Here is a 72089-nt window from a genome sequence, read left to right as displayed (position 1 = left end):
GAGTTGAGGACCATGAAGAAGAAACTGGAAGAAGAGACCACTCAGAGAATAGCAGTTGAGACCCAACTGAAAGGAAGTCACCTCCGCACCGCCCGACTAGCTGAAGAGAATGTCAAGCTCAGAGATCAAATGATGAGTGAAGCAAATGCGCTTGAGAAGACCTATATCCCAGAATGCAAAGGGTGTGACAAACTTAGGGATTGCTGCAAGAATCTAGACACGCAGTTATTCCGAAAGGATGAAGTGATCCAAAGCCTTGTCAAAGGAAGAGATCGGGAGGCGACTAAGAAGCTATTTGACGAAACAAAGAAGTGGAGTGATGCCCATTTCAGACAAGGAGGGCCTTTGTTCTACATTGAGATGAATTGATAATTGAATTTTGTTTGTAGATCACCACCAGATTTGTTGGATGGGGTCTCTATTGCTCTTTGTATTGAAACGTTGTTATTTGTGTTTGAACCTACTCGCCTTAGGAAGCTATTATGAATGAAATGAATTGCTTTCCGTTTTCACTTGATATCTCTCTTGTCACGTTTTTATTTGTTCTTGACTATCAATCTTACTTTGGATACCCTGAAAATGACACAACACATCATATGCACACATGCACTCATACATTCACATTGTCACATTGCATTTTTCAGGTTGTTATACAAGACACTAATTGGGGTCCCTTACAACACAGATTTCTTTTCCGACGACGAAGCTGACTTTCTTACATCCTTACCGCACCAGGAGCAACGAGAGAATCATGGACCAATTTGAACAGAATCAAGCGGCCCTCCGTAGGGATATGGATGTTATGGGGGAGAGAATGGCCCAACTTATGGAGACTCTCCATGCCGTTGTTCAAGGACAGGATGAACTCAGAAAGAGTGTCGCTAGTTTGGTCAAAGATACTCCTACCAATTCTGCTGACGGAGGGGTGAAAACTAAAGAGACTCCTATTAATGAGACACTGAAAGTAGTGGACGACCACCATGAGGTTATTGATCTTGAACATGATCTTACTGCTGAGTTGACTGAGACTGCTAAGATGTACCAAGCTCTCGAAGAACGCCTTAAGGCTGTTGAGGTTGCTAAAACTTCGAGTTTCGACACTGCTGCTATGTGCTTGGTACCTGGGATTGTTATTCCCCCGAAGTTCAAAGTGCCGGATTTTGATAAGTACAAGGGAGTTACCTGCCCAGAGACTCACATCCGCTCCTACTGCCGTAAGATGGCCGCCCATGTTGAGAACGAACCTCTGCTTATGCATTTCTTCCAGGATAGTCTCACTGGAGCTCCGTTGGAGTGGTATATGAAACTCGAGAGGTCTAATGTTAGTACTTGGGGAGAACTTGTTGATGCCTTCTTGAAACAATACCACTACAATACTGCTATGGCTCCTAGCCGTGCCCAGCTGCAGAATATGTCACAGAAATCTGAAGAGTCCTTTAAGGAATACGCCCAGAGATGGCGTGAACTTGCTGCTCAAGTTCAACCTCCCTTATTGGACCGAGAATTGATTGATCTGTTTATGGGAACTCTGAAAGGGCCGTATCTTCAGCACATGGTTAGTAATACTTCTCCTTCCTTTTCGGATGTGGTTATCATCGGTGAGAGAGTTGAGAACTGTGTCAAGGCTGGTACCATTCAAGGTGTCACTAATCCTAGCACCTCAGGAGGTAATAGTAAAAAGCCGTATTCTGGGTTTGTGAAGAAGAAGGAAGGTGAGACTAGCACCGCTTCTGTTGACCAAAGCCGAGCTCCTGCATATTCTGCTGTTCCGCCTCTTTATTATCCGATGCCTTATGCTGTTCCTGGCCCATATGTCCCTCAAGCATATGCTGCTGCTCTTCCACAACCATGGATGGCACCCCAACAGCCTTTCGTACCACAACAACAAGCTGCTGCTCCTCAGAATCGTCAACAGAACCCTAGGCCTCAAGGTCAGAGGGGCCCACAAAGAACAAGATTCCAAGATAGGCGTATCGATCCGGTTCCGATGTCATATGCTCAGCTTCTCCCTCAGTTGCTTGCTGGTCAGTTGGTACAACTCCGTGAACTTGGACCTCCACCTAGTCCTCTCCCTCCCGGTTATGATGTTAATGCTCGATGTGAATTTCATTCAGGGGCTCCAGGCCACACTATTGAAAAGTGTAGAGCATTCAAATTGAAGGTTCAGGATCTCCTTGACGACAAGCTTATCTCGTTCGCTCCTACTGGTCCTAATGTGCAGAATAATCCTATGCCTCCTCATGCTGGTACGACCAATGCTATTGAGTTATGTGAGGATCAGATCCTGGTTAATGATGTTAATGAGGTTAGGATGCCGCTAGCAGTTGTCAGAGAGTATCTTATGCAACAAAAGGTTTTGTGTGAACTACATGACTACTGTTTGCAATGTTCTTCTAATCCTGAGGAATGCACTAGGTTGAGAGAGGAAATCCAGAAACTAATGGATGAAGGTGTTCTTAGAGTGGAAAGGGTCGTTCCTGTCGAAAATGTGGCTACTTTAGAGATCCCTTACTACCCTGCTGAGATATCAAAGACTCGGGGCACTTCTTTGGTCATTCATGCTCCGAGTACTCCTTTGGTCGTTCAAGCTCCGAGGACTCCATTGGTTATTCAGGTTCCAAATGTTCCTTCGACTCCTTCAACCTCGTCTATTGTTCCCTCTCCTGTGAATGATTCTAAGGCTGTTCCTTGGAGTTATAATGTCGTGTATATTCGAGGGAAGAAATATGATTGTCCTCCAGTGGGTAATTCGAGCATCACTAATATTACTGGCACTAGTGGCATTACCCGTAGTGGTCGGATCTTTGCTGCCCCTCCTCCGCTTCCTAAAGAGACCAATAAAGAGGCTAGTACACAAGCAAAAGGAAAGCAAGTTGCTGTTGATCCTCCTGTGACACGTAATGCACAAGATGCCGAGCAACTCTTGAAAATCATTAAGAAAAGTGATTACAAAGTGATTGACCAACTTGATCAGACTCAAGCCAAGATCTCCATCTTGTCTCTCTTGGTACATTCTGAAGCTCATCGTGATGCTCTGATGAAAGTTCTGGCTTCCGCTCACGTAACTCAAGACATTACCGTGCCTCAGTTTGAAGGGGTTGTGACCAACATTGCTGCTGGTAATTGTTTGGGTTTTTCTGATGATGAGCTTCCACCTGAGGGTAGAGCACACAACAAAGTGTTGCATATCTCCGTCAAGTGTCTGGATGCTGTGTTGTCTCGAGTTCTGATTGATACTGGTTCTTCTCTTAATGTGATGCCCAAGACTACTTTGTTTAAGCTGAGTATGGATGGGATTATGATGAGACCATGCACTATGAGTGTCAGAGCGTTTGATGGCTCCAGAAGGTCCGTAGAAGGGGAAATTGATCTGCCTGTTTTGATTGGCCCTCACATGTTCTATATTGCCTTCTATGTCATGGATATAAGTCCTTCATACACTTGCCTCTTGGGTCGTCCCTGGATCCATGCTGCTGGGGCTGTGACATCTATCCTCCATCAGTGTTTGAAATTTGTTGTGAATGACAAGATTGTTGTGATCACTGGTGAAGAGGATTTGATTGTCAATAATCTGGCGTCATACCGTTATGTTGAAGTGGAGGGAGAGATACAAGAGACACCTTTTCAGGCCTTAGAGATTGTGTCGGTTGATAAACTCCCCGGGGTTGAAGATAAGAAGGAACTCGGAGCACCCCTCTCGTCTCTGAATGATGCTAAGGCCTTCTTAGAAGCTGGTACTCCCCATAGTGCCTGGGGCAAGCTGATTGATGTTCATGAGAAACGAGACAAGTATGGCCTTGGGTATCAACCATCTTCCTCTACTCAGCTCAGCATAATTCCTGGAAAGAAGGTGATTCCCCCCATTTCTCAAGTGTTCGTCAGTGCAAGCACCAGTTCTGGAAGTCAGGTTCTCGCCGTGGATGATGATGATGAAGAAGATCTCTCCAGATTCATTTGCCATGCTGCGCCTGGACAGGAGCTCAACAATTGGACCATCTTGGACGTCCCCAGAGTCACTTTTATGGAGATGTAATTTTCTTGTTTCGATAAGTCATATGCTTCGCCCTAAGCATTTTGACCGCTTGTATAAAGAAGGGCCCCCATGTTGTTTCAATTTGTTTAATATTGAATGAAAATCATATCTTCGCATGCAATTACTGTTCCATTTCTTTCATTTTTGTTTTTTTTGCTTTAAAAACTTTTTCAAAAATGGCAAAGCTTTTCTTTTCCCTTTTCTTTTTATGTGTCGCATTCTAACGCATAAATCATCCATCGTGCAGATCTGGCTCGAATTCCATCAAAAATGATAATGTTACAGTTCCACGTCTTAATATCCTTGAGAATCCAATTGACCAAGCTGATGAGGATAGTGGGGAAGATTGTGAAGTCCCTGAGGAATTGGCAAGACTTTTGAGACAAGAGGAGAAATCTATTCAGCCACATCAGGAAGCCATAGAAATCATCAACCTCGGTTCAGAAGAAGCAAAGAGAGAAGTCAAGATAGGTGCCGCTTTGGAAAGTGATGTAAAGAGAAGGTTGATTGAGTTGCTTCGAGAGTATGTTGACATCTTCGCCTGGTCATACGAAGACATGCCTGGTTTAGACACGGACATAGTTATGCACAGGTTACCGCTCAAACCAGAATGTCCGCCTGTAAAGCAAAAACCACGAAGAACTCGACCTGATATGGCTTTGAAAATCAAGGAAGAAGTTGAAAAACAGTTGAAGGCTGGTTTCTTATCTGTGTGTGAGTATCCTCCTTGGATTGCAAACATAGTACCCGTTCCTAAGAAGGACGGAAAGGTACGCATGTGTGTTGACTACCGAGATTTGAATAGGGCAAGTCCGAAGGATGATTTCCCTCTGCCTCATATTGATGTGCTAGTCGACAACACTGCTCAGTATTCGGTGTTCTCCTTCATGGATGGTTTTTCTGGCTATAATCAAATAAAAATGGCTCCTGAAGATATGACCAAGACTACTTTTACCACTCCGTGGGGTACGTATTGTTATAAGGTGATGCCTTTTGGTCTTAAGAATGCTGGTGCAACATATCAACGAGCTATGGTGACCCTTTTCCATGATATGATCCATAAGGAGATTGAGGTGTACGTCGATGATATGATTGCAAAATCCCAAACTGAGGAGGAACATCTGGTATACCTTGAGAAATTATTTGCTCGTTTGCGAAAATTCAAGTTGAGGCTTAATCCAAATAAGTGCACTTTTGGAGTACGATCTGGAAAGTTACTTGGATTCATTGTGAGTCAACGAGGGATTGAGGTCGACCCTGACAAAGTAAGAGCAATACAGAACATGCCAGCGCCGAAGAATGAAAAAGAAGTTCGAGGGTTCCTTGGAAGATTGAATTACATAGCCAGGTTCATTTCTCATCTCACTGATACTTGTGAACCCATCTTCAAACTGCTGCGCAAAAATCAAGATATCCGTTGGGATGATCGTTGTCAGGAAGCTTTCGAAAGGATCAAGCAGTATCTCCAAGAGCCACCAATTCTCATGCCTCCGGTTCCTGGGAGGCCGCTTCTTATGTACTTAACTGTGCTTGAAGGATCTATGGGGTGTGTGCTGGGCCAACATGACGAGTCTGGTCGAAAAGAGTGCGCCATTTATTACCTGAGCAAAAAGTTTACCGATTGTGAATCTCGTTACTCACTACTCGAGAAAACTTGTTGTGCTTTGGTATGGGCTGCTCGCCGACTGAGGCAGTATATGTTGACTCACACCACTCTATTGATCTCCAAAATGGACCCGATAAAGTACATCTTTGAAAAACCAGCTCTTACAGGAAGGCTAGCCCGATGGCAAATGCTTTTATCAGAATACGACATCCAGTATGTCACACAGAAGGCTATCAAAGGAAGTGTCCTTGCAGATCATCTTGCTCATCAGCCATTAGAAGAGTATCAGTCAATGAAGTTTGACTTTCCTGATGAAGATATCATGAAACTGGATGATAATGAAGGACCCGAACCAGGAGAGCGATGGACTCTCACGTTCGACGGTGCATCAAATGCTATGGGCCATGGTATTGGGGCAGTTTTGACTTCTCCTCGTCAAACTCACATCCCTTTCACAGCTAGAATATGCTTTGATTGCACGAACAATGTGGCAGAATACGAAGCTTGCATAATGGGTCTCGAAGCAGCCATCGATATGAGAATCAAGATCCTTGAGGTTTATGGGGATTCTGCCTTGGTTATACATCAAGTGAGAGGTGATTGGGAGACACGACACCCCAATTTAGTTCCTTATAAGGACTATATCTTGGATTTGCTGCCCGCTTTCGAGGAGATCACTTTCAATCACATCCCCCGAGAGGAAAATCAATTGGCAGATGCTCTGGCTACTTTGGCTGCTATGTTCAGAGTTAGCTCCCCTAAAGAAGTGCCAGACATAACGATCCTCCGTTACAAAGAGCCTGCCCATGCATTCCCTGCTCATTGTCTCACTACTGAAGATGTGTATGATGAAAAGCCATGGTATTACGACATCAAGAGGTATGTTGAGAAGCAAGAGTATCCCGAAGATGCTACGATTGGTGATAAGCGAACGCTTCGAAGGTTAGCATCCAAATTCTTCTTGTCAGGAGACGTCCTGTACAAAAGAAACTATGATTCAGTTTTGCTCAGATGCGTGGATAGACACGAAGCAGAAGTGATCATGTGGGAAATTCATGAAGGATCTTTTGGAACTCATTCCAGTGGACATTCTATGGCCAAAAAGATCTTGCGAGCGGGATATTACTGGATGACAATTGAAAGTGATTGTTATGTATACGTGAAGAAGTGCCACAAATGCCAAGTGTATGCTGATAGAATTCATGTTCCTCCAACTCCCTTGAATGTGCTAACATCGCCTTGGCCCTTTGCTATGTGGGGCATAGACATGATCGGACGGATAGAGCCGCAAGCTTCGAATGGACATAGATTTATTCTTGTTGCTATCGACTACTTCACCAAATGGGTTGAAGCTGCTTCTTACAAGAATGTAACCAAGCAAGTCGTTACTCGCTTCGTCAAGAAAGAGATCATATGCCGATATGGGGTTCCAAGCAAGATCATCACTGATAATGGATCTAATCTTAATAACAAAATGATGGCAGAGTTGTGTGAAGAGTTCAAGATTGAACATCATAATTCATCACCCTATCGGCCAAAGATGAATGGCGCAGTCGAAGCTGCTAACAAGAATATAAAGAAGATCGTCCAGAAGATGGTTAGAACGTATAAAGATTGGCATGAGATGTTGCCATTTGCTTTGCATGGCTATAGAACTTCGGTTCGTACTTCAACTGGGGCAACTCCCTTCTCTCTTGTCTACGGTATGGAGGCCGTGCTACCTGTCGAGGTGGAAATTCCTTCGTTGAGAGTCTTGATGGACGCCAAACTCGATGAAACTGAATGGGTTCAAACGAGGCTTGATCATCTCAATCTAATTGAGGAGAAACGCTTATCTGCTATCTGCCATGGCCAGTTGTACCAAAAGAGGATCAAGAAAGCGTATGACAAGAAAATTCGGCCTCGAGAATTCCACACAGGTGACTTAGTCGTAAGGAAGATTTTGCCAATTCACACTGATCCAAGGGGCAAATGGACTCCCAACTATGAGGGACCATACATTGTGAAGAAAGCATTTTCAGGTGGTGCTTTAATCCTGACAAAGATGGATGGGGAAGACGTTCCACTCCCAGTCAATTCAGACTCAGTCAAAAAATACTACGCATAAAAGACCCGCTAGGTCGACGTACCTAGGCAAAAATAAGGGCATCCCGGCAAACCAAAAGGGTTTGGGCAAAAATTAGGGATAAAACAAAAAAGAGAATAACCCGCTAAGTTGAAAACCCGAAAGGGCGACTTAGGCAAAAAGGGGTATCCCGCTGGATTGAAAACCCGAAAGGGCGATCCAGGCAAAAGTTAGGGATCAGAAGCGAGAGGCTGCAGTCTGAGTATCCTTCACAAAGACCACTATACGCCCTTGACAGGACGGACGAATCAAGCCAACCATTACCCTTCTGAAGCAAAGCATTGAGAGGATCGAGGATATGGGAACTGTAGCAATATCAGTTTTAATGGAAATCCGAGCATCTTTCTTTGCCATTTTGCTCTTCGCATTTTTTATTTTCCTTTTCGCAACTACCTCATTTAGGAGTTGCTTCCTTGTACAGAAGCCTATTCACAGGCATTCCATCAATAAAATGATCTTTCGATGCAAAAGCTTTATTTCTTTCTTTCCAATTTTGCACATGCGAGATGTGATTTAATTCGTTATTAAACATTGCATTGAAAGCATGGGGGCAATAATCACAAAATCAAAACGAAACATGATGTTACATAAACATAAAAGTGCTCTAAGGGGCACCATTTGCATCCGAATGTTGTTTTCTGTGCAGGTTGCAGGTTCTAGCCATCATCTTGACTCATGACGTGTCACAAAGGTCATCATCATCCCGCACGAAAGTTCCAGAATATAATTCATCAGTACTGGTAAGCACAAGAAACCGGAAGAAATCCATGTCTCTCCCCTACACGGCAGACAAAGAAGTGTCCATCAGAACCCACGTTTCCCCAAGCAGTATAGGATGTAAGGAAAGTCGAGCAAAGTCACTTCCTCCCCAACAGAGTTATGTTCTAATCCTCCACACGGTTGCCAATAATCTTTGGCACTATGAAGTTACCAACGCCCATCCACAATGGCGTCTCAAGATCACAAGCAACGGACCCCAATGATCCCACTCCTCTGCCTCACCAAAGCCTTTATTTGGCACCTTGCATATAGTATTCATTGCATTCATGTTGCATCCTCAAAAGCGTAGCATATCCGTCAAAGCGGATCATTACGCCATAGGAAAATTCAAACATGCACACAAAGCATAAGCCAGACAGTACAAATCGCCCCTCAATCAAGACGATGATACATTCCCACATAAAAGGTTGTCCTTACAAACTTGGATTGGTATCTGCTGCCGCATCACAGACATTCCCGAACCATGGTGCCGATACGAGGTATCCTCAGTTTCTGACGAACATCTGATACAATGTCTTTTTGTCCCTTGATGTTCCTTCGATGTTGAGTCATAGATCGCCACGAGATCTTATTCCTTCTAAAGTGTGGAAGATTGCACGAGATCTTCCTTCGATGTTGAGTCATAGATCGCCACGAGATCTTATTCCTCCTAAAGTGTGGAAGATCGCACGAGATCTTCCTTCGATGTCGAGTCATAGATCGCCACGAGATCTTATTCCTCCTAAAGTGTGGAAGATCGCACGAGATCTTCCTTCGATGTTGAGTCATAGATCGCCACGAGATCTTATTCCTCCTAAAGTGTGGAAGATCGCACGAGATCTTCCTTCGATGTTGAGTCATAGATCGCCACGAGATCTTATTCCTCCTAAAGTGTGGAAGATCGCACGAGATCTTCCTTCGATGTCGAGTCATAGATCGCCACGAGATCTTATTCCTCCTAAAGTGTGGAAGATCGCACGAGATCTTCCTTCGATGTTGAGTCATAGATCGCCACGAGATCTTATTCCTCCTAAAGTGTGGAAGATCGCACGAGATCTTCCTTCGACTTTGAGTCATAGATCGCCACGAGATCTTATTCCTCCTAAAGTGTGGAAGATCGCACGAGATCTTCCTTCGACTTTGAGTCATAGATCGCCACGAGATCTTATTCCTCCTAAAGTGTGGAAGATCACACGAGATCTTCCTTCGATGTTGAGTCATAGATCGCCACGAGATCTTATTCCTCCTAAAGTGTGGAAGATCGCACGAGATCTTCCTTCGACTTTGAGTCATAGATCTCCACGAGATCTTATTCCTCCTAAAAGTGTGGAAGATCGCACGAGATCTTCCTTCGATGTTGAGTCATAGATCGCCACGAGATCTTATTCCCTTCTCTTCTGTTAATGAGTTGATCGCCACGAGATCTTCTCGATGTTGAGTCGTAGATCGCCACGAGGTCTATTCCTTTCAGTCATTGTCTCATACAGCCATTTCCATTGAGAACCTGTATTGGCACCGTTACCATGTTACAAACTATCACCATTCAACCATTACCCACTGTAAATATTTCCATCAAGAAAAACAAAATTCTCCTTCCCCAGCAGATATCAAAACAAAACAAGGATAACATTTACACCATCTTCTCTTTAAGACAAATTTTTGGTACTCTGGTATTTAATCTTCTTCTACCTCGAATGTTCGAAAGGCTAGCGCCAATCTCACTTTCGAGTATAAGACGATTAAATAGGGGCAGCTGTCATACCCCAAATTTGTCCTACCCTTTCAATTTTAACTGGCTTAGGTTTATGCATTTCACAAGCTCATGTACATACATCACTTAGGTCATGATCCATACCCATGCATTCATATCATAGGTGTTATTCAAGGGACAGCAAGAAAAAGCTCCATTGCAAAGAAGTATGATCAGAGAATGAGAAAACTGTGGCATAATCATGTGGCTCTATGTGCATTGAAGTCCTCCTGGATTGGGGTGTCTCTCTGCTTCAAATCAGGGCATTGAGTAGAGGGTACAAGCTTGCAAATCATCTGGTTCTTTAAATCAGGGTTTCACTGACCAAAGTCAACCAGTTGACTTTCTGGTCAACATTTAATCAGAAGTGGCTTCTATGTGTGGAAAACTTCTCATACTGACTGTGTTGATGTATTTGTTTGACTGGATGTGAGTGGAAGAGATTTAATCGGGAATCTCATCAATAGTCGGAAAAATCGGAACAGTTGACTTTTGGGTCGAAATCGGGAAAATTATTCAAATATTGACTTTTGGTGGAAAATCGGTCAAAGAAATGAGAAAAATCAAGAAATAATCAAAACTGCCAAATTTGGAAAGTTAGTTGAAATGGGAACTTGCCAAAAGAGGAAAGTTCTACACTTAAAGAATTTTTGAGTGAATCTCCGATTGGCTGGGCAGCTGACTTCAGGTTCAATTATCATGGTGAAAACGACAGAATTTTAAGACAAGCTCAACATCAAAAGTGTTCAGATCATAGCCCTCTACAACTCTCTAGTTGGGAGTTTTTCCATTTGAAGCTTGATTCAAGAGTTATATTGGATTGAAGTTAGAGGAAACACATTTGTTCAGGTCATTCAGCCAGGAAGATTTCTGGTCACGCGCGCGAAGCATTGTGTCAAACACCTGGTGTGCCCCATTTGAAGTCAATTATAGAATAATTCAGGAACCCTACAAATGCGAACTTGATATGCATCTACTCTCCTCCATGCCCTCTGCACAATGAAACAAAAATGAAGCAAATTGAGTGTGTATTGAATCATTTATGAAGCCGCAAAGTCCTGCCTTCATCAAGTCACCACTGCATGGCAAGCTGGGCCAGGTCCTTGAGGCATGCGCATGCATTTTGCCGAACAGGTGGCGTGCCATTTTGAATGTCAATTTTAAGGCTCTATAAGTCTTCATATGGATCAATATTGATACTAAAATACTCTCTACCATGTCCTCTATCTGGTGATCTCAAGATCACTTATTTTGGATATATGATGAGTAAGGCATGAGGCCTTAAAGTAGTGCCCCCACAAATTCGTGTTCTGACCAAAAGCATGAGCCAGTCTCTAGTTGCGCGCGTACAGTGGCGACACCATGATTCCATGCCCATTTTTCTTACACTTATAAGTATTTTATCAAGACACTTTCAACATCAAATCTTCTCTATCCCACACCCTCCTCACTTTGAGCACAAATTTGAATCAAACGATGGAGCATACCTAGAGTTATAAGTGTGCAAAGCCATCACCATGGACATGCTGAACCAAGTAGAGTTTGAGCTTTGTTTGCAACAACACACCAAACCTTCACTCATTTTAAAAGCCCATGCACGTGAGAGAGAATAGAAAAGCTACCCTACATGCTCCACACCATAGCAAAGCAAGAGCATTACCATAAAAGACCATGCAATTGCTGCTGCATGGAAAGGAAAAAGAATCATAGCTGCAGAAGCTTGTCCATTAAGTTTACAAGCCAGTCCCACATCGAGAAAAAAAAAAACAAAGTTGCTGTAATTGCATAGTCCAAGCTCCATATTCAGAAAAAGCATCTCATTCACCTCACACTTGCACTATATAAACAACCTCATACTCACTTGCACATTTTCACGATTCATAAGAAACTTCACTCTCTCAAAGTCTCTCTCCATTTTTCTCTTTCCACTATTTCTTCCCTTCACCCTGCTCGTCCCTTACCACCACCATAACCACCCACCTCCACCATCTAGCCACCATAACCGACTACAATAACCGATTCCGGCCACCGCAACAAACTTCTCCGACTGCCTCTAATCACTTCAACCTGCAGCAACAACTACAACCTTCTTCCACCACCATTATGCAGTGCTGAGCAGCGTCATCATCTTCTCCAAGATCTCACACCTGCCGTGCGCGATCAGCTACGCCAAGATCCATCAGAAATCCTCTGAAGCTCCTCGTCTGAGATCCCGTCCGGTAAGCTTCATAAACACTTGCTCTGCATCAAGTTGCATGCTATAGGATACTGCTAGAGTGCTTGATGAGGCTGTGCTTGTTGAGAACGTGTGATGTGTGTTATGAGAAGATCTTTTTCTTTGAATTCGGTTAACGTGATAGCATAGTTTGTTGATGGTTGTTGCGTGAATATGAACTCTAGAATCTGTGAGAACTCCATTGTTGTGCTTGTTTCTTATTTTGGCAAAGTTGTTGATAGTTAGGGCTTTTAGTTTATGTTCAGTTACGGAATTAAAGAGAGAATCGATGAAAACTAACGCCGGATCTGTCATCTACGCAAGAATCTGAGCAGAGTGGTGGTACTTTGATTAATTTCTGGAAATCTTGACTCCTCTCCGCCATAGGCCGGCCGGAGAAGACGACCGGAGCTCTGCTCCGGCGTCTGTGTGTGTTTTGTTATGTTTTGCATTGGTTGGCATACGTGGCGCGATCCTACTGGCTTCCGCCCCCAATTACTTGTTATTTTTGTCCCTAGTGCAATCATTAGCCGGTGAGGTGGCGCATCGGTACTGGATCTTGGATTTAGTTTTGTCTTATTTGATTTAAGTGACTGGTGACCAATTGATATTCATGTGCTTAATATTGTGCTACGTTAAGGCCACGATATAAAAAAAAAAGGATGCTGAATAAATGCTGTGAAATGAATCATGAGATGAGATGGACTAATGCAAAGTAGGCTGGGCTACAGATAGCGTTTGGGCCTGTTTTTTGATTGCACTCCCTCCCTGCTAACGCACCACGCGTCTCGCTGTACCTGGGCCTTAACGCCCTACTATCCCCACCCCCTGGTTTAAGCCTGTTAACGTGTTGGCTAATTTGTTAGTTCATTTTCTAACTGCTTTGACACCCCCCTGTTAATAGATTTCATAAACAATAATAAATTGATTTTCTTTTATTTATTTTTATTTTTTGCATACTAATTGAATTTTTCTTAAATAAAAATGACCAAAAACATTTTCCAACCAATTAGTTTTTTTTAGAACATTATCTTCTTTTAATTGAACTTTTAATTAGTACTTTCTTTGATTTGTGATTGGTCGATAAACCATAAAAAATGAATAGTTTTAGTCTTTAATAAAATTAGTTTCGCACATGATTAAAAAGGGTAATTGCTTGTGAATACTTTAGTGACTAGTTTAGAGTTTAATTTCTTTTCCTTTTGTGAATAGTTCTCAATGCTTAATTGTTCTTTCCTTCCCATTTTCTTCTAGGATAATCAATAACATAGATGTAGAAGCTAGGACTAGTTCCCTATTGCATTCTTTTCCTTCTCAACTTTTAAAACACTTAATAAAATACCGACAAGGATCATACCGTTGCTATTTCATAGTAGGAAAGAAATGATTGGGGCGTAGGCCCCGGTGTATGTTCTTTCCTACTTAGCGGGGAAGAAATGATTGAGGTGTGAAGCCTCGATGTATTTCTTAACCGTTATTTAGAGAAACGATTGTGGCGTAGGCCTCGATGTGCGTTCTCTAAATATTCACAAAAGAACTTCTTTTACTTAGCGGAAAAGAAATGGTTGAGGTGTGAAGCCTCGGTGTATTTCTTAACCGCCATTTAGAGAAACGATTGTGGCGTAGGCCTCGATGTGCGTTCTCTAAATATTCAAAAAAAACAAAACTCTTTTGGTATGATCTAAGTCACAAATTAAATCCCCTTAAAAAAACACCAACCAAAAACACTTAAAACACTAGTAAATGGTCAGATTTAACAAAAGTGAGGAAGTGATGCGAGACCTTGTAGTGGGTTCTCGTCATCATGGAATCACCCTAAAAGACACAAACCAATCTCTTTTTTCTTTTCTTAAGGGCAAGTTATCTCCGCTCCATTGCATCCTAGGTGATCCCTTATGCAAGAGCGTGAGCGTTAACGCCGCCCAACTAAAAAAACACAAAAACAAACAGAAAATCTTTAGCCGAGCTACGGTAACTCTGATTCCTGAAAAGGATACGTAGGCAGCGGGGTAGGGCCCGTGCGAGTACAATTCTTTATTTTCCCTACATTCTGCATTCATTTTGCATTTAGACATAGACATAGTATACACCCTTTAGATAGAAACAAACATAGGTGGATACCATCGAGTACGATGGGCGCGAGGGGTGCTAATACCTTCCCCTTGCGTAACCGACTCCCGTACCTTGATTCTCTGGTCGCAATACCCTGTTCCTTCCTTTGTTAGGTTTTCTGATATTCCTTTCCCTTATGGGATAAATATATTGGTGGCGACTCTGTTCATTTTTCGCGAGCGTACGACAGACGCGTGCAACTCTTTGGCTTGAAGCTCCAAAATATCTTGCCCAGGGCGCGACGCGCCCATATCTCCGCGCGACGCGCGCACACTTCTGCCCAGCATTCTCCAATTAAGGCCAAAACAAGCTCCAAGCTTCCCAGAAATGACTAAAACCTACAAGATCACAACTAAAACACAAATTATCATTAAAAGAAAGCTTAAAATTATAAAATATAAATAATTATCTAAAACTTCAGGGAATTGTACAAATTTTCAATAAAAAACGGTCGAAAGGTGCCATTAATTAAACTAAATATGAACACTTTTTGGCACCTAACAACTATACCACGAGAATCTTTTGCCTTTACACAGAATATCAACCAAAGCACTTTTATGAATAAACTCCACGGACAACTCCATTCCATTATAATTGACCATCACCGATCTCCCCTTCCTATCCTTTATATCCTTAATGCCATTAAAGTCCCCTCCCATAGTCCAATTGCCATCATTAAAATATTCCTTTAACGCCAATAAATCATGCCACAACTTCTTCTTTTTATTCATACCACACAAATAATAAATATTCACCACATAGTACAAGAATCCCTTCCAAACAATTTTTATTCCAGAAAAACCTTCCCTTCTAAAACTACTTATAACCTCCACCTTGTCGGATCTCCACATAATTAACAAACCCTCCGACCTTCCCGAAGAATTATAAAAAGAGTAGCCAATATCCTCGGAACTCCAAAAGCTCTTCGCAATCCTATCTTTTAAACTAGTAATTTTTTATTCTTGAATCATTAAAATCTCCACACTGCCTTTCTTAATTAAACGATTAACCTTCTCCTTTTAAGCGCATTCACACCGCATATAATATTCATGGATCTAATAATCATTTCGAAACATTATTCAACTCTTTCCTTGCCTCTTCCCATTCTCAACCCCTTTCTCCAAGACCTCTCCGTTACCCTCCCCTTTGTTCTTATTCTCCACATCCACAACTCCCAAAGCCATCATAGCCGATAGAAGTTTTCCCCCCCATATTACTATTCAATTGCTCCCACATCCTCATATTATTCCTACATATATCTGACTCCTCCAAATGCTTCCCGTAACATACAAAACTACAACCAGAATTGGTGTTTCCTGAACTCAGCTTACTGCCCGAATTCCTCTCACTCTTAGATGAATTTTGCTCTGCAGAAAGCCCCATGTCGTAATTCCCTATCACCCGTTTCACTTTGTTAATATTACCTTTAACACCCTTTCCCACCACATTTTTAAACCTCACCTATTTACTACCTTTCCATTTTCATTTCATTCTCACACTAAACTCCACTACTGTCTCATCCGACCCAGCAGACCGCGACAGAATATTCTTCCCAACTAAACTTCCAGACCCGGCCGATCCATCTAAACCAGCATCACCAAAACTGGCATCACCCTGCTTCCTGAGCAACAAATCAAACAGTCCTTGAGATCCATCCCTATCATCCTTATTCCTGTAAGATATACAATTTTGTTCGCAAGTTGAATTTGCATCACCTCCCTATAAATTCACATTACTCTCTCTACTTTTAATATTATCTCCTACCCCAGCCATAACACAGTTCACAATCTGGTTATTAACCGAAAATTCCTCAATATTGTCATCAGAATTAATATGATCCGATTTCAACCCCCCATCCTGCAAATCATTAGACCAATTATCATCCGAGTCTGAAGACTCGGAGCCAGTAATTTGAGATTTAAGTTTACCTGGATTGATTCTCAGAGAGTTAAAACTATCTTCCCTCAAGTTCAGCTTGAACTCCTTTCCATCGATCTCAATAATAAACTGCTCCGGGATGATGGTTCCAATCTCTACTTTCAACATTATTCCAGCCACATCCTACCAGTCCCATGTTAAAGTATTCTCATACACAAGAATGTACCAAGCTCGTCCGCCAATGCCGTAAAGAAGTCAGCGTCCCAAGCATGACATGGAACCCTAAACACCCGCAACCACGCGACCCTGTAAGAATCTGTTTCAGCCTCACTCCACCTTATGATATCACAAAACCAACTCTTCCACCTTGTTTCACCTTCACTAATAAGATCTTCAAAAAATTCCTCTTCCGCTTCTTCTAACCGACAAAGATTTCCTCCCAACTGAGTAACCTTGATGGCGAAAATTCCTTCCAGTTTAAATTGAGTATGTATCTTATAAGCAAAACCGGGGATAGTAACACTACCAACTAAGCCTTTGCCATTTTAATTGTGTGTTCCTTTTTCGACAAAAACTTCAAACCAGACCTTACCACTCCCGTGGACTCCAAATTCGAATTTTATTTGACGATAACATCCGCGTAACTCCTGAAATTTGTCCGCTTTGTAAAGTCTGTCCCTGTTCGAAATGCCTCCTGTCTAAAATTCCTACCAGCCCCACTACCGAGCTTAGATTGATCCCTGAGGGATGTTTGCGTGGATCTTCTTACCCAAGACCATTACATTATCCAACCTTATAGCCAGCATCCTCTCATCTTCAACTTCAATGAATCTTGCAAATCCAAATCTTTTCCCAATCTTATTGCTCCTTGGTGCAATTGAAACTTCAACCACCCTACCCACACGTCCAAATAGATTGAACAACTCCTTAGCATTTGAGATATCAAGAATTTTTGAAAAGTACACAGAAAAAATGTCAGATGGTTGCATGTAATTATTCAGACTCCTCCCCCTAGAGGAAAGGTGTCCCATCTTTGCTTCAGATACCGAAATGCTCCCTTTCTCCTCACTTCATCCCAACCAATATGTCGGTGCTGCCGCCTGCCGTTCATATGAAAAAACCAGAAAACCCCAAATTGCACACGAGAGAATAGAACAAAAACACTGAAAGAGCCTGACTAATGCCCAGAAACACTGAAAATAAAAGAACACCAACAAAGCTCGAAAAAGCCCTGAATCATATTAGACAATCAACCTCCTCAACAAGGTCCCTGATCCTAAAATCAAAAATTTAAACAGAAGTCGAAGAGGTGACTGAACCCTTTCTAGAAGCCTCTTGAGATTCCACCGAAAACCAAGGCGTTGCCTGAATCCACTGAAAGACGAAAAGGTCACTAGAAATCGCCCATCTCTCTCCTCTCTCGTACGAATTTCAAATGAAATTTGTTGAAAATGTTTCAATATAATGTGAAAAATATCACCTTACCAATTATATCCGCAAAAGTTATTAAAACATTGTTGCTAGTATGTTTAATTAATGATTTGTATTTTTTCTTAATTATAATTACCAATTGATATCTAAAGACATCTGTTGTTTATATAAGACTGTTTAGAAGGCACTCCTTCGGTTTATATATATATATATATATATATATATATATATATATATATATATATATATATATATATATATATATATATATATATATATATATATATATATATATATATATATATATATATATATATATATATATATAATATATATATATATATATATATATATATATATATATATATATATATATATATATATATATATATATATATATATATATATATATATATATATATATTATATATATAATATATATATATATATATATATATATATATATATATATATATATATATATATATATATATAATATATATATATATATATAATATATATATATATATATAATATATATATATATATATATATATATATATATATATATATATATATATATATATATATATATATATATATATATATATATATATATATATATATATATATATATATATATATATATATTATATATATATATATATATATATATATATATATATATATATATATATATATATATATATATATATATATATATATATATATATATATATATATATATATATATATATATATATATATATATATATATATATATATATATATATATATATATATATATATATATATATATATAAAAGCAATTTTACGAAAAAAAACTTACTCTTAAAATTTAAAAAATATTTATTTATGTTCTTTTATCAATTTTATCTCTATCATATAGAAATAATAAAAAAAGTAAGGATATATTTGAAATAATGACATTGCATGTAATAATTATATGTGTCTTTCGCTTATATTTTTGGCCAATTAAATTTTTGTATTGCTTATATTTTGAGACCGTAGAGAGTATCACAGTACATTTGGAATAAATTTATCTATTTAGTGTGAATATTATTATAACAGGTTGATATAATTATATTATAAGAATGATTAGAATATTTTAAGCAAATGAACTCATTCTTTTAAGCTTTAAAAAATAAAAAAATAAAAGATAAAATTGAAAAATGCTATTGAAAGTGAGGTATTTTAAAGTTGGCTTAAATAGTCTTTTGGTCTCTGTAAGTTATATATTTTTTTAGTAAAGTTCTTAAATATTGAATTTCTTTTGGATTTAGTCCCTAAAACTAAAATCCGCAACAAAATCTGCAGGCTTTCAGCGAATTTTCCTTCGCATTTTTCTGCAGATTTTAACTTAAGGGACTAAAATAAAAAAGATTTTAACATTGAGGGATCATTACCAAGAAAAAAAAAGATACAGAGAAAATCAAAAACACGTTAACTTATAGGGAGACGAAAATCAAAAACACGTTAACTTATAGGGACCAACTGACTATTTAAGCCTTTAAAATTTTATTAAAAAAAAAAAGATTATTTAAAAAAAAATATCAAAATAAGTATTATCAAAACAATATAAATTATTAGAAAAAAATAAAACCATTTTTCAGGCATAGTTAGAGATGTAGATTACACTTATACATACAATAGCCTACATAGAAGCAATACCTTTTTATCTAGAAAAAAATGCAAACTACTTTTTATGCTTAAGTAACAATTTAGGTTACACCTAAAGGCACAAAAGCCTAGATGATAATAATATTAATAATCATATTATAGTCTTTTTTTGTGGTTGTTCTTGAAGATACTGTTTGATTTGGAATGGATGCATAGTTAATAGTGCAAGATATAGTTCCTTAGTTTTTTTTAAACAACCAACAATATATATTGCTAAAAAGCACAAGAAGTGCAATTGTCAGATGCACACGACCTGGAACAATGCATTAACGATAATAGCATACAAGGCCAATAAAACTTTGAGTACGTAAACTAGAAATTAACTTTGAAAATTAACTTTGAACATGTAACCTAATCTAAAACTAAGATGAACCAGCCAATGGATAGCAGCAACGCACAACAAGTAGGCAAACCAGTCTAACAACTCAAAGACTCCTGACACACTGATCTGGTGAAACAACAGCACTAGCAAAAAATTAGGGGAACTAATTCTTTCGGAATTGATTGAAGAGAACTGTGTTTATCGAATCTGGAGGTCAGCTACCACTTCCTTAGTGATTTTGGTAGTAGTTATAACATTCGCTTTAGGGATTACATTTGTGAAATAGAGTAATCTAGAACAATAATGTTATGCATAACTTTTATAAAGTTAGCGAATTTATAATTAAAAAAATAGTACTCAGTTTGTTTTTATTTTAAGATATAGTTATTAAGATGCAACCAAAACTTTATTGACTACTTAAATTTTGTTAGGTTCAAATTATCAAGTAGTATTTAATTAGTTCTTAGGGTATTAAAAAGTTATAAATAGATACAATTAGTTCTTAGAGTAGTCAAAGTTATAAATAGATAAAGAATAAAAAAAAAATATTAATATGCATCAATTAATTTTTTTATTTAATATTCTGGACTAGACTTAGAGTTGGCCCTCTGTTAAGCAGAGTCCAATCCACATCCGCGTCGAGGATGGCCTAATATATTGGTCCACGATGTCCGCCAGCCACAACTCAACTTCTGATCCCGGTAAGATCAGTGGCGCCGACTGTGGGAACCTTGTTTCTCTGTCCTCCTTTTCTCTGAATTAAAAAAGACCAAAACTAATTTCCAATAACCATTCATGGACGGTCCAGGCGACACCACCACTTAGAGGTACAAAAAACTTCATATCTCCCGCCTGTAACCCTACTTAGGAGGGTGAGACATCGTCCGCAGAGAAAGGCTCCCCATGAAGGAGGGACAAGGAGCCTGCTTCTCCCTTTTCTAATGACGCGGCCGACGACGCCGTCCAGATCATTGAGACCCGCCAAAACTTGGTTTTGTTTAAGAATGATAATATCAAAACTTATCTATATTTTTGCGACTTATTAGTCATCAGTAGCATCACTTGATGTAGACTTACTTATTTCTTAATGAATATTTTGACGTTGTGGCTTAATGGTTTATTGTATAATTAGATTTTAATTTTCACATGGTTAATGTTTTATTGTATAATTAAATTATAATTATATTTTGACATGGTTTTGTTTTATTGCCATGGCATGAAGAACATCATTGTCACAACTATGCGGCACAAAAAGAAACTATGGCATACTAAAATGGTTTAAAACCGTAAGAAAAAACTCTTTTAGATTAAACTCTTTTATTATTTTATTTTTTTATAAAGAAGAGCAATAATTAAATCTAACCCGTTTTTATTCTGCATCTTTGTAATTTTATTTTCTTGTTTTGACGATGTTTAGAAATCTACATCTTTGGATCTTTCCTGAAGAAAAAAATCATTAAAAATTGTTAGAATAAGGATTTGATAACACAAAGTTGAAACAAAAATCAAGTTCCATTATATTAAAAATTAGGAATTTTGACAAATATAACAAAAAATCAGATTAAAGATAAAGGATTTCAAAAAACCAGATGGATGAGAAAAAAAACCAATTAAAAAACAAAAATTTACAATGAATAAAGTTTAGAAACCATTAAACCAACACAAACTTTATGACACAAAGTTTAAACAAAAATCAAACTCCATTATACTTAAAGTTTTGTTCAATCTTACAATTTTTATGTTGTTTTACTATCAATTTCCATCATCGTATCAGTATATCTACAACTTGAAAGAAAAAAAAAAAGAAAACGAAAAATGAAATCATAAAATGTAAAGAACATGAACTCCATTCAAAGATCAAAAATGTTGTAATAAAGCCCAAGAAGGTTGTTCTTCTTCTCCATTGCTAGTCCTTGCATTAACATGTTGTTGTGAATTCAATGCCAAGAACAAAGTATAATACAAGAGAAGAATAAAGGACAAGGAAGAAGAGGAACACAAGAATTGGTTATAACTGCTATTCTTTTAATTTCTCTTAAAACAAGATTACAAGTTTAAAAGATTAACAAATAACCTCTCTCACCCTAAATTAGGATTTGCAGCTTAGCAACGATGAGAGACTAGTATGCTATTTATAATAAAACCTAACATACTAACTAATGGGCTTTTTCAGCAAGACCCATTACACAAGCCAACTTAATAAACAAGCTAACTTAACAAATTAGGGTTTAAACACTAAAACCTAATTTAACATGCTAACAACTCTAGCATCTTCGACATCTGCATGCTAGACCCATCTTCGACTACAGCATGCACACTTCGACACCAGCATGTGAACAATCCTTCGACTTCATGCTTAACTCTGTTGAACTGTCGAACCAAGAAGCTACCCTTCGACAATACTAGAGTTCGATCCAATATCTCACAAATCTCCACCTTGGACCTAACTCTACAACGTCAAGGAACAAACTAGCTTTCTTCATGCAGCTTTATTAACTGCATACAGTGGAAAAACTTGCAACTCGGCAATGTCTTGGTGATCGTATCAGCAGCATTGTCTTCAGTCGAAACCTTCAGCACTTGGACTTCTCCACGCTCGATTACTCCTCTGACGAAATGCAGCCTCACATCAATGTGCTTAGTTCGCTCATGATAGGCTGAATTCTTCGACAGGTGTATTGCACTTTGACTATCACATTTAACAGTGATACCTCGACCTTGAAGTTTCAGCTCCTTCGCAAAACCTTCAAGCCACAATGCTTCTTTCACAGCTTCAGTTAGGGCAATATACTCCGCTTCAGTGGTTGATAAAGCAACAACCTTCTGAAGTGTTGCTTTCCAACTAATTGCAGTGCCAAACATAGTGAAAACATATCCAGAAATAGATTTTCTGGAATCCATACAACCTGCATAATCAGAGTCGACATATCCTTCTATTACTGCTTTACTATCTTCACCCAAGGCTCCACCATAAATTAGGACTCTATTCAGAGACCCATTTATGTACCTTAAAATCCACTTCAATGCTTGCCAGTGAGCCTTTCCAGGATTCGCCATGTACCTGCTTACAAGACTGACTGCGTAAGCTATGTCGGGTCTAGTACAAACCATAGCATACATCAAAGAACCAACTATATTAGCATACGGAATGCTATTCATATAGGCTCTTTCGACATCAGTACTGGGACACTGATCAATACTCAGCTTGAATTGAGGGTTTGTTGGAGTCACAACTGGCTTCGAATTCGACATACCAAACTTTTCAAGAATCTTCCGTAGATATGCCTTTTGAGATAAGCATAACTTCGACTTCTTTCTATCTCTTTGAATGTCAATTCCAAGAATCCTGGAAGCAGCTCCCAGATCCTTCATATCGAACTCCTTATTGAGTTCAGCCTTCACCCTCGTCACATCTTCAACATTGTTGCTTGCTATGAGAATATCATCCACATAAAGCAACAAAATAACAAATGAATTACCAGATCGAAATCTGAAGTAAACGCAGTGGTCGAACTGACTTCTAATGAAACTTATGCGTGCCATGAACTTGTCGAATCTCCTATTCCACTGTCGAGGAGATTGTTTCAGCCCATACAAAGATCTCTTTAACTTGCACACATAATCTTCCTTCCCCTTTTCGACATACCCTTTGTTAGGTGCCAAAATGTGTTTATATTTAGTTAATTAATGGCACCTTTCGACCGTTTTTATCGGATATTCGTACAATTCCCTGAAGTTTTAGATAATTATTTATAGTTTATAATATTAAGCTTTCATTTTATGTTAATACTGTGTTTTAGTTATGATTTTGTAGGTTTTAGCCAATTTTGGGGAAGTTTGGAGCTTGTTTTGAGCTTGACAAGAGAGTGCCTGGCAGAAGTTAGCGCGCGTCGCGCGAAGATGTGGGCGCGTCGCGCCCTGGGCAAGATATTTTGGAGCTTCAAAGCAGAGAGTTGCGCGCGTCACGCGCATGGGCGGTTTAAATTTCTTAAGTGTAATGATGCGAAGCGCGCTGGAGGGCGCGACGCGCCCTGGACAGAAAATGGTTTTACTATATAAAGAGTAATTCTGATTTTTGGAGTGTGGACATTTATTTCTTAAGAGCTCATAAACCCTAATCACTGTAGCAAACTAATAGTTGAAGATTGGAAGCTTTGATCGTCGATTAATCGCCTTTGATGCTTGTTGATCTTCATCCTTTACTTCTTGAGCAAGCTACCATTCTCATGGATAGCTAAATCTCTTTTGTATCAAGATAAGATGTAATCTTCCTAGCTTTTTGTATGTGTTCTTGTGAATATATTATGTATGAACAAGTGATGATCAATATAGATGGTTTAGTTTGTTTATTAAAGCTTTTTCTTTGGTATAAGTGTTTGAGACATCAATATTTGTATCTAGATCTAACTTTATCATCTATCAAACTATAAATTGCATACATGGATTTAGCGTTTGATGTTTACTTAGTATCGGTTTTAAAACGTTATTTGTATTGTTTAAAGGATGGAGAAATCGTCGGTTAAACAATACGGTAAATCTAACTATATCATTGCGGACACGGATGATATAGGCGTCGATACGTAATTATGTTGATCGTTACCATGTTCATATACGTATATTTATAAGGAGACATACAAATTTAGGTCGATGAAATCGAATCTTGATACATTTTCTTTAACTTAGAACTTTCATTAATTTACTCTTTGCTACTAAAAGAATTGAATGATCTTTTGCAAACCTAAAACTAAAGTAACATTAACTCAAGACAAAATAGGCTATAGAACGGCGGTGATATCGCAATAATCCCTGTGGATACGATAATAACGAAAAGTACACCACAATACTCTTTCAACAAAATGGCGCCGTTGCCGGGGATTGTTGTTTAGATATTGCAAGCATTGCAATAGTTTGTTTTGTATTGAGTCTTATAATTAATATCTTGTTTCTAAATTTATTTTCCTTGTGTTTGTTAATTTGCTTGGTTAGTTTTTCAGATTACAGTTTATGCGAGGACGTATACCTGCAGATCAACTCCTTTTTGATCCTGAGATTGAGAGGACTGCTCGTAGAGAGAATAGCAAAACTCGTAGGAGGAGACAACTAGCTAGGGAAAGAAGACAACAACAAGAGGCATCTTCTTCTTCAACTCCGGTTGAAAACTTAGTTGAGGGAGAAATGGCAGGAGAGATCCCTAATGTTCCAGCTCGAGGGCCTTGTGTTAATAGCCCTCGACTCAATGCACAATTTGCTCGTGATCAAGCCAATGGAAGAAACTCCGAGATGAAGACGGGGTTACTTCAATTATTATACCAAAATCCGTTCACAGGGGCAGATCACGAGGATCCATTTACTCATCTAACAAAGTTCTACGAGATCGCCGGAACAATTGGTGCTCCGGAAGACCAAGAAGAACAGGTGTTCAGGAGACTTTTTCCTCATTCCTTAATTGGAAAAGCTAAGGAATGGTACCTTGATCAACCAAATAATGTCATGACAAATTGGAACGAGTTAGAAGAGAAGTTCTTGGATCGGTTCTTTCCTCACAATAGGTTCATGGAAGCGAAAACTTCTATTGCGGTGTTCTCTCAAGGTTCGAATGAATCTCTCAATGAAGCATGGGAGAGGTTCAAGTCCATGGTTAGAAAGTGCAAAGGTCATGGGCTTGATGAATTGTCTCAAATCCATATCTTTAGGAATGGACTCCAACCTCAACCAAAAACTCTTTTAGATGCTACCGCGGGTGGTTCGTTGATGTCAAAAACAACTGCTGAAGCAATTGCTATCATTGATAGGATGGCTTTGAATGATCATCAAGGGCAACACAACCGTAGTGCATCGCAAAGAAAATCGGGAGTTCTTGAATTGAATACTAGTGATGCAATACTTGCTCAAAACAAGTTGTTGACACAACAAGTAGAATTGCTCACTCAACAAATGTCAAAACTCCCTCAACAAATCAAAGAGATAAATGGGAGCCCTTCTAAAAATCAACATGTGATGTGTTGTGAATTGTGTAGGGGTGACCATCAAACAGGTTTTTGTCCTCCACCGGGTGAAGAGGTGAATTATGTGTCTAATCCTAATCAAGGATATGGTGGGAGACAACAACAACAACCTTACAACAATAACCAAGGTTACCAACAAAGAGGTAATCAAGGTTATCAACAAGGATGGAGGCCGGAAGCGGGCCCATCGAATCGTCAAAATCCTTATCAAGGCGGTTACAATCAACAACCTCAACAAACAAAGCTTTCAATCGAGGACACTCTTAGCCAATTCATGCAATTGCAAATTGCAAGCCAAAAGAGTACGGATGCCGCAATAAAGAACCTTGAAACTCAAGTCGGGCAATTGTCAAAGAAACTTGCCGATCAAAACAAAGGTCCTTTTCCGGCTACTACGCAAGAAAATCCTCCTGAGCATTGTAAGTCAATTCTAACTCGTAGCGGTAGAAATATTGATATGGGTGTAGGAGAGATAGTTGAGGAGGAAATTGTTGAGAGTGAAAAAGATAGGGTGATTGAAGTAGAAAAAAATGTTGAGGGTGATTTAGTTGAAAATGAGAAAGAAAAAGAATTAGTGGAAAAAGAAACTCTTGAGAAGGTTGTAGAAAAAGAGAGAAAAAAATTGAGTGTGAGTGAGAAGGGATAGAAGAAGGTGGATGATTCTATACAAGTGAAGAAATTACCTTACCCTCCCGGTCCGTCAAAGAAAGAAGATGCAAAGCACTATGCTCGGTTCTTGGATATTTTTAGCAAGTTGCAAATTAATGTTCCTTTTTCCGAGGCATTAGAGCAAATGCCGATGTATGCAAAATTCATCAAAGACATCATCACTAAGAAGAGAAGATTCTTGGATCCGGAGGTAGTAATGGTGAGCTCTTGTTGTAATGCGTTAATTCAACGCACTACTCCGATAAAATCAAATGATCCTGGGCGGGTAACCTTACCGGTGTCTATTGGAAATGTTCACATAGGCAAAGGTTTGGTAGATACCGGTTCTAGCATTAATTTGATCCCATTGTCTATGGTGAGAAGATTAGGAATCAACGATTTGAAGCCGACAAGAATGACGTTATCATTAGCGGATAAATCCACAGCTCATCCTCATGGAGTTGCGGAAGACTTGCTTGTCAAGGTTGACAAATTTTGGTATCCTGTTGATTTTATTGTCATAGACATGGAAGAAGATCCTGAGATTCCATTGATCTTAGGAAGGCCTTTTATGAAGACGGCCCGAATGATGATAGATATTGATGATGGCTTAATGAAATTAAGGTACCAAGATGAAGAATTATGTCTTGATCTCTTTGAAGCCATCAAGCATCCTAGTGATGAGGATGATTGTTTTAGAATCGATGCTACCGAAAGGGCTATTATGAAAGTGGAGAATCAAATGCACTTGTCGAATCCTCTTGAGAAGACTTTAATGGAAGCTCTCGAAGTTCTCACCAAAGATCAAGAGAAGGAAATTGAAGATTGCTTGAGAAATTTAGAGGCTTGTGAGGAGATGAATCCATTTGAAACTCTAATTGAAGAGTTGAAGGATGAACCTAAAGTTGAAGAGCAAAAGGTGGAGTTGAATGTGTTACCGTCTCACTTGAAATACGTGTTTCTCGGTGACAATTCTACTAAGCCGGTTATCATTAATAGTGGTTTGTCTAACAAGGAAGAGCATCGATTGAAGGAAGTGTTGACAAAGAATCAAGAAGCAATAGGATGGGTTTTATCCGACTTGAAGGGTATTAGTCCGGCCTATTGTATGCATAAGATTATGTTAGAAGATGATTTTCGGCCCGTGGCACAACCTCTAAGGCGATTGAATCCAACCATGAAAGAAGTTGTTAGAAAAGAGGTTGTGAAGTTATTAGAGGCGGGGATGATTTATCCCATCTCCGATAGCGAATGGGTGAGCCCGGTGCATGTGGTTCCTAAGAAGGGTGGATTGACAGTTGTGAGAAATGAGAAGAACGAGTTGATTCCTTCGAGAGCGGTGACCGGGTGGCGTATGTGTATTGATTATAGGAGGTTGAACCAAGCAACAAGAAAAGATCACTTTCCATTACCTTTTATGGATCAAATGTTAGAGAGGTTAGCCGGGAGAAATTTCTATTGTTTCTTGGATGGTTATTCGGGATACAATCAAATATCAGTGAATCTGGCGGACCACGAGAAAACTGCTTTTACATGTCCTTTTGGCGTTTTCGCATACCGAAGAATGCCATTTGGACTATGTAATGCTCCTGCAACATTTCAAAGGTGCATGCAAGCTATCTTCTCAGATTTGATCGAGAAAAGCATTGAGGTGTTCATGGATGATTTTTCTGTGTACGGGTCGTCATTTGACTTGTGCTTAAAGAACCTTGATGTGGTAATGGAGAGATGCATTGAAACAAATTTGGTTCTCAACTAGGAGAAGTGCACTTTCATGGTAACGGATGGGATTGTTCTTGGCCACAAGGTTTCTTCAAAGGGGCTTGAGGTCGATCCGGCAAAAATTGAAGTTATTGAAAAGCTTCCCCCTCCGGTGAATGTGAAAGGCATAAGGAGCTTCTTGGGACATGCTGGGTTCTATAGAAGATTCATCAAGGATTTCTCCAAGGTTGCAAAGCCTTTGAGTAATTTGCTCAACAAAGGTATGGAATTTAATTTTGATGAATCATGTCTAAAAGCTTTCCTAGAACTTAAAGCAAATTTGACCACCACACCCATAATTGTCGCTCCTAATTGGTCGCTTGAGTTTGAACTCATGTGCGATGCGAGTGACTATGCGGTTGGTGCGGTCTTAGGCCAAAGGAAGAACAAACAATTCCATGCTATACATTATGCGAGCAAAGTTTTAAATGAGGCACAGATTAACTATGCCACTACCGAAAAAGAATTGCTCGCAATTGTATTTGCATTGGAAAAGTTTCGCTCTTACCTCATTGGTTCTAAAGTGGTGTGTTACACTGATCATGCCGCAATCAAATATCTTCTCACCAAGCCTGATTCAAAACAGAGGCTTATTCGGTGGATTCTTTTGCTTCAAGAATTTGATCTTGAAGTGAAAGATAAGAAAGGTACAGAAAATTTGATTGCGGATCATTTGTCTCGGTTAGTGAATACCGAGGTGACAAACAATGAAAAAGAAGTGAGGGAAGAATTCCCCGATGAAAAACTGTACATGGTACAAGAAGTTAGACCCTGGTTCGCAGATATGGCTAATCACAAAGCATCTGGCTGGATACCGGAGGATCTAACTTGGAATCAAAGAAAAAGTTTTTAAACGATGCTAATTTTTATGTTTGGGATGATCCTCACTTGTTTAAGTTGAGTAGTGACAATCTTTTGAGAAGATGTGTCGCGGATGAGGAGGCAAAAAGCATTTTGTGGCATTGCCACAATTCGCCTTATGGTGGTCATTTTAATGGTTTGCGTACGGCCACAAAAGTCCTTCAATCGGGATTTTGGTGGCCTACTTTGTTCAAAGATGCTTACCACCATGTTGCCTCATGCGACAGTTGTCAACGAACTGGTGGAATAGGGAAAAGAGAGGAAATGCCCCTCCAAAGTATTGTAGAAGTAGAAGTATTTGATTGTTGGGGCATTGATTTTGTTGGACCATTCCCTTCCTCAATGTCAAATGAATACATCTTGGTAGCTGTGGATTACGTGTCTAAGTGGGTGGAAGCGATTGCTTCACCCAAAGCGGATGATAAGACCGTGATAAAGTTTTTGAAGAAAAATATATTTTCGCGGTTTGGCTCGCCAAGAGTAATAATTAGTGATGGTGGATCTCATTTCTGTAATGCTCCGCTTGAAAAAGTGTTGGAGCAATATGGAGTAAAGCACAAGGTAGCTACTCCATATCATCCACAAACTAATGGGCAAGTTGAGAGGACCAATAGAGAGATTAAGAGAATTCTTGAGAAAACTGTGTCTAGCTCTAGGAAGGATTGGTCAATGAAGTTAGATGAAACCTTGTGGGCGTATCGGACCGCTTTCAAAGCACCGATCGGTCTTACACCATTCCAAATGGTGTATGGTAAAAGTTGCCACCTTCCCGTAGAACTAGAACATAAGGCATATTGGGCCTTGAAGCTTTTGAATTTTGACCACAAGTTGTGTGGAGAGAGAAGAAAAATCCAATTAAATGAGTTGGAAGAGATGAGATTGCATGCCTATAAGTCTAATTCAATTTACAAAGAAAAAACCAAATTCTATCATGATAGTAAGGTTAGAATGAAGGACTTTAAGGTAGGGCAATTAGTTTTACTCTTCAATTCCCGGTTAAGACTTTTTCCGGGAAAGTTGAAATCTAAATGGTCCGGACCGTTTTTGGTCAAAGAAGTGAGAAGCCAAGGGGCTATTGTGATAGAGGACCAAAAATCAAACCAAGAGTGGGTAGTAAATGGTCAGAGGTTGAAGGTTTATCGAGGAAGCGATTTTAATCGTGAAACTTGCGTTTTATCGTTTGGCGATCCTTGATTGCCTTTGACCGTCGAGCTGACCGACGTTAAACAAAGTGCTCTTGGGAGGCACCCCAAGTTGTATATATTCACATGTATTTGTGTTCTTTGTGCAGGTGGGATTTTTGAGTTGTCGTCGAGCCAGAAACGATCTACCGGTATTTTTGGGCGTGCTGAAACAATGCAGTTTTTCTGCTGTTTCTGGTGTAGTGCGCGCCGCACCCATATGCGCGCGTCGCGCGCTGGGTGAATTCAAGAACCCCTTCCTGGCAGAGATGAGGGCGCGTCGCGCCAATTCTGCGCGCGTCGCGCGCTGTGTATATTTTTGAAAAAAAAATAATTTTGATTTGGGCCCACCCATGCTGGGCCCGACCCGGTTTCGTTGGCAGAAGAGTTAGTAGGGTTTTTGGAGGTCTTTGCCTCCATTCAAACCCTTTTTCCTCTTTGTGTCAAGAAAGTTCAAACAAAACACCACCTTGTTCTTGCATTATACTGCATTCCCTCACTATTTTCGTTGCTTTATTGTCATCATCATCAAAGGTATGTTCTCTCTTCCCTTCTATTTCCATTAATTTAAGTTTTAGAAGTTTAGGTTTTTAGATTTAGGAATTTTTGATAGATTTTGAAAAACTAGGGTAGAAGACATCCTTTTGCTGTATCTTTAGCCTGCTGGAACCCTTAGAGGGGAGGAGAAGCAATTTCTTCTTTTCTGTTTTGCAGAAAAATGAAGTTTTATTCTGGGTTTCGCAGAGCGCGCGTCGCGCCCTGTACAGCGCGCGTCGCGCCCTGGGTTCATTTTTGAAATTTTTTTTTATGTTGTTTGGGGTGTAGATAGGGTCTGTTTGATGATTGATGATGACTGTGGCTTGAATTGTGCTGTTAAATTTTGAGCATATGCTAACTTTGTTTCAATTTTGTGTTTTTTGGTTTGATTTGAATTTGTGCAGGAATGGCACCCTTTTTGAAGAGAAAGAAGACTGGTTCTGGTGAGGGATCTTCCTCACAAGCTGGCAGGTTTGATCGGACGAAGTTTCTAGGTCCGGAGCAAGAGGCGAGGTACCATGAGCTTGAAAGCCGAGTTGTGTGGAGTGAACGCACTGTGGTTCCTATTGACCACGGCCTTTTCCAAAGGGCGTGGACTGCTTTGTCTGAAACATACTGGGACAAGTTGTTCGCTCCACCAAAATTCTATCAGGTGGAGATTGTCAGATAATTCTACGCAAACGCCTTGCCTCCGAGCGGTTGGTCAGGTACTGAAGCTTACCCGTTTAAAACATGGGTGAGAGGTAAGGCCATTGATTTTAGCAAAGAGGCTATTTTTGATTTTCTGGATAACCCTCTTGCTTTGGTAGAAGAATGCCAGTACCATCCCAGGTTGAATAGAGGAAACTGGGACGTGGAGAGTATTAGGGAGAGGATTTGCAGGACTGGTTTCACCTATACTCTGACTAAAGCTGGGCTGCCAAAGACTTTTACTCGTAGTCAATTGACGGAGGAGGCTCAGTTGGTGACTTCGGTGGTCCTTTACAACATTAGGCCACGGAGTCACACTTCCTCCCTCACCATTGATACGGCAGGTTTGGTTCAGGGTATTTTGAATGGTGATAACATTGATGTGTCCAGGATTGTGGCGAACGAGCTGAAAAGAGTCGCCCTGAATGGGACTCTTCATGGAGATGGGGTGAAATGTAGGTTGATTTTTCCTGGTTTAATAATGGGTTTGTGCAGGAAGGCTGATGTCCGGTTTCCACCTGGTGGTAGGATTCCCATGGATGGTGTTATAGATGATATTTTTGCTAACAGGTACTGTTTGCCTGGAGGTCGTCCTTTTAGTGTTGCTGCTGGTGCATCTGACCTTCCCGATGCTTCTCAAGCTGTTCCGGTTGCTGCTGCACCGCCTGCTGGTCCACAGTATGGTGATGCTAGTGATTGGAACTATCAGATGCATACGGCGCATCAGAGAGCGTTTATGTTTTTGCAGGATTCTATCCGGCAGCTTTCTCTGTAGCAGCCTGTTGGTACCCGGGATGATCTATCTGCTTATGCTTCATGGCCTGAGGGCAGGCCAGATCCTGAGGAGGGGATGGCTGATGATGAAGAGGTTACTTCCGATGAGGAGTAGTTTTTCTGCTTTATTTTTACTGTTTTATTTTTATTGTTTTTAGTTTTATGTTAGAACAATGTTTTAGTTACTTTGTTTTTAATGTTTATAATTTTGTTCCATCCTTTTGGATGAGGTACTTTGAAAGGCTAAGTTTACGCCTTTGGATAATTAACACCGTTTGGTGTGGTTTTTATTTTATATAAGTTCAGTTTATTTTATTTTTGCATTTATTTATTTTTAAGTAGTTTATTTTAGTTTAGTGTTTATATTTTAGAAATAATGGTTTGATAAGTTGTCCTGATGATTAATTAGCTGGAACACGAATTTTTGTTGCCACGATGAATTTGGATGATGCAACACAATTTGAGTGGTGATGATATAAGTTGAAAACTGTACGCGCAAGGTACATCCTTTATCGTTTTATTTATCAAGTACCTATGATTGTGATGCTTTTAATTATACAAATTAGGTGTCATTAATTTCTGTGGATAAAATTAGTTCAATTATGAATCACTTTAGCCTAGCTGTAGTTGTGAGGAGACTTTCCACTGTGTATATATATAAATTGTGCTGGATACCAGCAATGTGCGTTTTAACTCGTTTTTATTATGATTAATCTTGCATTGTTATTAAATTGTGTTAAGCATGAAAGTGATCAAGGCGTTTTGTTCTGCACTATGAGAAAAACTTCCAATCCAAATGTAACCTACCCGGTGAGTGTGTGAGTATTTGCTAACCACTTTGAGCCGCTTTCCAAGATTCTTATCGGTTAAGCTTATGTTGTATATAGATCTCTATACCGATTTTTGATAGAATCTTGATGACTTTCTTTTCTTTCTACCTTGAACTGTTGCCATTTGATATGGTAAGGATTGATTCCTTTTTGCCTTAGAATAGGGAGCATTCTTAGTGATGTCTTGGTAATATACAAGTTGGGGAGAATGAAATAAAGGTGTACATTGGGGAGGATAAATCAAAAGATAGTGCTCAAGGGGTATATATTTATGTTTTTAATAAAGAAAAGACCAAGAGTAGAAAAAAAAATAATATATATAAAAAAAAAAAAGGAAAAAGAAAGAAAGAAAAAAGTTGTGACCCTTGAGCAAGTAATGAATAATGTGGTAAACTTGGTTGTTTAGGTTGGGATAATTGAATTTGAATGCTCTCTTAGGTTTTGACACTTTTGATTCAATGGCCGTGAGATATGAGACACTTCCTTGTTAACCAAGCCAAGCTACAACCCGAAAGTCCTTAGTGATTCATGCTTATATACTTTTTATATGTCTTGTGCTTAGATGAGTTTATAATTAATTCGGTATGTTTGCGTCATTGTCTGGTGAGTGTTAGGATCCTCCATTTTTGTTCTCTCAGTAGAGAAATACGTAGGTGTGATTCATTCTTGAACTTCTTCTGTTTTGTGGAATTTCTGACATAGAATTTGTATATAGGATTAGCATTGTTATCATGGTACTTTGATGAAAACTGGTAAGGATTGATCTTTGTGTACTTTTGGAATTTGAACCATTCAATTGTTCTTGTTTCTACCTTGTTGTTTCATTTGTGATATTTTGTGTTCCCGGTAATTTATCATTGTTTTGTTTGAGGACAAACAAGAGTTTAATTTGGGGAGAGTTGTTAGGTGCCAAAATGTGTTTATATTTAGTTAATTAATGGCACCTTTCGACCGTTTTTATCGGATATTCGTACAATTCCCTGAAGTTTTAGATAATTATTTATAGTTTATAATATTAAGCTTTCATTTTATGTTAATACTGTGTTTTAGTTATGATTTTGTAGGTTTTAGCCAATTTTGGGGAAGTTTGGAGCTTGTTTTGAGCTTGACAAGAGAGTGCCTGACAGAAGTTAGCGCGCGTCGCGCGGAGATGTGGGCGCGTCGCGCCCTGGGCAAGATATTTTGGAGCTTCAAAGCAGAGAGTTGCGCGCGTCACGCGCATGGGCGGTTTAAATTTCTTAAGTGTAATGGCGCGAAGCGCGCTGGAGGGCGCGACGCGCCCTGGACAGAAAATGGTTTTACTATATAAAGAGTAATTCTGATTTTTGGAGTGTGGACATTTATTTCTTAAGAGCTCATAAACCCTAATCACTGTAGCAAACTAATAGTTGAAGATTGGAAGCTTTGATCGTCGATTAATCGCCTTTGATGCTTGTTGATCTTCATCCTTTACTTCTTGAGCAAGCTACCATTCTCATGGATAGCTAAATCTCTTTTGTATCAAGATAAGATGTAATCTTCCTAGCTTTTTGTATGTGTTCTTGTGAATATATTATGTATGAACAAGTGATGATCAATATAGATGGTTTAGTTTGTTTATTAAAGCTTTTTCTTTGGTATAAGTGTTTGAGACATCAATATTTGTATCTAGATCTAACTTTATCATCTATCAAACTATAAATTGCATACATGGATTTAGCGTTTGATGTTTACTTAGTATCGGTTTTAAAACGTTATTTGTATTGTTTAAAGGATGGAGAAATCGTCGGTTAAACAATACGGTAAATCTAACTATATCATTGCGGACACGGATGATATAGGCGTCGATACGTAATTATGTTGATCGTTACCATGTTCATATACGTATATTTATAAGGAGACATACAAATTTAGGTCGATGAAATCGAATCTTGATACATTTTCTTTAACTTAGAACTTTCATTAATTTACTCTTTGCTACTAAAAGAATTGAATGATCTTTTGCAAACCTAAAACTAAAGTAACATTAACTCAAGACAAAATAGGCTATAGAACGGCGGTGATATCGCAATAATCCCTGTGGATACGATAATAACTAAAAGTACACCACAATACTCTTTCAACACCCTTCAGGTTGCCTCATCAGGATCGTTTCATCTAAATCACCATACAAGAACGCAGTCTTCACATTCATCTGTTCCAGTTCAAGATCGAACTGTGCCACCATGGCAAGCAACATTCGAATGGACCTATGCTTCACAACAGGAGAAAACACATCATTGAAGTCGACACCTTCTTTCTGAGTGAAACCCCTTGCAACTAACCTTGCCTTGTATCTTTTCGACGTCACTCCTTCAATTCCTTCCTTAACTTTGAAAATCCATTTACAGCTGACTAACCTTGCCCCAACAGGTTTCTTGATCAGTTCCCAAGTATGATTATCATGAAGAGATTTCATCTCATCATCCATGGCCTTCAGCCATTCAGTCTTATTTCGACTCCTCATAACTTCCTTATAGTCTCTAGGTTCTTCGTCTAGAACCTCACTTGCAGAGATTAAGGCATAAGCTATAAGATCTGCATATCCAAGTCTTTGAGGTGGCTTGATGACTCTTCTCGACCTATCTCTCGACAATAGGTAGTCATCGTCAGTTTCCTTAACTTCAACATCTTCTGCTTCTTCTTCGACTTCATCTGGGATATGCAATTCAGCATCAACATGCTCCACCTCAACAGGAATCTCTACCTGTTCCAGCTCTTCGTCAGATGTTTCTGTACTTCGACTAACATCATCAGTTTTCTTAAAATCCATTTCAGCTTCATTCAAAACTACATCTCGACTGGTGATACACCTCCTGTGACCTGGCTCTAGGCACCATAGCCTATAAGCTTTGACTCCTTCAGGGTATCCCATGAACATGCATTTCAGAGCTCTAGGTTCGACCTTGTCTTGCCTTATGTGAGCATAGGCTACGCAGCCAAATACTCTTAGTTTGTCGAGATCTGGTGGATGTCCCGACCAAACTTCTTCAGGTGTCTTCATATCTAACGATGTCGAAGGACATCTGTTTATCAGATATGTTGCTGTCGAAACAGCCTCAGCCCAGAACACCTTTGTTAACCCCGCACTAGTCAACATGCATCTGACTCTCTCCAAAATAGTTCGATTAAACCTTTCAGCCAAACCATTTTGCTGTGGAGTACCTGCAGTAGTTCTATGCCTTGCAATACCAGAGGCAGCACAAAAACTGTCGAATGCCTCATTGCAAAATTCAAGGCCATCGTCGGTTCTCAACCTCTTGACCTTTCTGCCAGTCTGATTTTCAACCAGAGTCTTCCAACTTTTGAAATTCTCAAAAGTTTCATCCTTATTCTTCTGGATGAATACCCATAATTTTCTGGAATAATCATCTACTATGGATAGAAAATACCTTGCTCCTGAATGTGATGGACACCTTGCAGGCCCCCAAAGATCAGCATGGATGTAATCAAGGGATCCATGTGTTCTTTGTTTGCCTTTGTTGAACTTCACTCTGCAAGATTTTCCAAGTACACAGGGTTCACAAAACTTCAGCTTTTCGACTTTGTCTCCACCAAGCATATTTTGTTTCCCTAATTCGACCAGACCCCTTTCACTGACATGGCCCAATCTCATGTGCCAGATTTCTGTTTTCGACAAAGGTTTCGTGGATGCAACATTTGTCGAACCACTTACAACTTCAGCCTCAAGGGTATACAAGCCTTGTTTCTTCACGCCTCTCAAGACTTCCTTCGAACCCTTCATGACTCTTAGGATACTTTTCTCTCCTTGGAAAACATATCCTTTCTTGTCGAATTCACCAAGAGAAAGCAGATTTCTCTTCAAATCAGGAACATACCTGACTTCAGTCAACAACCTTATTGACTCATCATGGAGCTTGAATCTCACAGATCCAACACCTGCAATCTTGCAAGCGTTGTTGTTTCCCAGCAATACTGATCCACCATCTTGATCACATAATTCCTCGAACAAGTCTTTGTTTGGAGTCATGTGCCAAGTGCAACCTGAATCCATAATCCACTCCTTCTTAGAGTCACTGCTTGAAACCACAAAAACATCAGATGATTCGAAATCATCTTGAACAATGGCAGCGTTGCCATTATCCTTACCTCCATGATATTTCAAGCGTTCAGGGCACACCTTTCTTGTGTGACCCTCCTTCTTACAATGGTAACATCGAATGCCAGATGCTTCACCACTATAAGTCTTCGACTGGCTTTTGCCTTTCTTCTTGTCGAACTTACCATCCTTTCGTAAGAGTTTTCCTTTAACGGCCAAACCTTCACCAACAGTCGAAGGTTTATGCTCCTTTCGTTCATTCAAGTCCTTAGAGTACAAGGCTGATTGAACTTCTTCAAACGTCAGGGACTCCCTTCCATACAAGAGAGTTTCTTTGAAGTGAGCATGTGATCGAGGCAAAGAACACAATAGTAATAGCGCTTGATCTTCATCATCGATCTTCACATCAATATTTTCAAGATCAAGAATCAGCTTGTTGAACATATCCAACTGCTCAGCCAATACTTTGTCTTCAATCATCTTGAATGAATACAAAGCTTGCTTCCGGTAGAGTCGATTTACCAGCGATTTGGTCATATACAAACTTTCAAGTTTCACCCATAACCCTGATGCCGTCGTCTCCTTTGATACCTGCCGGAGAACCTTATCACCAAGGCTCAACAAAATTGCGCTGTGTGCTTTCTCGATCATATTCGTCTTCTCCGCTGCCGTCAATTCTGCATTCATGGCTGCCTCTCCCTTCAACGCTTCCAAACAACCCTGCTGAACCAGTAGGGCTTTCATCTTCAAGCGCCACAGACCGAAATCATTCACTCCGGTGAACTTTTCAATCTCATACTTTGTTGAAGGCATCTTCTCCACGCTCACCGCACCAATTTGTTGTGAATTCAATGCCAAGAACAAAGTATAATACAAGAGAAGAATAAAGGACAAGGAAGAAGAGGAACACAAGAATTGGTTATAACTGCTATTCTTTTACTTTCTCTTAAAACAAGATTACAAGTTTACAAGAATAACAAATAACCTCTCTCACCCTAAATTAGGATTTGCAGCTTAGCAATGATGAGAGACTAGTATGCTATTTATAATAAAACCTAACATACTAACTAATGGGCTTTTTCAGCAAGGCCCATTACACAAGCCAACTTAATAAACAAGCTAACTTAACAAATTAGGGTTTAAACACTAAAACCTAATTTAACATGCTAACAACTCTAGAATCTTCGACATCTGCATGCTAGACCCATCTTCGACTACAGCATGCACACTTCGACACCAGCATGTGAACAATCCTTCGACTTCATGCTTAACTCTGTCGAACTGTCGAACCAAGAAGCTACCCTTCGACAATACTAGAGTTCGATCCAATATCTCACACATGTAAATTCAAAATTCAAGAGATGGTATTAGAAAATAAGAGAGAGATGAAGTAGAAAGAGAAAAAGAGAGAGTTGGAAGAAAGAAGATGTTGGAAGAAAGAGAGAGATAAAGCAAAAAAAGACAAAAAGGAGAGAGAAAGTGAGGTGGAAATGGGAGGGAGAGAGAAATGAAGTGATTTTGAATTTAAATAAATTACTTTTTCAGGTAGCATGTAGTTGTAAGTGAACTATGAAGACCAAATGTTTTTGCAATTTGTACACAAAACCAAGTAAGTATGTTTGACTTAGAACTAGAAGTACAATTCGGTTGCAAAAAGTAATTTTTAAACATAAAATACCCCTAATATAATGAGGTGGAGGGCATAGAGAGAAGGCTAATTAGGTGTTTTCTAGAACATCTAATTTTCTTATATTATAGATATTAGTTGTTGAAACAATCACATTCTAATACTTTGTATATTTGGAGGATTTTAATCCTGAAAAAATTGAATTATTTTTTTCTTACTAACATGTTTTCAAATAATTGATATTTTCAAAGAACATTTCTAAAAAATTATTTAGTTCTTCAACAACCAAATATTTTCTTGTAATTGTTATTATTACATGTTAAATTTTATAAGATTTAATATAAATTGATTGATATAAAAAGTAGCTTTAAAAAAAATAGAGGAGGTAACATAACATGCCAAATAAGTTATAGGAAAAGCACTTACTAAATTCAAATAATTAACTTTAATGCAATAATAAATAAAAGGAAAAGTACATTCAAATGGATAATTCAAAACTAATAATGTAGATAAAGTTAATGGCTTCAATGCTACAGTTAACACCAACACTAATTTAGACAGAAGTGTCTCTAACGTAAATAAAGTTCATGGCTTCAAATTGGTGCATCATTTTCAAACTTCTAAATTTTGTGACCATTGAATACCCCAAAAACTTATTCAATCATATAAGCAATTAGTTTGAGTTCATCCTTAGCCTCTTCAATGAGTTTTTCAAGCTGACCACAACCAAGACGACTCTTAATTATCTCCAAGTCTTCTTCTTGACAAACCACCATAAGTTTTTGATTTGTAATTGTTTCAACAGCTTTACGATACACGTGATCTTCCGGAAACTTTTGGAGCTCATGAAGAATCTTATGATAACATCCTATTAACACATGTCTTGCGTTTGGAACATCTAATTCAACATTCTCTCTTGTTTTCTTAGTCTTCTCCATCAATGGTTGAAACATCTTTGACCGGCTTGTGTTTTTCTCTCTTACACGATCCTTTTCTCTTTGAACCAATTCTTAAGGGGATAAATGAGCAAACTATTATTTTACAAATTAAGATAGGTAAGAAAAGTAAACACCTTAAAAAATCAATTTGGATTATATTATATACCTTGAGGTAGATGTGAATGTAGGTCTTTTTCATGTCGAAATATTAATACTTTGAAAGTTAGAGTTTTGCATTCGATCAACTCAAAAACACACACATCACCCTTTTTCAACTTGTTGTCTGCTGAAAATTTCTTCCATCCAGCTTGAATTCTTCCAAAATAATATTTTGCATCCCAAGTGCTCCCATCCATAAGCTGAAGAAGAATATCATTCTTCTGTTTCTTCATATAACTTTTTGTGAAACATGTTGGGACATACTGCATTTTAACATATTTTTGTTATTATAAAATCTAACTATAAATTAATTACTAGTAGAGTTTGTGAATAAATAATTGATTGAGAGATATATATGCCTCAAAATTGATAATATGTATTTTTTTTAACAACAAACAAGTTTCTTAACTAGTTATATACATTTTGGATTAATCGAAAAAAATTAATATATATAAAAACAAATGTAAACAAAGACTTACCAAAAAATGAGTATGAAGATATGAAGATTTCATGACAACAGTGAAAAATGGATTATTGGATTTGAATTTTTTAGCTTTACGTAATGCTCCATTAGTTTTAACAGATTGTTGCTCCTGCTCCTGCTTTTGCTCTTGCTTTTCTTTTTGACATTTAGAATTACCATCTATATTTTCGAAAAAATCAACAGCATAAGTGTTCATAAAAAAAATTATGCCCTAAGATTTGTATATTACCTCTAGCTTGGTTATGATGCTTAGAAGAGTTATAGAATTTGGATCCTCTTCTATCACCTTCACATATATCATCGAAAAAAACATGGAAATATATGAAAAACAGACCTCAAAATTTAATTGGATAAATGAAAAGATAGTTAAAGAATAAATCAAATCATAAACTATACCACTGGTTTGCAAAGGAGACTTTGATATGTTTTGGAATTTGGTGCTTGTTCCAACACCTTCATTGTTGTAACTTCTCAATTTCTTAAGTGATTGAGGACATGGAATTGATGATTTTGATTTGGTTTTCTCTTTGAATGAAGGTGACTTGTTCAAAGTTTCAACCGAATCGTCATCACTAATTAGGACAACGTTGTTTTGTTCATTTTGATTGTCTTGAAAAGGGTATTCAATTTCAAGAGTACTCTTGTCAAATATGTTCACAATAAAATGAGAATTTTCCTCATAGTGAAACATGATCATGTTACCATATTCTAGTGAATAGTATGTAACAAATTCTTTCCAGCCCTTTTCAAACCAAAAATCTTCATCAACTTTAGCGGTGTGTATTTCCCATTTTTTATCATCCGGAGTCTTGAGAAATATTGGATTTGGCATATCACTAATACATTTTTTAGTGAAATCCTTTGGAAGCCTCTACAAAATATGAAATTTTATATTAACATACATATGATGTTAAAATTCATAGGCATTTAAATCATAAACTCACGTTGCATTTTTTAATAAGTACTAACATATCTTAATACAATCTTAAATCCAAGTCATTTTGATCAACTCTAACTCATTTTTATAAGTTTTATTTCATTATAAGAGACTTAAATTTTTTTGTCCAATACAAAATCATTACATGAGTGGTGTTTCAATGGAAAGAGACAATTGAAATTTAAAGTTTGATTTTTTTAGTTTAAAACAAAACAACAGATATTAAATTTGGACCATATAATTTTCATCTAGCTTGATTTGATAAATACCAGAATATGAATCTTTTTTACATACATAAAATCAAAATTTAAAGTAAAATGGAACAAAAAAGACAAAAATAATTAAATAATACTTACCATTTTTCCATCTTGAACATTTGGTGTAGTAATAATTTTGTAGAATCGAACAGTGGAAATATCTGCTTTTGCCTCCATAATACTGTTTTCAGAAGTAGATGAAATTTTAATTACTATAATAATCATAATCATGTAACATTATTTCTGAGGAACAATATTACATTGTAAAAAGACTTTTTAGAATTTTTAAGAAACTAAGACTAAAATAACAAAAAATTAGATATAGTTGAATGATGGTAAAATCCATTAAACTCTAAAAGTAATATAATATCCATATAAAACATCAAGATTTAATGTCATTGATGTTATATGCTACAGTACAATTTACTTAAAGAAAAAAATAAATATTTCAATATAATAAATAAAAAACGATATTTTACTCATAGAAAGAAAAATTTACCTTAAGTATTAAAAAAGTTGTAATCTTCTTCTTGATGTTGCTCTATTGTATGAAAGCTTCTTCTTGCTTTGTTTTACTCTCAACTTCACAAACTCAAAAACAATTTGGTTGCTGGGTTATCTTTTGTGGGAATGGCTTGGGTAACGAATGGCTTGGGTAACTTTGTAGGGTAGCATTTATTGCAGAGAAAAATGGTAAGATGGATGATAGACACACATTTTCACTACTAAACCTATACTATCATAGGTGGAGCTTTTCATGTAAATATACTAGATTCCAAAAAATTTCCAATAAAGAACTACTTATCCTTTTCATTTTTATATATACTTAGTTACGTTATGAAAAGTGTCATGAATTTAATAACTATATCTACCCCTGAAGTAATAGAAACATTTTATAACCAACATGTTAAGAATAAAACCAAAACTAGTACTACATTTAGAATGATAATCAATCAATTTGATATTTGTAAAGGATCAAATTAAAGCACATGCATACACATGCCAATACATGATTCTCTAAAGTTCCAAAACTATTTCACTAAACAATTGCTATTGTTTTTTATCCGATTGTTAGCCTCACACAATTCATAATGCATGAACACTAACACATTGCTATTGTTCTTTACCAGCACAGAGAATGAGATAGTGAAAATACATGGTTCGTATATTTGAGTTTATTGAAAAAAATAACTGTAAATGTTACGTGAATCCAAATTACATATAAATTGACCTCTACTTCTGAACTTTCAGGATTCAATCTAATCTACAAAATTTTGTATTATCGATTTGATATGTATTCATCAAATTGCTAAAAAAAAATGTAATCTATAATTTTATGTATTATCAAGATTTGTATTCTCAAAAAATATGAATATAATAGTATGAGGTAATCCAAACTATAAAGGAACGTGTCTCTAATTAAATATAAAAGTTCGTTTTCTAGTTATGACAAGGGATGTATTGAATTGATTTTTAAAAAAAATAATATTTTTACAAGAAAAAATACGCCTTCCATCTCATAATAATCGTCTCATTTGCACTTTTTCTATATCTCAAAATAACTGTCTCTTTATTAACGTTCACACTTTCAATTACTCTACTAGCTATAATAAATAAGGATATTTTAATAAATGATGTTAATTTTATCATTTAAACTAACACATCTAATAATTTTTTAAAGAACCACGCAGAGCTCAATTTAGATACTCAATATGAGACGGAAGATGTATTAAACTTATTAATAATTATGATTTTATTTGGCATTAAAAACGAATATGTTTTGACTTATGAGTTTTATTTGTCAAATAAAAGAATTTATCAAAGAAATATAAGGGATACTAAACCCAATACAAAGAAAAAGGAAGTTTTGATCAGTCAAACATTATCCTACAGCCACACACTGTTAATACACAATAAAGGGTTGTCAAACCAATCTAAGAAGTTAGAGTGAATACAAATATTACAACTAGCTCTAAACAAATTCTACGAGCAAAGTTCAACTAAATAAACTAGCTCATTCTCATTAAGGAAATCTCATTTGAAAAGGATAGCATTCCTAGCTATCCAAAGACTCCAAAAAACTAAAACCAAAAAACATTCTAAAAACCTTAGTCATTCTTCCAATGAACAAAATATCAATGTTATAGAATATCAAAGTTGGAGAAGTGGACTAAAATAGAAGTTGAAATTGAGAAGTGGTCTAGAATAGAAGTGGAAACAAGAAAGCCATCATAACCCAACAAAGCCAACATGTGACGCCAAATGGATGAAGCAACTGGACAAAACAAAATAAGATGAGCAACAAATTTTTCATGATAGAAACAAAAAGGATACACCAGATCATAAGAACCATTGATAACTCAATATTTTTTAAACTCGAACCGAATCGGGAGCCTATTTAGAAGGAGTCCACACAAAACTGAACATTACTAAGAATATTTGCTTTCCAATTGATCTTTAGCGCTTGAGAAAGGGAAGACGAAATGGAGAACTCAGAATAAGAATGGTAATGAAGTATTGAGTAAGCTTATTTCACCAAGATTTCTTTGGGATTGCAACGCCAAACAAAAGAATCAATGAGCTCAAGGCTAGGAATAACCTCATCTAGAATGCAGTAAATAGAAATTAGATCTGACTTGGTAGGTTCTGAAAGAGACTCATAACAAATATTCAAGTTCTAGTACCATGAGCCTTCCGACCAACACCTAAAGAACCCATGAAAGAAAAAAACTTTTCTAGAGAGGAACATGTACTTGAACCCTGGGGTACAGGGTTCGATTCCCATGAAAGGCAAAAACTTTACTAGAAAGGGGGGTAAAGAAGATCGTGAGGTGATAGTGTCGAGATTGCCTTGCGAAGGGCTCGGGCTATTACAACATTGGCCTGGATTGGCAAAATAAGTTGAAGGCTTATGTCTCGTTGACGCCTCGATAATCTGGCAGATTTCTAAGTTGGGAGTTCGGCTCCAATGGTACCACATGCATGTGCATTTGTTGAGTCACATTCATTGTTGTGTATTTGAATGGATATGTATTTGAGTTGATGCGTATTTGAGTTGATGAGTTGATAAGTTTTTATGAACTGATTCTAATATATACTATTTATCCTGATTTCCATTATATTAATAAGTTATTATATAAAGTTGTTATTGCATGTTAATGAAAAAGTTGTTATAATATGTTAACAACATAATTGCTGTAAATTTTGTATGAATGTTTGTGAAGTAATAATTTTATATAATCTGAGTCTAATATATTATTTATCATACACTTAATTATATGGTTTGATATCTCACACCTTTTGTTTGAATGTTACCCCTATGTTGGTAACGCGCAGACAATCCTAAGTGAAGGTTGTTTACCTTCAGTAGTTTGAGTCTGGTGTTGGTCGCTCTGATACATAACACTCGGGGGGATGAACGCATGTTGTTTTATTGTTGAATTTACTTCAGTTGTTGAATCTTAAGTTTATTACATGAAGTACTTATTGTTATGAAGTTGTTTTTAGCTGAACAAAAGATGTTATATAATTAAGCTGAAGGTTGTGAATCCGCTGCGTAGTATTAATAAAAGTTGTTGTTATTTGTTCATCCAAGTTTTAAAGTGTTATGTATCTGTATTACATGAGATTGAATTATATGTTGATTGTTTTTAAAGTTGAGAGATGTAGCATCTCATTGTACGTTGTACTTTGATTTTATTAATATTCGTTGAATAGAAATGGGGTGTTACATAAATAAACAAGAAGTAATGATCAACATATCCACATAATGACAAAGGAAAACAAAACATGGATCATCTAAACATGGTGAGATAAATGTTAAACACGAACATGGATCAACATGCCTAAAATTGAGGATGGACAAGTATTGAGCATAGGGATTTCGCAATTAAAAAGCACGCGTCGATGCATAACTCTTGGAGGTCGACCTCCATTAAGCTGAAAAATGAAAAATGCTGGAAAAAGTATTCTACCTTTTGGAGGTTGATGCATGACCTCTGGAGGTCAACGCGTATTGAAGCAAAAAGTGAAAAATGCTTTTTTTGAGGGTGGAGGTCAACGCATGGATGGCTATGAGTTGACGCAAGCTGCGCAGAATCGTTGTGAAAACTCAACAATGTTAAATTCCAACTTTCTCATTTTTTCACCAAAATTAAAAAGTGAATATAGCTTTTCACTTGAAATTTCTTGAGGATTTCAAATATGGCATTTAATTTGAATGAAACTCAAATAATTACACTATATCTACGAGAAAAAAAACCTAGAAAACTCAAAATAAAATTAAATAGCATACACACGATATTTGCAACAAGAATGGGTTGAAATGATGCCTGAATGTATGAGTTCAAAGTATGTAAAAAGTACCTATTGGAGTAGGACCAATGCCTCTTCAAAAGTTGTTACAAATGCAAAGTGATGATGCTTACAACTTCTTTGGGTCTCAAGGAACACAATGATGTGCTTAGTTTGCTCTGAGATGGTCTAAATTGTTCTGACCAAGACAACTTGCAAGTGAGGAAAGTTGGAGTTGGATGATGATGATTTTGGTGTTGTAGATGGGAACTTCTACATACACAAGTTTGGTTATGATGTATTGATGGTGAATAAATGGAAAAGACACTAAGAACTTGGAGGATTTGAGAAATTTGAAACTTTGGATTTCAAGCTTCTTTAATGGAGTTTTGAGAGGGATTTTTGGTGTAAAATATGGTGTGTCGGTGAACTGATATGTGTTGGCCTTTTATAGAGGTATTTTGAGATATTTGAAATGGATTTGTTATGATTTCAAAATTTATGGAAAGAAGGCATTATCCTCTACAACTTTGATGTTGAATACTTAAGGAGAATAATTTTATATCATGGAGAAAACTGGTCACAGAATTAGATTTTTCATCTGAAAAACACTTAGAAAATTCCTAAGTGTTTGGACAACTTCACAACTTCAAGGTACCATTTTTTCATGATCCCTAAATCCAATGTGTGATGAATTTGAACCTGATTCTTTCATTAAGATGTTGTATGTAATATGGTCTTGAGATATTTTTCCCTTGTTTGCTCAAAATGGATGCTTAAGGCATCATGGTGTTGCGGACTTACTCCATACTTATTCTTATGCCAAGCACTTCTTTAGAGTACATGTGTATGTTTTTCCAATCGAACATAGTATGTGTTGACACATCTCTATCTCCAAGGGCTAGCTTTAACTTCCTCAATTAGATAAAGATTTTCAATTGGATAGCTTTTTTAACACTGTAATAGCTAATGTTCAAACCTTTCATGCTTGAAATTTGATTTTAGTTTAAGTATATAAGGTTACTCCTCTTTTTCTGATGGTGTGCCGTCCATAGAGTTGTGAAACATGGCTGCCAACAAGAGCATGACAATTCCTGCACATGTGAATGTGATATATGCATTACCTCAGACTCCCATCACTAGAATGGTTGCCTTTGCGAGTCGCGAAAATGCTGTAAAGTTGTGGAAATAAATATCTGACATTTTATGATACACTACTTAGATGTTTATCTGATTTGGAAACATGTTGATATTGATATATCTACTAATATGCTTTGATATTGGGCGAATTAGGTTTGTGATTGGGAATTTGTGATCCTCCATCTGCGGCTGCCTTTGTGATCCTCTTTTTTCCTTTTCGTTTTTGCTTATAGAATATTGTTGAAAACGATGAAGCCTTTAATCTAGAAAGAGTTGAACCTAATACAAACATGTGCATTATTTCTGTTGAAGGTTGGATAGGCACTATTTCTCATTATGAGGCGGTTGACAAAAGTATCATGTATTCGAGATCAATGAGCATCCCAAATTCTGGAATTCAAAGCATGGTCTGATGTAGCACAGGATATGCCAATTAATTTTCTTGTGGTTCTGTTTATTCTCGTAAGGAATTGTCAGTCAGTCAGAAGGCCGGTTTAGGTGTTGGATCAGGCGCTACGTTTGTGTTCCAGTTGAGAGGCTTGGTGTTTTATTCCTGCATGTAATGGAGTATCTTGTCTGCAGCCACTACGGTTAGAATAATTAATCGAGGTGCATGATGTGTTAGCAGGATCTGTTGTTGCTGTTATCAATGTGATTTGGGGTATTGTATTATTTCTTATGTCTGTTGTTCATTCCCCTATGTGAAATAACTTCACCAAATACACTAAGATGTTCATCAATCCACGATACGTCTATTTTTCAAAACAACGACTAATATTGATAATGGCCTATGAGACCACCCTACCTATTTAAGAGATGAAATATTTAGGAACCAATGACAAGTTCCATAAAATAAACAATTATGAAATTTGAAGTTTCAAGTTTTAGTGATAATAAATGATGCATTGAATCGATAATATTATAATCTTAAAAAATGCAAGTTAAATGGTCAATGCCATCTATGAATTATATCAACTTTCTTTTATTACATTTTTAGAACATTTTTTATTATAATTGAATTTAAATGTTAAATGTTAAATGAATTTTTTGTGATATTATGTTAAATGTTAAATGTCATCTACTAATAATTAAAATCAATATTTTCAATTGATACATGCAAATAAAGTTGAATAAAATGTTTGTATTTATTAATATAAATTAAATAAATCATTAAATAAATTAAAATTTTAATAAACATCATTTACTTTTAATGTAAAGACTATATGAAATGGAAAAAATTAAAATACTTATTCAAATATAGAAAGTTAGTTTATAAATATATGTTATTAGTCTAGTTATGTGTCAAATAATTCTTATGGGTCAAATCAAATTCTATCGTTGACCTAAATATTTTTATAAATGATACCTAAAAAATAATATTTGTATACATGAAAAAATATATTATTGGTCTAAATTGTTTCATTATACAGAAAAAATATCTATTGCTGATCCACGTACTTTTATAAACAACGTTATTTTTATATATGGGAGAAAAATTACTACTGATTTAAATATTTTTATAAATGATACCTTAACAAAAATAATATTTGTATACGGGAAAAGTCTATTTTTGATCTAAATATTTTTATACACGAAAAATTGTATTTATGATCCAAATATGAAAATGTATGTCACTTATAAATTAATAAAATATATTCTACAATTTAATTATTTTGTCTGAATCTGTCTTCAATCTAAGTTTTTTTACTAAATCAGTATATAATATATGATATAATTTATTTCATTTCCTTTTTTTTAATAAAACTATAACTTCTTCATTTTAATTTCATTTTTTCTTTTAAAAAATAAAATTTATTAGTCTTCTCTTATATCCTTCAATTTTATTTACTTTCAATTTCAAATATATATATATATATATATATATATATATATATATATATATATATATATATATATATATATATATATATATATATATATATATATATATATATATATATATATATATATATATATAAACAAATACGCATATCACACCAAAACCTTCTTCTTTGCGTAAGTACGAGTTTTTTAATAATATTTATTACGTGACATTATCTTTTGGTGGATATTCCTTGCAAAGGTAAAAAATTCACTTGGTTTAGTGGGGACGGGAAAGCGAAAAGTAGAATTGATAGATTTCTTTTGTCTAGTGTTGTTATCGATAGATGGGAGGTGGTTGGTCAAGTGATTGGAGATAGAGATATTTCGGACCATTGTCCAATTTGGATTAAGACGGATAATGCCAATTGGGGTCCCAAACCATTTAAGTTCAATAACGAATGGTTTTCTTTGGATTCTTTCTTACCTTTTGTGGAGAATGAATGGAAGAGTATGGTGGTGGAAGGTAGAGGTGATTTCGTTTTGAAGGAAAAGCTTAGGATTTTGAAAGACAAATTAAAGGTGTGGAACAAGGAGGTGTTCGGGAAGATTGAGTTGGAGTTGGAGGAGTGTGTTCGTGATATTAATAAGGCGGATGACAAGTTGGATTCGGATTCTAGTCCTTCGTTTATTGACAATCTTGATTTGAGAAAGGAGGCAAGCGGTAATTTTTGGAAGAATCTAAGGATTAAGGAGAATATGATTATTCAAAAATCTAGATCTAAGTGGCTTAAAGAGGGAGATGCTAATAGCGGTTTTTTTCATAAAGTGTTGAAGCAAAGAAGGAGTCAAAATCACTTAGGGCCGATTCTTACTCCCGGAGGATTGAAGGAGTCGGTGGAGGATGTTAAAGAAGCGGTTTGGAATCATTTTTGTTTTAAATTCTTGGAAACGGAGGAGGATAGACCGGTGTTGGATGGTATTCCTTTCAATGCTATTAGTGCGGAAGAAGTTATGGATTTAGAAAAACCTTTTCTTGAAGGAGAAATTAAGGAAGCGATTTGGGAGTGTGGTGGTGACAAAAGCCCGGGTCCGGATGGGTATTCTTTTATTTTCATTAAGAAGTGTTGGCATTTCATTAAATTAGATTTCGTGAAGTTCTTTAATCATGTTTTTGAGGGAAGATCTATTTCAAAGGCCATTACTTCATCTTTTCTTTCCTTAATTCCAAAAGTTAATAATCCTTTAACTTTGGATGACTATAGGCCCATTTGCTTGGTGGGATGCTTGTATAAGGTGGTGGCTAAGTTATTGGAGGGTAGATTAAAAAGGGTGCTTAATTCTATCATCTCTCCGTGTCAAAGTGCTTTTGTTCCCGGGAGACAACTGTTGGATGAAGTGTTAGTAGCGAATGAAGTGGTGGATTATGCGAGAAAAGAAGGTAAAAATTGTATGCTCTTTAAAGTTGACTTTGAGAAGGCATACGATAAAGTTAGTTGGAACTTTCTTCGTTACATGCTTAGGAGGATGGGGTTCGGAGACAAATGGTTGCAATGGATGGAAATTTTTGTGTTCAATAGTAGCATGTCGGTTTTAGTTAATGGGAGCCCCACAAAGGAATTTTTGGTTTCGCGTGGTTTGAGACAAGGCGATCCTTTGTCCCCATTTCTTTTTGTTTTGGTGGCGGAAGGATTAGCGGGCCTTGTGAGAAAGTCCATTGATATCGGTGAATTTCAAAGCTTTGATATTAGAGGTTCTTGTAAAGTGGAGTTGCTACAATTTGCAGACGATACTTTGATTGTGGGGGATGGGAGTTGGAAGCATGTGTGGGCGATAAAAGCGGTTCTTCGGGCTTTTGAAGTGGTTTCGGGCTTAGGAATTAATTGTCACAAAAGCAAATTGATTGGTATTAATTTTAATAATTTTTTCTTGGAGGCGGCGTCTCATTTGTTTTCATGTAGGAGAGAAGATAGCAACTTCTATTTTCTTGGCATTCCCATCGGATTCAATCCTAGGAAGGAATCCACTTGGAATCCTCTTGTGCTCAAGATGAAGAAGCGTTTGGAAGGATGGACAAACCGCTTTTTGAATTTGGGAGGTAGGATCACTCTTTTAAAGTCCGTGTTGAGTTCTTTAACAATCTTTACTTTGTCCTTTTTTAAAGCTCCGAGTAAGATTATTAAAAAATTTACTAGCATACAAAATAAGTTTTTGTGGGGGGGGAGTGAGGGAAAAGAGAACCATTTATTGGGTGCGGTGGGAGGATGTTAATTTACCTATGGAGAAAGGGGGTCTTGGAGTGAAAAATATTGGTTTCTTTAATTTAGCCCTTCTTAATAAATGGAGATGGAGAATTGTTCAAGGTCAAAATTCTTTGTGGTATAATATCTTGAAATCACGTTATGGAGATTTAGCTACAAAGGTTTTGTGTGTTGATAAAAGCTCTAATTTTTCTTCTACTTGTTCCTATTGGTGGAAGGATATTTTAAAGATTGGTGGTTGTTTTTTGTTGGACCCCTTGGTTGAGAATTGTAGGTTTACCATTCATGATGGTTTTAAAACTCCTTTTTGGGAAGCTAAGTGGTTGGATAATATGGTGTTGAAAGAGTTTTTTCCGGATTTATTTAAAGTTTCGTGTTTGAAAAATGTTTCGGTGGCGGCTATGGGAGGATGGAGAGAGGGAAGATGGAATTGGAGTAATCTTGGTATTCCTAATGTTACCGTGGAGTGTAGCGGGTTAACGGAGATTTTTTGTGCTTTAAAGGATAGGTTGGAGAATTTTGGAGGATGGTCGGAGGGAAAAGACGAAGTGGCGTGGCTTGCCGATCCGAGTTTGGTTTTTTCGGTAGCTTCTTGTTACGATTTTTATGAAAAAATGCGTCTTCCGTTTGGTCCTAAAAATAAATGTGATGATGCTTTTGGCTTGTTATGGAAATTGGAAGTTCCTTTTAAAATAAAAGCTTTTGGTTGGAGACTTTTTCTCAACAAGCTTTCAACAAAGGATCTTTTGACGTATAGAGGTTTGTCTTTATCCAACGATAATTTATTATGTTCTTTGTGTGGTTGTTGTTTGGAGCATAGGGATCATTTATTTTTTAGGTGCCCGGTGGTCAAAAGGATTTGGCGGGAGGTAGCTTTTTGGGTCGGTAAAGAGGATAATAGGGAGGTAGAAGGTTTAGACAACTTTATGGATTGGTATGATTTTTTCGATAGCATGAAGTTGAGGCATAGAAAGGAGGGTGTTGTGTGGCTTGCGACAACTTGGCACGTGTGGCTTTTAAGGAATGGGGTTTGTTTTAGGAGAGATAATTGAAGTGTTAATAATGCCGTTTGGAATATTAAGTTGCTTTGTTGGAGGTGGTCTTTTTGTGGGAATATTACCCATTCCAAATACTCCTTTTATGAGTTCATTACGGATCCTACATTCTTCATCTCATAAATGGTATTTGGTTGGTAATTTTTTCTTTGGTCGGCTCTTTCCGACTTTTGTAAGTGGGTTGGAGAACCCCTAGTTCTTCCGTTATTGAATTTTGCTTTCTAAAAAAAAAAAATCTATTACATCAATTGAAAGGAGAATGGTTAGCTTAAAAGAAATTAAGAAAAACCTTAATTTTAAATAAAATTAAGATTAAAATTAATGACTTAGAAATTTTAAACTTCCAATTGATTCATTTACTATTTCTATCTAGTAGGAATAAATAAAGTACTGAAAAAATGATATAAATAAATAGAGACGAAGAAATTTGGTTCAACCGCAAATGGTAAGCCTCACCCACTAACTCACCCAACCATCTCATTCTTCAATGTAACAACTCTTTCCATTTAAAGTTCTTAAAATAATTTAAATATTGAACCATCAATAGTATGAATTAAATTGGGATATTGCTAGTCACAAAAAATGCAAAAAGACAAATTTTGTCATTATATGATATCCCATGAATCATTTCTCAAATAAATATTTACCCACCAACAAATGTACGACAGTATACCATGTTATTAAATTCACAGGGATACACATCACCGATATATAATTGAGTTTGAGTCATTCTACTTTGTTTATTAGAAACGTGCTATTTTTATTTATTTATTTATTATACTTACTTCTTTTTGTAGGTGAAAAGACTAGAGGTTGACATGTTCTTGAAGATGGAAGCTTGGCAATTAGAAGGACAAGATTTATTCATTTTAGACTTTTTTTTAGACTCTCATATATACTAATAAATAAGACATTCAAATTTGTTCTTACTGTACTACTCTAGGTATGCATGGTTTACGTAATAAAAGAGGCTGGATCAACTAAAACGAGTTAAAACACCAACATGTTGAATCACGTTTGAGTCTTATTAATTTTTTATATATACATTATGTGACATTATATATTACATCAAGTTAATGGAGAGAAATTTTTTCTCAAATAACCAAATTTTTAATATTTAATATCAATATAGTCATCTTTCCATTATATTTTTTAATATATGCATGTTTAAAGAAAAGAATTACAGACATTTAGAGTCAATTGACATTCCCTCTTAATTCTTAATTTTATTTACGGATTTTTCTAAAATTTTGACTTTACTTGTTGATTTATTTGCAGAGCATATTTTCTGCTCAAGTAAATCTAAAAATAACGTCCAATTTGCAAGAAAGTCCGCATGTAAGATAAATAAATTTTAAAAATATATAAAGCGCCAATTCAATTGGCACCACTATTTAAATATAGGAGGGATGTCAATTGTTTTTTAGTGTCTATTTCATTTGAATGTTTTATTTGAAACATAGTAATATTGAAAAGTATGATAAAAATATAAATATATTGAAATAAAGTATTGAAAATTTGGTTATTTAGGAAAAAAAATTCTAATGGAGAATAGATGGTTTAAATGAAATAAAAAACCTGAATTTTAAATAAGAAAATAAAAATTCATGACTTTTAAAGTTCAAATTTTCATTCCTGAAGAGGCAGACTGTGTGGAATGCTCCTATTCCTTCCAATTGCTCCTGGATCATGCGGGCTATATTTGATAGGAGAAGCGATGTCCACGAACACCAACAAACTTGGCAGATGATGCAGGCCAAGGGTAAGTTTACTATGAAAACCATGTATGACAAACTGATCCCTGATGTTCCTACTGTGAGCTGGAGTAGGCTTATTCAGCATAACCAAGCGAGGCCTAGAGCAATTGTGAGCTTATGGTTAGCTTGTCAGGATCGAATGGCAACCAAAGTTAGGCTAAAAAGAATCGGATTGTTACAAAATGATCTATGCAGTTTCTGCAATGAGGCTCCTGAGGATTTTAATCACTTACTCATTGACTGTAGGATTGGTTCTGAGGTGTGGAAGAATGTGATCCAATGGCTGCAAGTGAGGCATACCCCGTGTAACTGGCAGGAGGAACTCAACTGGCTAGTTAATAGTAGTCGTGTGAAGGGTTTTATGCAAACCATGATCAAGCTCTCGATTGCTGAAACTGTGTATGGGCTGTGGATATACAGAAATACCAATATTTTTGATAGGGATAAAGTGGATAGTACTCATACTGTAGTTAGGAAAATTGTTGATATGATAGTGCAAAGAGGTTGGATGAAAGCCAAGTATAGAAGCAAATTGGCTTTACTCATGTTATAGTTTGTTTAGGATGGCAACTATTTGATTGCCTGACTGTTTTGTTTCTTTGATATATATATATTCACTCTGTTATTTCAACAAAAAGTTCAAATTTTCATTTCAGTCATTAAATATTTCTAGCTAGTAGAAATAAATGAAGTACTAAATATGATATAAATAAATAGAGATGAAGTGAGTTGGTTCAACCATATAGGGTAACTAGCCATCCAAGCATCCCATTCTTTAATTTAACAACTCTTTCTATTTAATACTTATGTAACTTTGTCAATACTGAACCATAAATACAAGGAGTAACTAGCAAAATGACAAGAGTAAGAGTAAAAGCAGTATCTTAAAATATTGTACATTATTGAACCATCAAAAGTAGTACGAAGTAAATTTGGATATTGCTAGTAAGAAGAAAATGCAACAAGACAAATTCTATAATGTACATTTAAGACAAATTTTGTATAGTAATGACATCCTATGTTTTTTTGTACAAACGCTGAGGGTAGGCCTCACCAACCACACACCAATAATAATTGATTATATTTAAGATCTATACATTCCCTTATCATGTTTATCTCTCAGAGTTCACACAAATTTACTTCTTAGGTTTGCATGCGTTAATTTGAACCAGTGGATCGATATATAGGAAACAATAGAGATTGTGGAATCATCTTTAAAACATATACTGACCAGCAAAATTGTACAATATTGAACCATCCTAATATGAATTAAATTGTACAATCTCTAATATATAACAAATAAATGCCTCACCAACGACACACCGATAAAAATAAATTACATTTAAGATCTATACATTGTACAATCTCTGTACATCCTAATATTGAACCTTATCATATTTCTCTTTGAAACCCTACCACCAACAAAACTACATAACACTCACTCAAAGTGAAAAGCATCAAACCTCACCATATCTTCAATCCAACTAACAAGCTCCAAGAACATGGCAACTCAAAAACGTCCAGATTTTCATAGAGCAATAATGCAGAGTAAACAACTTGTAAGTATATCTTGTATTTGTTTATATATGTACCATTTTATTTATTTATTTATGTTCTTACTTTCTTATGTTTATGTTTTTTATTTCACGTGTTGCAGAGACTTCCCAAGTTTTATGCCAAAAATTATTGGAATGGAACTCCTAATCCAATATTTCTCATACTTCCGAATGGTATTCAACAAAAAATATTTTGGGAAGAACGTGATGGTGATATTTGGTTTCAGAAAAATTGGGAAGATTTTGCAAAGTTTTTAGATATTGGATATTTATTAACTTTTAAATATATTGGTGGATCATATTTCAAAGTTAAGATATTTAATCAAATTTGCTTAGAAATGAATTATTCTATCATAAGATGTGTAAATGAAGATAGGGAAAGTAAAGAGGGACCTAAAGAAACTGTTGAACTGAGTGATGAGAGTTTAAATGAGGTTGAAGAACTTGCACAAACTAGAAGGAGGAAAATTAACAAAAGAAAAAGGAAAGTTGATTCAGATTTGAATACTGCTCAGCCAAAAATTTTAGGTTAGTTTTCTTCTAATTTTTTTTCCAATTTCATGCTTTATTTATTTTTAATAATTTCAACTTCATGTTTTTCTTATTCATATCCACTTTTAGAGTTTTGTTTTTAATTTTAAAACCTAATAAAAATGGATGTAAAATCCTAAAGAGTTTATTTGAATTAAAAAAAGAGTTAAAAAAACAAAATTATGGTTTTAGGTATGTTACCAAAGATCTCTAATGTTGGAATTAGTATCTAATATAAGTTTAGGATTTGTAGATGAAGTTGCTGGAAGTAAAGAAGGAGTTAAAGGAACTCGTGAACTGAGAGATGAAAGTTTGGATGAGAGTGAGCAACATAAGCAAACTGAAAGGAGAAAGAATAACAAAAGAAAAAGAAAAGTTGCTACCCAACCAAAAATTTCAGGTGAGTTCATCTGATTTTTTTCCCTTCAATTTCATGTTATATTTATTTATTTATTTATAATAATTACAACTTAATCTTTTACTTATTCATATTCTCTTTTTTTTGTTAGATTAATGTTCATAATTTATTTTCTTTTAAACATTACTTAAGTTATAATTTTCAATTATTTTAGAAGTTCTCCCACTGTACTATTATTTTAAACGAGTTTAAAGAAAATTATCAAAACTGCTTAAATTGGATGAGGAGTTTTAAAAATATTATGTAATTTATTATTTATATATTTTAAAAAATATTTTTATATAGTAATAATAAATGTAAAATCATTATTTTTTCTGAAAATTTTCCAAAAACTATCAATTTCAATATTCTGAATGTAACATTACTACATGGATTCAAATCGTAAATCCAAAATCATGGTTCTTATTATGTTACTAATTAAGAATTCTAAAGCTGGAATTAGTAATAATTTGCATATAATGATTTATTTTATTTTATTTTGTAGGTAGAAAAAGAAAAGACATAGTTAAGGAAGTTAACAACAATAGTCCATACTTTGAAGTTACACTAAAACCATCCTATGCTAAAGGCTATATGTTGGTAAGTATTTTATCTAAAATGTCTATTAATTTTGGTTTTAGTTTATTAGTATTAACTATTAATAAAGGATGGTTCATGAATTTAAACAGAGGATTCCAATAGTGTTTACGAGAAAATATTTCAGAAAGAGTGAAAGAAAAGCAATGTTAAAGTTTGAGAATGACATGGCTATGGAAGTGATTATCGAGTATAATAATGACAACGGAGGATTTAGTATGAAACGTGGTTGGAAGAAATTTACAGATAAATATAATTTAAAAATTGGTGATGTTTGTAAATTTGTGATGACATCAGATCAACCACTTTCGTTTTCTGTTACTTTTACTCGAGTAAGAAAGGAAAAGAAACTTAAGAAGTTTTTAGGTATTTCCTTTTCTTTCTTTCATATTTTTGTTTGCTTTTTGTTGGTTAAAATATTTTTGAATTATATTTGATTAACATCTTTCATCTATATTTTATTTATAGTCTTGATTTTTTTATTCATGAATTGTTATATAGGTGTATCTTTAAGTGATAGTACAGTTGCAAAGAAAAAAAGTGTGGGAGAAACTTCTAGAGGAAGACCAAAAGGTATTTTCTTCTAATTATTTAAAAAAATGAAAACTTTTTTATGTAAAGATTTCTTAAATGTTTGTAATTTTAAATAGTTCTCTGAAACAACTTTTTATTTATTTGATCTTTACACTTATAAATAATTTAATATTTTTAAACTAAAGAGTTTTTATATTGTATTGTTAAACTTTAGTTTAAAAAAACCCACAAAATTTAAATAACGTGATTCTTAAATTAGTTTTAGACATGCTGATTAAGTTTTAAACGATTTTAAATTTGTGATAGGGCTTTCAAAAAGTATATAAGAGTTTAAGGATTTAGTTAATTTTTGTTAATGTAAGAATCTAGCTAGAGAGTAATGATAAATTCAAGAACATAATTATAAATTTTGAGTAGAGTGACATATCTAAAAATGCCTAACAAATTGAGCACTTTATTTTTAATATAAAATTATTTATTATTTGTTGACACTTGTGTGTTTATGCAGGTTCAAAAAGTTGTAATGTGATAAATTCGTCATTTAAGCTTTTTGTAAATTGCCTGTATCCGGTATGAATTATATAAATAACAGTTACTATATATATCAATATATATGAATTTACATATATAATTCTTTTTTTTTTGTATTTGTAGAAATTTCCAAAAAAATTTATGGATGGGCCAAAAAAAATCGTAAAGCTGAAAATGAAAGAAGAATCATGGTTGGTAAAAGTTAATTATTATCATAGTATCCAGGGATGGAGATTCAGTGGAGGTTGGTTAAAGTTTAGGAAAGATTGTATGGTGGAGATAGGAGATACCTGTCTCTTTGAATTAACTGATAACAAAAACATGGTGTTTGATGTTTCATTTGTAGAAAAGAACACATGAGTTGTTGAGTTGTTTGCTATGTTATTTTGTTATGTAATTTGCTATTTTATATTTAATTCTAAGTACCACTATCATATATATATATATATATATATATATATATATATATATATATATATATATATATATATATATATATATATATATATATTTGTTATGCTTTTTGAACTTCTTTATATTTTAGATCAATCTCCATCTCGAATCCTTTAAAACATGGCTTGAATATATATATATATATATATATATATATATATATATATATATATATATATATATATATATATATATATATATATCATATTTTAATACTTATTTGATGTTAAAATTAATTTTGGTCATTTATAGACACTTTGATTTAAGTTCTACAACATATTTTTGATAAGGGAATTCCTCATTCCACTCCTATACCTTCTCAGGTGCCTTTGGCGCAATTACTTTTTTATCTCCAGAATTCGAAGATTCATTTTCGAACGCACCTCATCCATTATTTTAGAGGTGTTTTCGAAATGCATCTCTGAATTCACTTTTTTTTTCAAAATCAAAGGTGTTTCTGATATACATCTCCGAATAAATCTATTTTTTTATTTTGGACTTTTCAGAGATGCATCCTCGAGGTGATTAGACAGACAACACCGACAGTTTTAAATGGGTGTGATTGAAGCGACAATTTTGAACGAGTGTGATTGCACTGACAGTTTTATGTTGCCCATAATGAATCCTCAACATTATAAATATGGGCCATATGTTGTTGAGAAAAATATCAGATTTTAAAAAAAAGAAAGATCCCGTGAAGTTTTCCATTCCGGATGAATGCTGGAACTTTAAGACATTGACATCCAATTTGAATGAAAATTTGTTTGATACTGTTAATAGAGTGGTGAGGAAGATCTCGTACGGTGCAGACTGGAGCAAGCATATTAATGGAAGGGTAAGTTACAACTTTGTTGACTTTGTTGAGTTAAAGTGTGATGCCGATCGATATTAAAGACATGTGAAAATCACACAGCCGTAAGATAACTAAGGGGCCGATCGAGTTCAAAGTGCAGATCAGAAGATCTGTCGATGACGTCATGAAGATGCTTGAATGTCTATAATCATTTGATAGAGTCTACGTTTTAAAGTTTTAATGTTTTAATGTTTAAATATTTTAATGTTGTAATATTTTAACAGATGTTTTTTGCAATTATTCCAAAAATGTTATGTTTCAAAACTATGTTATAATAAAAGTCGTTGGTGCTAACAAGTCTTAGTCAAAATGATACAAGTAATACAACGCTAGTAACTATTTATTCCATTCATGTTTTTATTATCCGTATCAAAAGTTAACTTTGATAATTATTATTTTTAGAAAATTTGAATTTTTTACTTAGCCCTTTCGGTGAATTTTTTCAAAATATATAAAATTATTTAAATATTTTTTTATTTTTTAAGTATTTATATTTATATTTATAAAATAAAATAATATAGTTATTTAATTAATAATATAAAAATTATATTTTAGTTTTAAAAAAATTATTGAATTAAAATTGTATATATTTAATTATATATCTTGATTAATACAACTAACAATATAATTAATATAACTGATACACCTTGATTTTAATTTTTTTTTAACAAATATTAGGTTATTTTTGAAACACGTCTTAGAAAAATCCTAAGACTAAATATTAGAATATTTCACAAATGCAACTCCGAAAATACCTTAATTTTAAGGTGCGCTCAGAAATGCATTTTCAGAGGATATTTTGGAATTTTCAAGAGGTTTTTTCCCACCGCCAAGAAGAAAGAGAAATTTCCTTTTGGTAAAGCCTACACTATCAAAATACTTTAGCAACGTTTTTGGAATAAGTAACCCTTGCAGTACCAACAGTAACGTTTAATAAATGTTGTAAGTATATACTAATGGTATATAAAAAGAGTCAAGCCAATACTTTATTTTAGGAGTGCACAATTTTTTTTCCGTTTCTTTTAATTTTCATTATGATGTATCGTCTTAAATTATATATGTAAAATCTTATGGAATTAGTGTACAAATTTTAATGAAGAACTTTTCAAGTTAACTATTCCATGTGTTAGAAAATTAATTTCAATCAAATGGAATCGAGGCTAGAATCGTGTACGGAACACTTTCCTTATAGTATTTCAAGCACTCCCAATTTGTCTTGGAGTTTCTACGCAGGAATACCCAGGATAATTCAGCCTTCTCGAGTTTGTGCAAGACCGGCGAAAACTCGAATGTAGCGAAGAGTGCTCTGGAATTATTTTGGAGGATTTGCATTTTGTGTTATTGATTTTCTGAATTCATAATGAATTATTTATAGGCCATATTGGTATTGTTTCACAAGGTAGCGACCCTTGGTGAAACAATCTCTTTTACCAAAAGTCACAATGATTGGCCTATAACAACACACTTCAAAAGTTGCATGGTTTCATTCTACAACACTTCATGAAGTGTTGCCATTTTTCAAATCCACTTCTCTTGTCATTTTGGAACAACTATCATATTATTAATTATTATTAATAATTTACAACAATCCCCCACTTGTTCTAATAATGACAAGTACAATTCCAGAATATAGAAAGCAAAAGAGTGTTAATACAGTTAGGTATCTTTCGATTTGAACTTAACCTTAGTAAAGACAACGCAAAGCCTAATCGGAACGTTAGGTAGCTATGCTTTGAACTATTATCCCATGTGATTAGACCGGCGTTACTATACACACACTCTTTAAAGGTTCTTCGCCTACATATCTCGCCTAGCACTATTTATGGCCATGTGCTTTTCCTGTTTTCATGAATTTTTCATGAGAGAAACTCAAACTCTCACTTTAAGACGGCACCATCTTGAAATTCATATAGGTGAAGTTCAGTTTGTATCTATTTCTTGAGATACATATCCTCCTCGATATAGAACTTCATTAAGAGTTTTAGAAAACTCAACCCTCAATTATGTAATAGTCAACATTGTCACAAAATGTTGCACTAACTTCCAAATCAACGACTTGTTGTTACCCATTGAATCTTAGGTTAAGATGTATTAACTTCAGATTGGGTTGCTATCATTGTCGGAACGCTTATTCAAGGAGTTTCAACCTCACACCTCTCGAGGTTGTTTTTACTAAATCCCTGGCCAGTAGTTTAGTAAATGAATCATTCAAACTATTGATCGATCGTATATATGTGAATGAAATGATTACATCTTTAATCAATTTTTTCACAAAAGAATGTCTAAGGCTTCAGTGCCCAGACTTTTCAATTTACACTTATCTGAATTCTCATGCTAAATTGGCATGACTATCACATTGTGTTAACACCTTTGAATATTATCTTTAGCCAATGGAACTTCCAACAGAAGGTCTTTCAACCATTAAACTTCTTTGACCAGTGGAAGCGAAATCCACACACTATGACTCCATGGTCAAGAGAGTGATGCATGTTTGTTTCTTGCTCTTCCAAGAAATCTCACCCCCAACTAGTGTTAATATCCACTTAGTTGTAAATTTATGATCTCCAATACTCGATATCCAACTCATATTGGTATATCCTTCTACGATGGCAGGAAACCTACCATAATGGAGGTCAAAATTTGGTTTTAAACGATAATCAAAATCCTTGTGATGTCCTTCCAATACTCACCATTTGAATTGCTAGTAAATCTACTCATTTACTATTTGCAACTGCTATATCGCATATAGTACATTGCTTTAGAAAACCAATTTCACTTGTGTATTCTAATATAGCCATAACTCTTCCATCATCATTTTGACACTAAGATCAAATTGAATATTCAGTTTTGAAATGTGACCGTTTGAAGTTATCAAGAACTTTCTCAACAAAGTGTATTTGACTAAGTTCATAACCCCCACTATTTTTGCATTACTTTGATCTCCAAAAGAGTGTCAACTAGTCCAAGATCTTTCATCTTGAATGTGGTTTTCTCAACCCCCACTCTTTCGCTTTACTTTGATCAAAAAGAGTGTCCACTATTTCAAAAAATTTCATCTTGAATGTGGAAGCTAGAAACCTCTTTGTTTCTAAGATTTCATTCATCTCGTTGCTAATGATCAACATGTAATCAACATAGAGACAAAGGAATATCACAATATTCTTACACAACTTTGTGTACAAACACTTATCACAAGAATTAGATGAATAAGTTTTTTAGATAATCATGCATGATGATGCAAGAAGGCTTTTAGATGAACTGAGAGATAAAATTATGAACAATTTAAAATAAATAGTATGAATTGCAATGAGTACCTTAGTTATGTTCACTTCTCTCAAATATTCTCTTGAACTTCTATGTTCTACCTTCTTGATTAACTACATCATTGATGTGCATGACACTTTTGATCCTTTTCTTATTTGATAATCTTTGTCTTCATCAAAACTAGATATAAGATATATTCTTCACAATCTCCCCCTTTTTTATGATGACAAACTCTTTGAATTCTTGTTTATAAGATTGAAAATTCTCCCTCTAACTTGAGTGTCTCCCCTTTAGTTTGTGCGTCTCCTCCTTAATCGGAGAATCTTACAATGACAAATTCAAACTTTTAATGTCATTGTTTCGGTGTTTTTTTTTAATCCATACAAGGATTTAACAAGCTTGTACACTATTTGTTCATTAACAGGAAGTATATAACCTTCTGATTTCTCCATGTAAATCTCCTCATCGAGATCTCCATTTTAGGAATGTCATTTTGACATCCTTTTGATGAACTATAAGTTCATGCAAAACTAATGCAAACAATACTCTAATTGTTGCCGTCCTTGCTACTAGTGCATATGTGTTTAAATAATTAACACATTCCTTTTGTCTAAACATTTGGCTATTAATCTAGACTTATAGGTGTTTAGTGTACCATCTTTATGATACTTTCTTCTAAACATTCATTTGCATCCAATGGATCTTGATCTTTTAAGTAGATCGACAAGTTCCAAGTATGGTTTGACATTATTAAATTTATTTCATCTTGGATACCATCCTTCCAAAAGGAGGGTTCCATTGAAGTTACTACTTCATTATGAATCTTAGAATCATCTTCCTACTTGAAGAATAATTGGAATCTTAAGAACAAAATTCTCATTATTTCCTTCTATTTGAAGAAATAAGTCGAGAATTAATTTTGTTCGGTCTTAGATCCTGAGTCTTTCGAACTCTCTTTCTTAACCTAAGTTCGAGTTGTTTTTGAACCATCATCGACGAACTTTCGGTTTGTGTTTCAATAATTTGTGGATAACCTTTCTCACGAGGTTCTTCAAATGTAGGAATCTCGAATTCCACATCCTCCATGAAGAAAATTCTCATTGAGACAAACATTTTATTTACATAATAAAACTTCAATTTTATAATTTGAAATTATAAACTTTAATTTCAAAAATAAATGTAACTTTTACAATCATAAAAATTGACATTATCTCCCTTAAGGTAGCAACGGTTCATAATCATCTAAAAGAATGCATTGATTTGTTCGTACCAGTTTGAATACATGTGCCCTTTGGCAACACATCCTTTGTTCGAATGTAGCGGCAAGTAGCAACTTTTCACTATTCTTTTTACAAGATTTATTAATTAATTTAACAAATAAATTCCAGAAAATTTCCAAGCAAAAAATTCAAACTAAAAACCACCGGCACAGTAACAATTAATGTGAGTGGCTATCAGAAACTTTATGTAAAACACAAACAAACTTCATACACTAGAATTATCACTTTTGCTATTATCATGTATATTTAATTAACTCACAACACCCATTATTCCATTAATAATTTGTTTCCAGATTTCAAGGTTGTTTCTCACTAAGCCATTATTCTGAAGCGAAACTAAATGCATCATAATATGCAAGTAATATATATAATTCACCCATGAAGAGTTTATATATCATTCAACAATTATGGCACTACAATTATGGCACTGTAACGTAATCAAAGAAAATGATGAAATGGAGAACGTGCATAACCGAGTTATAAACATAGATTAATTATTACCAGAAAATTATAATATCGACAAAACAACTTTGATACAGTAAAGCTTCGTATTATAATTTATAGAACAAACAAGTACCTGGATTCTTGATGTAGAATTTTATTTTATTTTATACGGAAGCCTCGCTTACCATTATTTGAGATATTATAAGATTGTTAGAAAATTAATTTCAATCAAATGGAATCGAGGCTAGAATCGTGTACGGAACACTTTCCTTATAGTATTTCAAGCACTCCCAATTTGTCTTGGAGTTTCTACGCAGGAATACCCAGGATAATTCAGCCTTCTCGAGTTTGCGCAAGACCGGCGAAAACTCGAATGTAGCGAAGAGTGCTCTGGAATTATTTTGGAGGATTTGCATTTTGTGTTATTGATTTTCTGAATTCATAATGAATCATTTATAGGCCATATTGGTATTGTTTCACAAGGTAGCGACCCTTGGTGAAACAATCTCTTTTACCAAAAGTCACAATGATTGGCCTATAACAACACACTTCAAAAGTTGCATGGTTTCATTCTACAACACTTCATGAAGTGTTGCCATTTTTCAAATCCACTTCTCTTGTCATTTTGGAACAACTATCATATTATTAATTATTATTAATAATTTACAACACCATGTACAAATTTTGACTACTAGATATTTCGTGTTGGGAGACGAAAAATTATGTAGATATAACTCAAATATTGGCCACTAAATTATTTATTGATTAAATTAGAGACCTATTTGTCAGAATAAAATCTAATTAGAAATCCATATAATTGTTACTAGTCTGAGCAACAATAAATTGTTATATATAATTTGTTTTTTTTCTAGTAAATAGTTGTTATTATTATATATTTTAGATAAGTGTTGTTAAATAATCAACATATAAAAAAATTAAAAAAAATCATGTTAATATAATAAAATTTTGATGCCCTAGGTGGTACTGGTAGTTTTGGTTGCCTACCCCTAGAACCGACATTGCTTTCTAATTATACGACTACACAAAAAAATAGAGTATTAGGATAATTGTTTATGTATTGCGACGGTTTTGACTAGCAAAATATGGATTGCGGTAGTTTCCCAACCGTCGAATAACTTGGTGTCATGAGCTTGATTAGCGACAGCTTAAATAAACATCGCTCCATTGTCGTAACTATGACACATTTTATTAAACAACCTCCACATGAATATCGCGACAGCTCTAAATTGTTGTTGCTAAAAAATTATAATAACAAAAATTCAAGGTTATGACGGTTTGTAACCGCCGCTATTTGTAAAATTGTTTTAAAAATTTAATCTATTTTAATTTACAAATTTCAATGAATATATTTCTAGAAAAACTAAACTACATTCTTAATTAAAATTCTAAAATAATTCATTAATCAAATTTTAAATTTCACATCCATATAAAATAATAAACAAATACCTAAGTCATAGCTACAAGAACTATTATTAATTTGATGGTTATAATAAAAATATTAAATAAGTTCATGCAATTGATAGTGCTTCTAATTTGTTGAAAAAGCTAGTTTGATGGACATTTACACAATCTTCTCCATAGTGAAACAAAATAACTGACCCATTACCATCATAGATAGGGTGATTTATGGCAAACTTTTAGACACTCCAGGTTTTTCATTAAACATCTTTGTAGAAAAGATGAACTTGTCACTCATAGATAGGGAAAGTGATCTAAAACCTATAACTTGCAAAACCAAAAGGAAAGAAAAATTTGTCACAACATGACTAGAAGAGCAACACTACAAACAATCGAACAAATTTGGATGCTTAAAAATGTGCAATTATGGCAGTTTCTACCATCTTAATTTACAAGGATGACATTTTCTTATAACGTTGTAAATTTGGCTTCCGCTAAAAATAAAACAGCGATTTCACAATAACCGCCATTCGAACCCGCCTTAATTTACTTTGTATAAAATGCTAGTTATTTGTGGTGATTTATATGGCAGGTATAATCGCCATAATTTTCATAATTTCTCCATCAAAAATCTAATATAACAACAATAGTCAAACGTAGAAGAATTTTTTTTGTAGATAATCATATATGCAGGATAAAGAAAGAAAATAATTGAAAGTATAGTAAAATTACATGTAGAAAATAAATTATCTTCATGACATGACATTAACTCCAAAAGCATTTCTAAAGAATGGGGTTGCTTTCCATTTTTGTACATGTTGAGCACGAAGGAAGGTTTTGAAACATTAAAAGTGTGATCGAAAATTTAAATGGAAAAAGAAAGAGAATTTAAGCCAAAAAAAAAACTAATTAGAGACTATTCGTCCAATTTCTATACCATATTCATTTTTATATAAAATCATAAAGACTAAACTTCGTCCCTCCGAAACATTTTGCACGATATTAACATTAGCTATTCTAAATTACTTAGGATTTAACTACCACGTCGGCGGCGGCTGTTCAAATTAGAATCTATTTGGTACATAATTATACAATAAGAAAATAATTTTCTTTACTAATCTTGTTAGCAAGTAGTGATTTATATACACACAATCAAATTGTAAGTGGAATCCAGAGAATAAAATCATGTTTACAAACAGATGTACCTATAAAATAAAATTAATTGATGTAAGCTTAAGAGCTTTTTGTTAGAGATATCTTCTTAATTGAATTCCTACAAAGGATTCTCTCAACCTTAGAGGAATCATTCCCTCATCGTCTAATCTTGCTTGTGTTTTCTACGAAGAATTATTCGAATCTTCGTATCATTCTCTTTTGGCTTACCGTAAAGTGGTGGTTGTTTGGAAGAAAATGGCCGGTTGGTTGGGTTTGAATTTCTCTATATCTCATGACTTTAAAGAAAGCTTTTATAGGTGGAGTTGTTCTTGCCGTAGCTTGAATATCTAGAGAAGTAGAGTATTCCACACGGAAAAATTACAATAGTCCACTATTTTACAACTTAAACATAACCACTTCCACGATTTATAAGTAATTGCCGATAAACACTGAACAAAACTAAAGCTCTCTCTATTAAAAATGACGACATTCCTTATCAACAAAATTGTCCAAACTGTCGATATTCAATGTACGACAATAATTAATCTTTTCAATTTGGACTTCACCTTCTCACAAATGTCAAAGAAATCCACAAACTCCCAAAAGTCAATTCTAACAAATTACCTATCCAGTCACAAACCTTTCTTCATATTTTGTCCGAATACAAACAAAGCGCGAAAAGTTGCGGAATAGTTTCTTCGTCCGAGTTGCAAAAAACACAGTTCAACTCCCTACGATCTGTCAAAATATCCCTCCTATACAATTGTCCTTAGTTGGAATCCTCTTAAGCAATAACCTTCACCCAAAAAATAATAGATTTGACGGAATTTTAACCTCCCACAAATGATTGATAGCCTCCAGCACATTAACAGGAATTGAAGAAACCAGATTGAAGAGGTTAAAACAGGAACTAACCTTAAAGGAGCCTTCTGAGCCTGACTGCCAAATGTAGTTGTCATTGACGTTCTGCTCCAAGGCGTAATCCTGCATCAGACCCGAGAATTCCACCCATAAAACTGGATCCACCTCACCATAATTACGATTGTATCCTGCAGCTGCCAAGACCAACCGAAATCATCCCAACCGCCAGCATCTGCAACACAATTGTCTGGGCAGAGCGCCAAACGAAAAATTTCGGGGAAAGCGTTCTTCAAGATTATTTTCCTAACCAATTTGAAATCCAGGAATAAGTTCCGAGACCATTATGAACATCGCAAAAGACGACTCCCGAGAACCTGTTATCGGCCAAATCAATGTTACTATCTGATACAATTAGATCCCTCCACCATATGGAATCCCTCATAGATAACACTCTTTTGTCCCCAATCAACACTTTTGTCTCATAATTCCCATACCTATTCCTTAAAAAATTGCTCTAAACTGCCTCTTTTTCGTTCAAGAACCTCCACTTTCATTTATTCAAAAGCGCCTTGTTTAGAACTTCGACATCCTTAACACCGAGACCTCCTTTCTTGCGCGGATCGAGTGCACACATTAGACCAACTCACCCAATGGACCGTTCTTTTTTAGCTCGCTACCATGCCATAAAAATTGCTTTAAATACTCTGAATCTCATTAAGCGCTTTTGAAGGAGCTTTATAAAAGGATGGAGAATAAATAGGTAATGCGTTCAGAACCGAATTAATCATAACCACACAACCCGCAAAAGAAAGATTTCTACCTACCAAACGACCAACCTTCTCTTCAAATTAGAAACTAGATCCTTTCACGTAGCAATTTTCCTAGGACTATCCCCAACCTTAACATCGAGAAACTTGAAAGGGAGATTATCAACACTACATGACAGAAACCCCGATGATGCCTCTAAAAACCAATCACCAACATTCAAACCGTAAAGCTTACTCTTATGAAAATTTATCTTCAAACCTGTCATCATTTCAAAACCTTGAAGAATGGCCTTCATGCTCCATAGATTTTCAAAACTACCATCCGCAATTAAAATTGTATCGTCTGCGAATTGCAATAGGTTAATTTCCTCCTCTTCATTATACTTGAACCCTTTAAAATCGCCCAACTCAACCGATTTTCCTCCTCTTCATTATCCTATCTTTAATTTGGAAAAAATGAACATCAAGACATTGGCAATCACACAATCATCTTCGGTCCACCATCAATATTGCGAAAAAATGTTTTTGATAAAACAATTTGCATGCTTTAATTTGGACTTGTGGATATGATAAATAGGAAACACTATAGATTGTGGAAAAAAATTAAGTGGATATTTTCAAAACATATATATGAGTATTAATGGGATTTAAGTTAAAAATTCATAAAAATTAGAGCAAAAAGTGGCAAAAGAAAGTATATAATAAAATAATAACATATATAACTTTTGGGTAAGTGAATATTTGGTGGGACTGAAGGTGAAAATTTCACTAATCTATTTAAAACATATATAGGAGTACTGACAGGATTTAAGTGAAAAATTAAAATAAATGTTTACTATTGTTTCTTTAACAATGCCAGAAAGCACTTATGTAACACAACCAAGTCTGTACCATCTAAGTTTGAAGAAAAATAGAAACGTTGGTAAATGTTTCTCACAAATGATGTCAATGATCTTTGAAAGACCTAATATACTCACAAACGAGATGGTGAGCTTAGATTTGACAGTAAACTCGAATACATGAATTGTGTCTTGATCTTCTAGTTCGATGTTAGAGAGGCATGCCTTCAAATTTTCTAGCAACCAAATCAATGAGTGTAGAAGGTTAGAAGTAGTTTTGGTTTAGAAAGCAAATAAGTAAATGTTTAATTTTGTTTCTTTAACAAGTCCATATGAAAAAAATATTAATAGGAAAATATATTGGAATGGAACTCCAAATCCAATATTTCTAAGACCTCCGAATGGTTTTCAACTGAAAATATTTTGGGTAGAGTGTGCTGGTGATATTTGGTTCGATAAAAATTGGGATGATTTTTCTAAGTTTATAGATTTAGGATATTTCTTAACTTTTAAATATATAGGTGGATCATATTTTAAAGTTAAGATATTTAATCTATGTTTTTTAAAAATAAACTATTCTGACATAACATATATATGCCGATGAAATTGGTGAAAGAAAAGAGGAAATTAATGAAATTATTGGGTTGAGTAATGAGAGTGAAGAAGATGCACAAATTGAAAGTAGAAAAAATGGCAAAAGAAAAATAACAGTTACTATTCAACCAAAAATTTCAGGTGGGTTTATCTAAAATTTCTAGCATTTTTTTTTTTAATAATTTCAACTTCATAATTTTCTCATTCACATTCTATTTTGTTATGGTTAGATTAATGTTTTTAATTTGGTTTTTTATAAAACATTACTTTAGTTTATGTATGTGAAGCTATTTATAAAATATATATATAATTTCTTCTTTTGTGTATGTAGAATGTTCTAAGTCAGTTTATGAATGGACCCGAAAATTTTGTGGAACTTAAAATGAATGGAAGATCATGGTCGGTAAAAGAGAATTATTATGAGAGTGTCAAGCGCTGTAGATTTGGTGGAGGTTGGATAAAGTTTAAAAAAGATTGTAAGTTGGAGATTGGAGATACTTGTCTCTTCGAGTTGATTGATGAAAAAGATATGGTGTTTAATGTTTACATTGTAGGAAAGAACTCATAGGAAAGAACTCATGAGTTCTGGTATATGTTGTTTTCACAAGGTGGTTTATTGAAGTATGGTCTCTTAGTGGGAAATTTTAGTTTTAGTGTTTTGGTTAATTGGTGTTGCTTGGTAGGCTGTGTGCAGTCTGGTATGAAAAAATAGAATAGCATTTTGCTCATCATGTATGTAAAGTTCTGTTAAGTTATTGTTCATGTGTGTAAGAATACTATTGTGGATTTTATCGTTATTTTATGGTATTAACTTGTTTGCACATCGTGTAGTTTGAAACCAACTCCTTTTTATTGATAGCATAAAGATATATATTTTTTTCAATAAGTAATGGTATTAATCACAAAAAAGATATACAAATCAAACAATTACCCCTTTATACAAGATAGAGGTAAAATGTTTCAATAGTGAAAATTACAAGCCGTAGAAGAATCATTAACTGACCTAAACCACTTCCAAGAAACGAGTACAATAGCACTATAACATTCGTCAAAGTTAAATACATTACCTTTGAATAAGATGACATTTCTCATCACCCATAAGTTCCACAAAACCGCAAGCCATATAACCACTACAGTTAATCTTTCGTCTATCGCCGTAATTTTGTCAAAGTGATCCAAGAAACTCCTCAACTCAACATTCGTTAACATAACCGAAGTCCCTAACCACTCTCATGCTTTGTTCCAAATCCTACTTGTGAACGACTCGAACCAACTTTAGGGGAATTGGAATTCTCCATAACGTTGAAACTGAACATGCAACAACAGTCCCTATCTCCTACCAATATACCTCTTATCTTCAATTGATATCTGGTCGGTAACTTACCCAGAATATATCTCCACGCAAAGATACCAACTTTTGAAGGAACTTTCAATTCCCACATAAATCTCAGTCCCTTTAGGACAACAGGCTGCAGCCCCACAACATTCCCTTTTCTCCTAAATTCTGCAGGACATCCTTTAACAGAAAAACCTTCCTCTTCGTCCGCAGCTCAGAAACACACATCTATACCGTGATGAGCCGGAGTGAATGGATGCAGCTGATCAAGTAACATGTACATCAGGACGTTATCATCATCATCCGGCTCAATCAACCATCTTCCAACGTCCCACACCCATACCGGCCCATCCCAAAAACCTGCATCCGCAACAACCATGAATATAGAAGCAGCTTTTGCATAAAGTTCCGGATAAGCTTCGGAGATTGTTTGATCCCCCGACCATCTGCTAAACTAGAAGGATGCAAATTCTCCATTTTTAACAATGCAATGAATCAAGTCAGAAACAAACAGACCCTTAGACTTATCACAATCGTTGATCTATATTAGATTACGCCACCAAATAGAATCACTCTTTGTAATAATGCTCTTATCATTTACAAACATCTTGACCTCCAGTTTAATATATATGTACTTTAGCAAACTCGACCA

At 35.4% G+C, this 72089-nt stretch overlaps 3 protein-coding genes across 3 annotated transcripts in view; 2 read left to right on the top strand and 1 right to left on the bottom strand.

Moving 5' to 3' along the window:
• Window positions 1–486, top strand: part of LOC131642496 (uncharacterized) — a 1974-nt gene extending 1488 nt beyond the window's left edge. The window contains exon 2 of the mRNA XM_058912738.1: window positions 390–486. Coding sequence (XP_058768721.1) covers window positions 390–486 — 97 coding nt within the window. The remainder of the gene's footprint in view (window positions 1–389) is intronic.
• Window positions 487–39448: 38962 nt separating this feature from the next.
• Window positions 39449–42338, bottom strand: LOC131642491 (B3 domain-containing transcription factor VRN1-like). The gene is made up of 7 exons (XM_058912734.1): window positions 42199–42338; window positions 41799–41880; window positions 40902–41376; window positions 40735–40791; window positions 40501–40664; window positions 40029–40284; window positions 39449–39933 (listed from the first exon to the last, which is right to left on the bottom strand). The coding sequence occupies exons 2-7, from the start codon at window positions 41874–41876 to the stop codon at window positions 39578–39580; spliced, it is 1386 nt and encodes a 461-aa protein (XP_058768717.1). The 5' UTR covers window positions 41877–41880; window positions 42199–42338; the 3' UTR covers window positions 39449–39577.
• A 13105-nt stretch (window positions 42339–55443) lies between these two features.
• LOC131642494 (B3 domain-containing transcription factor VRN1-like) lies at window positions 55444–58532 on the top strand. The gene is made up of 8 exons (XM_058912737.1): window positions 55444–55585; window positions 55684–56110; window positions 56367–56513; window positions 57016–57110; window positions 57200–57473; window positions 57609–57680; window positions 58150–58211; window positions 58296–58532. Exons 1-8 carry the CDS (start codon window positions 55529–55531, stop codon window positions 58530–58532), a joined length of 1371 nt encoding a protein of 456 aa, XP_058768720.1. The 5' UTR covers window positions 55444–55528.
• The last annotated feature ends 13557 nt before the right edge of the window (window positions 58533–72089 follow it).

The sequence above is a fragment of the Vicia villosa genome, unplaced genomic scaffold (assembly GCF_029867415.1).
Source record: "Vicia villosa cultivar HV-30 ecotype Madison, WI unplaced genomic scaffold, Vvil1.0 ctg.005127F_1_1, whole genome shotgun sequence".
Taxonomy (NCBI): domain Eukaryota; kingdom Viridiplantae; phylum Streptophyta; class Magnoliopsida; order Fabales; family Fabaceae; genus Vicia; species Vicia villosa.
Note: the sequence above shows the minus strand (reverse complement) of the source record. Positions and strands in the feature narration are given on the sequence as shown.

Bases quoted from the DNA above. Each gene is read 5' to 3' on its own strand.
- LOC131642494 (XM_058912737.1), top strand. From the start codon at position 55,529: ATGGCAACTCAAAAACGTCCAGATTTTCATAGAGCAATAATGCAGAGT. The intron at 56,111-56,366 runs GTTAGTTTTCTT...TAGGATTTGTAG, and splicing joins TGCTCAGCCAAAAATTTTAG to ATGAAGTTGCTGGAAGTAAA. The intron at 56,514-57,015 runs GTGAGTTCATCT...TTTATTTTGTAG, and splicing joins TACCCAACCAAAAATTTCAG to GTAGAAAAAGAAAAGACATA.
- LOC131642491 (XM_058912734.1), bottom strand. From the start codon at position 41,876: ATGGAGGCAAAAGCAGATATTTCCACTGTTCGATTCTACAAAATTATT. The intron at 41,377-41,798 runs GTAAGTATTATT...CATATTTTGTAG, and splicing joins ATGTTCAAGATGGAAAAATG to AGGCTTCCAAAGGATTTCAC. The intron at 40,665-40,734 runs GTAATATACAAA...TCGAAAATATAG, and splicing joins GCATCATAACCAAGCTAGAG to ATGGTAATTCTAAATGTCAA.